A 72,089-nucleotide genomic window follows, 5' to 3' on the forward strand; every position below is an offset into this window, starting at 1 on the left:
GAACTATTGAAATGTTTAGGGAAATGTGGGAGGAAGAGGCTATATGGGCTGATTCGTAGTATTTATGAGGAAGGAATCTGGCCGGAAGACTTTGTGAGATCAGTTTTAGTTCCTATTCCGAAAAAGGTAAAGGCTACGTCATGTGAGGACTTCAGGACGATAAGTTTGATATTCCACGCAGCTAAATTTGTTCTCAGAATCATAAACAAAAGGATAAAGAGAAGGGAAAACGATTACTTAGGGGATTATCAGTTAGGGTTTAGGAAGTTGAGAGGTACGCGTGATGCCATTGCAGTAATGGGATTATTAATCGAGAGGAATACAGAAAACAACCTGGAGGTATTTGCCTCTTTTGTAAATTTCGAAAAAGCGTTTGATAAGGTGAAGTGCGAAAAACTAATGGATATATTGAAGAAAATAGAAATAGATAGTGGGAAAGGAGGCTAATCCGCAACCTGTACATGTCTCAGACTGCTCAGGTGAGGGTGGGGAACGAAGAGTCTGGTTGGGCAATGTTAGGAAGGGGTGTAAGGCAAGGTTGCCAATTATCACCGTTGCTGTTCAACCTGTATGCAGAGGAAATGATCAAAGAGACATGGGAAGAACTGGAGGTAGGAATGAAAGTGGGCGGGGAATTCGTAAAATCAGTTAGGTTTGCTAATGACCAAGTTTTAGTTTGTCAGTCAGCCAAGGGGTTACAAGCATTGCTGAGGGAATTGGAAATTCAGTGCGACAAGTCATGGAAATTCCAGGTTACTCAGAGAGGTATCAGCTACATTATATCCTGGTTAGAAACAGGTTTAGGAACAGTGTGATAAATTCCCAGCGTCCATTTCAAAAAGATAAGGCAGGGGCGGCGAGTTAGAAAATGGAATGTAGAAGCATTAAATGGTTCGAAAAGGAAGGAGGTCCAACAGGCGGCAGAGGAAATCATGGAGGATGGCAAATAGCTAAGTACTATCGAAGAAAAATGGGAAAATATCAAGAAAGGGTTGTCTAAAGCCGCAAAAGACGTTATTCGGACCGTTAACGCTAAAAGGACTAGGAAAGCATGGATCTCGGATGAGATTATTACAAAGATGGATGAGCGGCGAAAATGGAAGAATCTAAATACAGAATTAGGCAAAATGAAGTACAAAGAATTAAACAATAAATTGAGGCGGGCAAGAAATAAGGCAAAAGAAGCATGGTGGAAGACGCAGTGCGAGGATGTGGAAAATCTGCAGAGGAAGGTCAAATCTGTGCGCTGCACAGCAAAGTTAAATCTTTATCGGGAAATAAGAAAAGCAGATCAACGATAGCAGTTAGAGATAAGGTGGGTAAGGTAATAGTTGATGCAGGAAAGATCCAAGAGAGATGGAAGGAATATATAGAATAACTGTATAGTAAAGAGCTTAGACCAACAGGGTTAGACATAAAAAAGGGACATGACGTAGAAGAAGATAGCTTAGGTCAGGGCATACTAGACAATGAGATAGAAAGGTCATTAAGGGAGATGAAACTAAATAAGGCTGTGGGGTGGGATAACATTCCCGCGGAACTTTTAAAATGCTTAGGAAGAGGTGGGAGGAAGAGGCTAAATGGGCTGATCCGTAGTATTTATGAGGAAGGAATCTGGCTGGAAGACTTTGTGAGATCAGTTTTAGTTCCAATCCCGAAAACGGTAACGGCTACATCATGTTAGGACTATCGGAGAATAAGTTTGATATCCCACGCAGCTAAAGTTGTTCTTTGGATCATAAACAAAAGGATAGAGAGTAGGGCAAATGATTTCTTAGGGAATGAACAGATTGGGTTTGGAAGGGGAGAGGTACGCGTGATGCCTTTGGAGTAATGAGATTATTGATCGAGAGGAATACAGAAAACAACCAGGAGGTTTTTACCTGTTTCGTAGATTTCGAAAAAGCGTTCGATTGGATGAATTGGGAAAAACCAATGACTATATTGCAGAAAATAGGAATAGATTGGAGGGAAAGGAGGCTAATCCGCAACCTGTACATGTCTCAGACTGCTCAGGTGCGGGTGGGAAACGGGGTGTCCGGTTGGGCAGTGTTAGGAAGAGGTGTAAGGCAGGGTTGCCCATTATCACCATTGCTGTTCAACCTGTATGCAGTGAAATGATTAAAGAGGTATGGGAAGAACTCGAGGTAGGAATGAAAGTGGGCGGGGAAATCGTTAAATTAGTTAGGTTTGCTGTTGACCAAGCTTTAGTTTTTCAGTCAGCCAAGGGGCTGCAAGCAATTCTTAATGGATTGGAAATTCAGTGCAACAGGTATGGGATGAAAATCAATATTAATAAAACAAAGGGTATGCGACTTCTTAGAAAGAAAAAGGCTAAGCTTAACATTAGAATAGGAGGGCAAAAACTGGAGCAGGTAGAACAGTTTACGTATCTCGGTAGTGTTTCGGACCAACACGGTCTAAGTAGTAGGGACGTAAGTAGAAGAATTGCGCTAGACAAAGAGGCTTTCACCAGGAGGAGGGAGTTGATGTTGGGGACGTTGAGTGAGGATGTTGAGAAAAGATTCGTAAAACCTTTTATATGGAGTGTAGCTATGTGCGGCGCGGAAACGTGGTCATCGAAGCAGGAGGTTAGATGTAGACTGGAGGCTTTTGTAATGTGGGTGTGGAGAAGAATGGAGAAGGTGAAATGGACAGAGAAGAAAACAAATGAGGAAGTTCTTGGTATGGTTGGCGAAGTGAGGGGTTTGTTGGGAGCAATCCTATGGAGGCAGGAGAAGTGGCTGAAGGGGATATTTACCGGCAGCGGGATGTTGAAGACTGTAATTGAGGGGAAAATGTTAGGCAAGCGAGGAAAAGGAAGGAACAGGATAGGGATGTTGGACGGGGTGAATGGAGGAAGAAAGTACTTAGAGCAGAAGAGTGACCTGATGTAGAGTAGAATGTTGTGTTTTACTAGGGGTCACAAGTTATTTAATTTGTAATTATGTCCATCCAAAAACCTACCATTACCGATAGATTACCTAATAATTATATACGTATATATATATATATATATATATATATATATATATATATATATATATATATATACATATAATATATATATAAATATCGACCCAAATACCAAACTCAATCCAACAACTTACCCTTCATCAAGTCCCTCTTTGTCTCTGAGTACTTCCTTTCTCCCTTAATCCCGTGAAACATCCCTATGCTATCCTGCCCTTTCCTCGTTTGCCCAAAATTCTCCCCTCTATTACAGTCTTCAACAGCCCCCTCCGATCAATACGCCATTCATTTATTTTTTCTACCGATATAGGATTTCTCCCAACAAATGCTTCTCCTCGCCCATTATGCCTAGTACTTCCTCATTTGTGTTCTTCCCTGTCCATTTCACCTTCTCCATTCTTCTCCACACCCACATTTCAAAAGCCTCCAATCTTCAACTATCCTCCTGCTTCAATGACCTGTACATCACTACGCTCCATATCAAAGTTTTAATGGTCTTTTCTTAAAATCCATACTACACGTCTCTGTCATCAGCTCCCTCCTCCTTGTGAAGGACCTTTCCTAGCGCGATGCTTCTCTTTCGACCGTATTGTTCCAAAAGACTTCCTAGATGCGTATACTACACTATATGCTCTAGTGTTTGCCTACCTATTTCAATGTTTAGCTTCGCCTTTTCCTTTCTAGGAAATCGCATAACCTTTGTTTTATTAATATTGATTTTCATCCCATACTTTTTGCACTGAGTTTCCAATTCATTAAGATTTGCTTGCAGCCCCTTGGCTGACTGACAAGGATCCGAAAACATGCCTACACTCCCAAACCTTCCTCCGCTGCGGAACCCCACCCTCTTTCACTTTGCACCTCATACTTCCCGGATTTAGAATCTCTGCGATTAATCCTAAAAGATCTCTACCCTATCCTAAAAAAATTGTAATGCCACCGCTTACCTTTTTTCCTAAATGAACCTCTGTTACCTTCAAACGCCAACTCATCAGATTTTCTCAAATCAACCAATCCACTACTTAAATCCCCGCCCCGTCCCAAAACCACTCGCATACTTAGAAGGCGATTCAGGGAAAGGCGAATGCTGAGAGAGAGCGTGATGCTATATCTCCCGGTAACATATTCCGTATGTGAAATAGTCGCCCAAACGGATATCTGGATGTGGATTTCTGGAAGGGGAACATCAGTCAGAATGGAAGCATGTAGAATAGCGACTTTGGAGCATTAACCTAATTAAGAGATATTGGAAAGCTGAAAAATTTTAAAATGTCTAGAATGGAGTTGGTGATAATACTTTTTTAAATCACGGGGGTACAGGTATATAACGGACAAAAGCAAAGAAAAATAAAACAGACAAATTCAGGGTACATTCAGCATGGAGCTTGGTTTCATGTGCACCACAAATACGAATAATCACACGTGGAATAGACTGATGGAATGAAAATTTGAGGTCGACCTGCCGGAAAACGGAGTCAAGATAAGCAGGAGTACCGTGAAGTTTACACTTAGATCTATTGATTTGGATCATGAGGTTAATATGTGTCATCAGGCCAAGAGGAATGTGAGGGAGTTGGAAAAAAGAACTATCAAGGAATTAGAGATTTCGTATGATTTTGGGAAGAATGGAGTGCTGGAGTCAACAAATATTCTAATTAATGGTGATTATTTGTAAGCATTTCGTCCGAGGCGTAAGTATGTGCAATTTATGTGCTGAAAAATTATATTGCTATGTGAGAGGATGCCAAAACTTACATGAAAACGCTTCGTGCGAGTTGCTTATGTTAGATGCTATCACAGAAATTTCATTGCACAGCCCGTGTGATACTGATATGTGAACGAAATGTTTCAACGACCATGAAAACGGCAAACCAAGCACAGGGTACGACAAAATGGACTCCCTGATTTGACGGGTGAATTGTAACAAAAAAATCAAGATAATTAAAAATGGTTTTTATTTCTGAAAAATATATTCCATGCCACTTTATTTTCATCAGGTTTTGAAAATTATCTCGCCCAAGTGACGACCTCTGTGAGCCGATGCACATGTTGAGTCGTTCAAAAAAGTTTTCGAAAACTCTTTCTTCCCTGCATATCTTGCATTATTCCAGCGATGACATCTGTAGTAAGTGCCTCCTAAAGAGCTTCCAAGGTCCTCGGTCGAACTTTGTGCACGTAAACCTCACATTTGAGATATCCCTGCAGAAAGAAATCACCTGGGCTCAAATCAGGGGAGCGGGGGGCGAGGAGATCAGGCGGCCGGGAAGTTGCTCTTGCAGGGTTTGGGGTGAACGACGGGCGGTACGAGCCGTGGCACCATCCTGTTGAAACCAAAAGGCGTCTGGGTCATATTCTTCGCCATACTCTTCCATTTTGGGGAGTGAAAGGTTCTCCAGCATCTCACAATAGCGCACAGAGTTCACAATAGCAGTTGAACGTCGAGATTCAAAAAAGTAAGGCCCAATAATGCCCATGGAGGACACAGCGCACCAAACTGTCACTTGGGGGCTATGAAGAGGTCTTGGGTGAAGTTCGCGAGGGTTATCAGTCGCTAAATAACGAAAATTTTGTTTATTTACTGAGCCGAAGAGGTGAAAATGCGCTTCAATGCTAGACCACAGCGCCCTCTGCGTCGCCACCACACTATCATTGTTGTTATAGAACGTCTCTACGACAAAGCCTCGATGCTCACCAGACCACTGCATGGTAACTACTAAGTATGACGTAGTTTCTCCCATTTAACGCCTCTGATCCCACACCGCTAGTTTACCTGCGCGCTCTTCTGTGATTTTTAAAGACTAGGGAGTTTATTCAGCTCTACTCTGTATTTAGCCAACTGCTTTTTAATAAATCTATGGTAAAATTTTGTTCACATTTCCATTTATTCCTTTAATAGACGACGGCATTATAGAAGAATATTTGACGCAAATATTTCTTTTAACGCATTTTAGAAAATATTTAAACTCTTACCTAGAACTATGCATCAAAGTTGAAGGATATTGGATTGGAGGGATTGATGACACATTTTAAAATAAAATTTGACTCGGAACGTAAATGTATTAGATGGATAATCAGGATGTGGGATGTAAATGCATAAGTTGAAAAATATGCCAATAATATCTTGCTTAAGAGGGGTATTCGTTGTTTTAATATAGTTTTTGCGATTGACCATTGCACTCTATCTTATAGGAAAAATTTATAATGTTTTACTAAGAATGAATATTGGACTAGGAAAATCTCTAGCAGTAAGCTCTATAATTTGCCAAAACGGGTTCAAAACTGTGTAAGTTACAAAAAAATTATTTGTTTAATACGAGGACTACGTATGCCATAGAATAATTCCTTGGAAAATTCATAAAACGAAGCTTGTACTATCGAAAAAGGGTTGGCTTTAGTAAGCGCGTTCTCTCACTAGGCTATCAGTAGAGTTTCAGCTATATCAATCGCATAATGTCATGTTTTTAGTTGATTTATGCAACAAACTTTTGTACATATAGAGAAATGGGAAAAAATGAGTTTCGTGTGGTGATTAAAAAATCCTATTTAAAAGGCTTAAAACCGAAAGAAATCAAAGCCAAATCGGATAAATTTCTTGACGTATATGCTCCCGTATTTTCGACGGTTAAAATGAGGTGAGTGAGTTTAAATATGAATGTACATTCACGAATGATGAAACACATTCGGGACGTCCAGTGGAAGTGACTTCCTCCGAAATGATTGACAAAATCCACTCTTTAGTTCAATTGATATGGTCATTAACGATTCAAAGGTCGCGAAACAGTTGAGACCACAGGTATATGAAAAAGTACGTCCAGCGTTTTCAATTTGCACGACAAAATGGGTGTGAAAAAGATCTCGGCAAGATGGATGCCGCGTTTGCTCTCTGTGGGGAATGAACGCAATCGCGTGGTCGACTCGGAGGCTGTTTTGGTGCTATTCCGTCGCAATTGTGTCGGGTTTTTACGTCGACACATAACTATGGACGAAACATGGATGACATGGATATGGACGAAACATGGATGCACCATCACAAAGCATAAACGAAGGAAGAGTCGAAAGAGTGGGCTTCTAATGGCGATCCGGCTCCAAAGAAGACGGAGACGCTTAAATCGGCTGACAAAGCGATGGCCACGGTTTTTCGGGATGAACGCGGAATTACTTGCTTACATGACAAACGATAATTGAAGAGTATTATGCATTACACTGGTCGAGTGGAGATATCGAGAAATACGTCTTCATTTGGCAAAGAAAAAAATTCTCTTCCATCAAAATGATCCACGGGTGCACCTGCGGAGTCTTGCTGGCAAAAATTTTGGAATTAAAGTCTGAATAATACAGCAGCCACCGCGTTCACCAAATTAACCCTCCAGTGACTCTTCTTATTTCCAAACTTGAAAATATGATTCGTCGGTGTACGATTCATGTCGGGTGAGGTCGTCATTGCTAACGCAGGTGCCTGTGTTGAGGGCCTTCCGAAATCTTTCTTTTGAACAGCTTGAAAAATTAAAGACGGCGGGGAAAAAGTATCGAGCTTCAAGGTTATTGGCAAATAAAAAAATTCCCGAAATAATGTACTTTTTCTTTTTTTTACTTCGGATTTATGCAATAACCCAGGTGCATTCACAAAAGATTTCCTAATCCTAGCAGTCACAGAAAAAACCTTTTGAGTGACTCGATTAAAGGCAAAGACTTAGAATCCTGCTGTAATCATCACAAGGGAGTTTTGGTCAGGAAGATAGAGTAAGATATGGAATAGGAATTCTTGATATAAGAATCAGATGCAAATGGGTTTACTCCAAAGTATGTGATTTAAAAGAAATTAAATCGTACTTTGAAATTATAGGTCTCCTAGAAGACCTAGCCTACATCAAATGAGGTACGGGGTCTAAGCAAACACTATTTTTGATTTGTAGGCTAATAGTACTCGTTAATAATTTCTCTTTTCCTTTACTTTTGAAGCCCTTTATATTTTCGGCTTATCATCCATGAAAGGTCATTGAACGGCTCTTAGGAGTACAAGGAAAATAATCAAAGAATTACATCAGAAATAAAGACTTTTTAATGAAATAAAATTAATTAGCAATGCAAATCGCTATAGAACCAATTTGAGTGGTTTTCCATGATGTTTCTGAAAGCTTTCTACTATTCAAATGAGTTTGTAAGCACCTTATCTGTCGGTAGGAGTGGGAAATCGTGAAATTAATAATAAATCACGCTCGGCGCATCTCTGAGCAAAAAATAGTGAATTCAGAAGACTCTATTCTAACCACCACAATGACATAAAATGTCAATAGTAGGAACGACCCCAGGAATAAATGTTCGAGCGGTCGCTACGCATAAGATGCCCGCCGAACTCCTCACGAACGTTGTAATCCCTGCGTAAAGGGCAGAAAAAAGAGCAGTGGGGGTTCGTGGGGCGCAAAGCGAAGAAACCTAATGCCCCCGAGGTCTCACCCCCCGCACCCGGTCTCTCTCCCGCGGCCCCCTCTCCTTTGCGGGTGGGGGCGGCAGATGTAAGGAGCGCCCTGCGCATACGGACTCGTCGGTTCGGGGGCGGGTTCAGCATCCCCCTCCTAACCTGCCCACCCCCATCCTCCGGATCCTCCTGCCATAAAGGCGCCGGCGTCGGCTCCCAGCGCATGCACACTTCCCTCGGGCGTCGACGCGACAGGAACTCCCGTCGTCTCTTCTGCCCACTTCTCCCGTTTTCCCTGACGGCCGACATTCGTGGACTTCCGGCGGGCAGCGATCCAGTGAGAATGGTTCGGAGTACCGCCGGGCGGTGGTCTGGGAAGGCCGCCGCTCTGTTCGTCTTGGCCGCGGTGCAAGTAAGTGCTGCCGGACCGCATCCGGAGGGGTCGGAAGGTCTCTCCGGACGGTCGGAAGCTCCCTCCCTGTTCACTTTTAGCCACTCTAAACATTCTCTAATCCGCAGAATTTGGTTCAGGCGTCTCTCGCGTCCCGAGACATTTGGACGTGCTGCCCGTTCATGACGCCTCCGCGGGATTTTTTTCAAAATCTCAAAGATATCGGTTCGAGATATTATTTTCACCGTGAAATCAGTAAGAACATTAATGCTTAATGTACGCTACCATCACCTGCCAAACAGACCTTCGGGTTGATTACTGTGTTTTATGGTCTCATGGGTATTGTTTTGCGACACGGTGGTCTCGTTCATAGGCATATTTTTTCCCTCAAATGAGTTTTTTGGCGGAGATCAGCTAAGTGTTAGGTATCTTTTACCGGCGAGCATTTCAGTCTCTCCCCATTTTGCTCGGAGTCGCGAAAAATGTGCACGGAATGATTCACGCTAATCTATCAGTCAGCATTCAATTTAGTCTTTATGGCACTCGACTCACGGGAGCAGTTCTTCCATTACACATGGATTCAACGGGGAGAGGGATTCAGAAGGATAAGGGAGGACGCAGTCCTTTTTAGAATTGCTTGGTAGATAGGGAAAACTCAGCTGCTTTTGTGATGACGAGTGCAGCTCTCGGAAGGCGTAGGGGAAATATTCTTGGATGTAGGATGTGTGCCTCCGCTTACACACTACCACATCGTCGACCCTTGGCGTATCAAAGCCAGCGAAGGTTTTCAGTTGACTCTCGCACCCACCGGGAACTTCACTCCTTTGGGAGATGGAAGGGTACTGAGGCATTGAGTGAGTGCCCATCCGATCGTCTCGCCAGCGAGCGACGAGTGCGTTGACCAAGAGCCGCGAGTCCGGCCCCAACGAATCTAGGCAAGCGACAATCAAGCGTCCGATCGCCGGGAGCATCCTCTCCTTTCCAACTCGTTCCCTAAAAATGGTTGAATCCGCGAAATTCCGCGAGTCGCCGTGTGAATGTCAAGGGGATGAAGAGTAAATTTCGGTTGGCTTGTGAGTCTGCCATCATCAACTAGACTACGCGTTACAATCGTAATTGACTGACTTTATCTTTAACTTTCGTGAGTGATTTCGCGCCTACCCTAGAAAAACTATTTTAAGTTGCGATTTGTTTGCGTAAATGTTTTCAATTTATAATCTGTTAAAACGTTCCTTTGCTCGACGTCGTCCTCTGTTCCAATACTATGCAGAAACGGCATAATACGAAAATATAAGGAATAATATTTATATACGTTTTCACCGCAAACTATTCTTGACCATGAGGTCGCGGAAAGTTTGAATAAAATAGCTTGATAGTTTGATAAAACGGATCACTTCAAACTCTTTATTTCCATCTGGATGAAAATTTTCCGATAGATTCCCCCAAATATTTGAAGGGAAGTGCATACCTCCTGACATACTGTTGCCTATACAGCCACTCACGAAGTAATTTAAAAAGTTGCTCACATTAAGTTAACCTGACCATTGCAGCTACATAAGATTGCAGCTACACTGAGTGATCGTAAGCTACAAGAAGAACGTTGAGCTCAGTAAAAAGTGGAATGGGGGCCCTTGACTAAAATTCGTTCATATTAAGTTTTACTCTTGCGAAAAATTGATGTGATTAGACATGGGCTCAGCGTTATTCTGTCATATTCCTTGCTCGATGAAGAAAAAAGTGAAATATTTGGTATGGCTCCAGTCTCCAAGACCGAAGTTAAAATATTGACGGTTTTAGATTGGTGCCATTCCTTCCAAGAAAATCACCAAATATAAAATTAAATAATAAGGGTACTTTACCAGATGTATATCATATCCTTCTAAAGAAAGAAATATATTATAATATATGCCAGATTTAAAAAAATATGTGACCTTTCTTAATGAAGTAATCTCTAGCATTCGCATACGCGCAAACGAGCAAGGGTACGATTGAGTTTAGCGATGAAAGATAATATTTAATGTGTTAATTTAAAGATATTTGGCAGTTTAGTCTTCATATAGGCAATTAAAATATCAATGCACCTGTGAAGGTTTGCGTGAATTTGTTTAGAAACTTTGGATAAAATTTAAAAGCATTTCCAAACAGAAATGGTTTGTCCTAACTGAATTGTTATGTTGGCACAATAATTTGGGTTAAGATTGACTTTCGAGTGAAAACATAATTGATTATTTCTATTAATCATTGGTTATGTATGAAATAATGATTCTAAACCATACTCTTCCGTTAAAACTTTCGTTTTCAAAAACCTTGACGGCAATTCATGACTGTTAGCTGACTGAATCCAAAATTGTTCGTCTCTAGCCCCATAAATACTAGTCCCGCATTCGAAATAACAGTCATCAAAGAATTAACTCAGGATTGAGAAACGAAAACGGATTACTCCGAGAAACAGCAGAGATATTTCTGAATCTTATAAAAATTAATCAATTTCTGACCAATAGTGTTATTTTATACCAAAACATTATGAAGCGAAATGATGATGTCGAAATTTTAAATACGCAACTATTTTTTCAGAACAAATTTTACGGAGTAAGTAAACCAATGGCGCTCTGGTCGAAAGCAGGGAGCGACGCTGGGATTTAAGTCTATCAATCGAACTAGGACGAATGTGCCACGCACTCGGGCGTCAAGTAAAATGGGCTCTCCGCAATGCCATTATTCCAGGGAATGCAAAGAGGAGGAAGTAAGAACTGGAAATATATTTGACCATCCGGTGCTGCCGAATCCACTATCGGAGTTCAGATTCATTCTAGGGAGGCGGAGGGTGAGAGCTGTCAGAGGGCAGTGCAAAGAGTGCCAAGGGGATCAAATAAGGACGAGAGAATACATCCTCTAAGGAATACTATCCAAAATGAGAGAAACCTAGAAAGTGAGGCACTTCCAAAAGATCCGACCGCTTCCGTTCTTCTCCTTTCCAGTCACCCTTATATTAGAGGATGGACCAGAACGCCATATGGCCGAAGGAGTAGTTTCACTTAAGAATTTTAATTTTGCGAATATTAATTGTGATTCGCATAGAGAATCTGTGAAGAGAGAACGGTGGACAAATGATATATGCGAGCAAGGAATTGAATAGGGAGATCTCAGGTCAAATACCCCAAATGGCAAATGTCGTAGGCTGTACATTTCAAAATCCACATAGTATTATCACTGAATGTTTTCTTTTCTGAGATCTGCCTAAAGTACTGTATAGCATGAGGTTTTAGTAATGACGCGCTGACTGACGGTTAGGAGGTGTCATTGAGGACTTCTGAAGAGCTTTATCATAAAAATGTTTTGCATGCCATTTTCTTCTTCAGAAACATGCCGATGAGAATTCCTAATTCCTTCCTCCCTTTCGAAGCATTCTTACTTCTATCACAACCTTCCAAAATTAATTGCCCTCATTTCTTTCATTAGTTTTTTCTATCATTCTTTGAAATTTGTCAAATTTATCTTTTTCACATTCATTTCTTGCACGGGCAATGTTTTCATATCTCTCTTTATCCAGATTAGTTACGAGCTAGTTCTCAAGGCCCTACTCTCTGGGATCATATTCAATCATCAAAGAATGGACCAATGAGGCCATATTGAAACCATAGTAATGTTTTCCAAGTATCATTTTTTTCTGCCTTAATCAAAGCTCATTCCATTCATGTCGTGTCTTGACGTCTCGTCACTCCTTCAGCGAACGCACTTCTTCTCTCAACCTCTTTAAATATATTTCAGTTTTTTCAAATTACTACTGAAACGCGCATGTCTAATTATTTATAAACAATGCAGCTGCGTCAAATTTTTTCAATATGTTTTGGCAATCATTTTTGAGTTCTTAATTTTATGATGATGTCTCTTAAGCTTTCATCGGCTTGAATGTATGACACGTAACGGTGACCTTTAGGTGTAATTCTTTTCATTTTTCATTCATTCACTCGAGTTTTCATGCACATACACATACGTACGCGCACTTAAATGTCAAATTTCATGCTTCGTGCGCTTATACAATACCGTTGAGATCTGTCCTGCGGTCAGTCATCAACTTCCTTAAAGCCCAAATATTAGCATGAAAATGTGTATCTTGCTGTTTTTGTGTGTGTGTTCCTGTTAGGTGTCCAGTTTATAAAAATCATCCTTTATACCGTTCAACGGATGCTACCATAAATTGTACCATATACCTGAAACTTTTCTTCTTTACGGAAGGGCACGCTTCGTACAAAAATATCACTGATAATATGGTAGTGAGGGAGTTAATATGTTGCGGATCCTTTCTGAGGAGGAAGTTAAAAAAAGGTGCGGTCTTACGTATTTTAAGAAATTCCCAAGCCTCGCGGAGGGACATTGTGGGCGGCACAGGCCAGCGCAGCGTGCTTCCCTCTTTCGCTGGGACGCCGGCCGTCTCTCCGGAGGGGCGCTGGGCGGATCCGCAGGAGGCTGTGGAGCGGGTCGGAGCGTAGATCGCCGACGCTGACCGCAATGCCGAGAGAGTTACCCAACTTATAACTTGCGCCCGTTAACTATATTTTGTCTATCCTTGTCCACTCTCGGATCACCGCACTGTGATATCAAACCTAAGAACAGCTTACATTAAACATATAAAAACGGGTTCATGACATCCGATTAAAGCAGAGTTTTTACCTTTTCAATTGGGCGCATTTTCTTTTCGGAATCGTTGAGATAGCCTTGTACTAATATTGAAAGATGTAATGACTATGAAGCAGGAATAAAGTTTGCCAATGGGAGCTGGAAAAGTAAGAAGTTTACAGGGTGCAGAGATTCTGCGAAGCAATTACCCTCAGGAAATCAGCTCATATCTCTGTTGTCAAATGAAGATGCATTGATATAATTAATGAATTTGGATTAAAGCATGTATCATTAATGGTAATTATCATGAATAATTAGATAAGGCAGAAAAGTTTCAGATTTTAATGCTAAAATAAAACACTCACTCTACGGCAATTGAGTTTGGTTGGAAGCTATTCGAAAAATTCTACGTTACACTGCTTAACTCTTTTACAAAGTGGACGAGCTGGCGCAGGCTAATTAATTGACTCTGCGTCACACTTTACTTACAATTGCACGATTAGAAAAATAGAAGATTGAATTATAGAGGCAAGAGAAGTAGGTATTCCCCGCAACTAAAATGCAATGAGCAAAATGTAAGTGTCCCGCACTAAAACTAAGAATTTACCATGTGTCCATTCACCCTCGACGTGCACCGTAGCGTGTCTCTCAGGATCCGTCTACGCACAATACTTATAGAAATGAAAACGTCTTCCACTGAAGTTAACGAGCAGTGGGTGTTATTATTTATTTTATTTATTCAGTATAAGTCCAAAAACAGCGCATTCTGGCCTTTACATCGAACTATTAACAACGATAACAATGATCACATTTACAAACACAGCATTGTCGTAGGTGGAGGAAAACTCACCCAGGCGGGAATCGAACCCGCGACCCCTGGAATTGCAGACGAGGACGTTACCCCCGCCGCCACCGGGGTCGGCTTGGTAACTGACCCTGTAAAGGATGACACAAAATGAATCAATTAGAACATCAATAAGTCCATTTGACCATGGATATCCCAAAATTGTCGCGAAAACACTTCATTTTCGCTGATTTATCATTTGGATTGAATTGCGGCCAAAGTAAAAAGGGGCGTAGAAATCTTTTAGTGACCACCTGACGCATTGAAACTTATTTGCACCCTATTCGATACGAGCATTATTCGGGGTAAACTTTAATTCAATGTGTCACTTAACTAAACCATGCATCGGTTAATTATCCTTTTTCATTTGAATTTTATGCGTTCTCAACGTTTCTTGCCAAATTGGAATACTCACTATGAACAGTAATGTCAACTTTACGGTTGTTAGCAAGAATCATAAATTTTACTCAAATTTCGCGTACATCGCTATATTCGGTCGCAAAATATTGCGTTTTTGAAACTAATGCGGTAATAATGTCAGATTTTTGCGTCTTTCAGTGCTAACAACCATTTTTGAGGCTACCGTAAGGTTTAGGGATAGATTTCGATGGATAAGAAATTAGCGTCAACGATTTTATTTTTGCATTGAGAAATATCCTATTTGGTTGACGATTTGGTTTAATATGTCGTATTATTTTGATTGTATCGAATAAATAAAAAAAATCTTTTTTAACATCTCCTGGTAACGGAAGGTATACCCAAAATTTTATTTTTACAAATTATTATACAATTATTGTAAATTTCCTCACGATACCAAAAATATTTTATTGCGAAGATTTATGTTATTTAACTAACTGGATCTTCTTCATGTCCATGTTAACCGTTTACCGGAGTTTTTAGCACTAAAGCTAGAATATTAGGGAGTGACATATTTTTTACGATGGCTCGACATTAGAGGATAAGAACCCTGAACATGTTAACGAATCCATGCCAGCACAGTCGCCTGGATAATTATATCCCGTTGCAAATAGGCGTTAAAGGTACCCTATTAATCTTGAATTTGTTCATTATTCAAGTATAAACATATAAACAAATAGAGGACGAGGTAACTCAGTGGGTGGAGCGCTTAGCATTTGATCGGAGGCATGATTCCCAGGGACTTTCAGCCTCACACAAGCTCTGTGATTTTTCGGGTACCAGAACTTCCTGGGAAACCATAACCGGCACAGGGAAAGGAACTGGCCCCCCTATCCTGATGTGTGAATTTCACACGCCGCCGGGCTTAGTATTGGGCGAAATCTACCATCACCTACCAAACCCACCTTCGGGTTGATAACTGAGTCTTTTTATATTGGCATTGTCCTAAAAACTGCTGAAGAGTTGATGAACTGTTATTAATCCAATATAGCCACGACATTTTCTCCGGTCAGGAACTCCTACACCCCATGCAAAGAGTTTGTGGGGACGTGGGAGTCAAATTTGGAAAATCGCTCGGTGAAAATCATTTTTAATTTTTTAATTTTTTAATTTTTCATTTTATCAGCCAAAACATTTTCGGCAAATCGTAGACATGTTAACAGCAGTGGAATAAACGGCGAAGTATTTGAAATCACTTCTATTGACGATTCAATTCGCTCTACTCTGTTCTCCTGATGAAGTAACTGGCGGTGGGAGTTAGCTGGGAACTCTTAACAGATATGTTCGATCGTTTTATGGTCGACGAGATGAATTTGAATGCTCGCTACCGAAATCACATTCTGCGCCTAATACCCTAAATAAGGACAGGAAATAATGATGTCAATTCCTTGATTGTAAGTATTTCACATGATGAAATAATTAAAGTCCTAAATTTTATTTAAATTACTGGACCTATGGTTTTTAGATATCCCTTTGCTTGTGAGTGAGATGAGTTGGGATGGCCATTGATTATGCTTATGGTAATTGATACGTTTTACAAAATTGTAGTCTTCAAGATGAACTTGGGAGAGGAAATTATTTCCTAAATTAATGAGATCCTCACATCCAATAGAAGGGCGACTCTCATATGGCTTATGTTAAAACGGTAGTTAAACAGACACCTAAATTTTTTGAAGAGGTCAATTGGTAATTAAAAAACAGAAAAAAACTGCATTTTATTTGCTCAAATTACATACAAAACAAAGTTTTTTCGCAATACATGTGTCACAGTATCATCTTACGAGTACGGAAGACAGTCAGGGAATAATGTGTATGAGGATTTAGCATACAAATACTAATTATTTACACATAATTAGAGGTTTCTTCAAAGCCCTAATTTCCGCAGATGAACTGCGCATCGTAATTCACTTGCCGTTCGACACGTCCCACGGCGAGGTAACAACTCCTCGTCTGTTACTGACTGACGTGGAGCTCCGTTCCCTTTCCTCCCCGAAACCAATGAAGCGTTCGCCGGGTGGTGTGCCGTGGCGTGGGCCGCTGCTGTGGGGACTGGATGGCGAATGTGGTCATTGCCAATTCAGCTAAGCATCCTCTGCTCTATCGATCCGCAGTTAATAACGCCACATTCTGCAGAAAGGTACTTGTGCATGACTCTCAGAGTCGGATCTGGACGAGCGATTTGGGGGGAGTGATCACGGTTTTGTCAAGGTTTCTAGAAAATTGAATTAGATAATACTATAATTATTTTCGAAACATGTACATCATTTTTAACATTGGGTAAAATTATGTATTTAATGAAATATATGTTATTTGCCTATATTTTATTACATTTATAACTCTTTGCAAATCTATTGATGATTTTTATGGTATCAACCTATGGATATGGAGCGATGCATGACAAATTACACAGTTATAAAGAGAGGTCCAGGAAACTAACCACTTCATCTCTTGATATCGCGGCCCACTAGACGATCCTGTCACGGAACAACTTTATCAACAAATGTGCTCTCAATGTGGACCAGGGGAAATCATCATTTTTTCCAATCCTCTTCCTTCAGAAGATTTTCTTCAAAAAATTAAAAAACTTTTCAAATTTTGGGTTTCTTTTAGCGAAATTTGAGTGAAAAAACGTTAACCGTTAATCTCCGGGCTAACTCGATAAGAAAAAAAAAACATTTATCACATAAAACCTATGCAAAATTTACCGAGATATTTGTCAAATACCATTCGCATACCAGGCATGTAATATTGCAGCAAGCCACACTAAGGGATCCGATACGGGTTGTGAAATGTAAAACAGGGTCGGAGTGTTACATTTTTTGACTGGACGTCAATTACCTATGAGAACGTTCTCCTTCGTTTAGTACCAAAGGAAGCGAACATTGCGGGCTGTTTTTAGGACAATCGGTCTTGGTAGCATTAAGTAAACCTTCAGCGGCGACTAACGCGTCGGTTTATCTCGAGGGAGAAGACGGCTCATATGAATCATCGAGTAGGGAGGGACCACTCTCCGAAAGAAAGCCCATTTCCTTCCAAATTCTTTCCCTGACGGAGGTGTCAATAGCGGTGTCTTCGAGAACAATAAAGTACCTCCGGCCGCCAGCCTACCTTCTTGAGATGCGATGGGAGGACGCGCTGCCAGGGCCTTGGCTCGCACGTTGGCCGTCTCCGCGAGCGGCGCGGCACAAGAGGAAGTGTTGGCGGGGGGAGAGAGAAGACGCGCTGGGAGACTAAGGGCGTCTCGAGCACATGCCATCTGTGCTCAACAATTTACGCGTCACCCTTGGAAATGAATGATTAGCAAATTCCCACTCGTTTTGCGTTCTTTTGGAAGGGCGGTTAGCCACTGTAATATGGATTTAGAGCTCCACCATTGAGACGTGACCATCCGCCTGAAATATCTCTCGTCATGAACAGTAAATTTATTCGGGCGATAGCTTTTCAGTGTTCTTAGGTAAGAGTGGATCCCGGATCCTTGGGGATATTGGAATTCAAGTCCTTAACAGCCGGATATGCTAACGCTTTGGTATCATAATTCCTTACCCTACGATTCACGTAAGTTTAAGTTTTACTTGGAAACCCTTTTCATTAGCTGTGGAGTTGTATTGGTTTTATTCACATTTTTTTCAGGCAAACCTTTATTTTCGTTTCTAACTCATTAAAACTTTAACATCAGCCAAAATTGAATCAAGTGATCCTGGAAGTTTGTACACATAAAGTTATTTCAGAAAAGTGCGATCTTGTGCACTCATGCACATATATAAATCTGCTGGCAAATTCCCCTCTCTAAAATTCTGATCGACAATTGCAAATTATTACTATAAATTGGCGTTTACATATTCACAACGTATTTCTGAATTATCGATGAGCAGCCTGAATTAGCCATTGAAGGTAATTGTCCCATCAGAACTATCAATATAGTTTATTCCCAAGTTAAGCACTTGGCTATTGAATGAGCAACCTTTGAATTTTAATTAGATGTTATATCGACGGCGTGGTTGACATTTTAACGCAAACGCACATCACTGGCAATTTTAGCGAAGAGAAATAACTAAAAAATAATTCTCAGTAGCGTTCCCCTAATAGGCATGGAACTCTAAAGAAAACGAAAAATATTAATTCTCCTCGACCAATATAGAAATTTAGTTAATCACGCAGGGATCATCAATTTAAATTACTGACTCTCTTCCAAATTGAGAACATCGCCATGACTTATGATAGTAATTGTGGCGAAAATCATTTCTGCAAGCCACCGTAACGTACTGAATGTAAACTCGTGCATTTGGAAGGACGGGTAAATGAAGACGGGTACGGGAATCCGCATGCTCTCAACCTACGGGATTTTTCACTCCACTGGTAACACTCGCGCAATAAGTTCCAAGGTGATCAATACGGAAAAGTAACGCGGGCTGGGTAAGTATACTCTCGATCGTTATTTTTGGCTAAAATAAGGAAACAAGCCACGTAGATAACCATTCTGAAGGAGCGTACACGTGATATTAAAAAAGTATGAGATTGTATCTATAGGTTTTGGGGAAGTATTTGCCTTTGTATCCCGCCATTTACAATTATTACGCGTTTGATACCAGATTGGTTGTAGACCTGCTTGCTTGCTGAGAAGGGAAATAATTATGACATGTCTTTATGACATGAAATACATGAATGATAATTTTTCCCTTTGGATTCTCAATATGTAAATACCTGAGATATTCTTAATTCTCTTTGAATAGAGATTGAAGATGAATGCCAGTGAAGAGGGTTTTTGTAAAAACCTTATGGTTTATATTTGAGGGAATATGGCTCTTATTGTATGCGGGCACTCATTCCGAACGAATAAATTCCTTTAACAAGTCTAGTCTCTCGTATTGAGTATCGAATTGATTTGAAAAGCCAAGATATTATGCTAAAAGCTTCAGACATCCGAAGGGATAAACTCAGTCGCCAGCGGTAACCGTTTCAGCAGCGGGAGACCCTGCTCGAGGATTTCGAGTCCACAAAATTTCTCACCTCCACAGAGAATGCCTACCTCACGACTCCACATCTCACTGATCGCAGAGGTATTTGAAAACAAGTTGTTCCTTTGTTCTTTCTACTTGCCCTTGAAATGTGTCCACTAATGCGGGGTGCGAGGGCGGTACACCTCTGCAATGAATAGTGGTATAAACACTGATTCTCCGAGTTAAATTTCGGATGCCTAAAACACCGCCGCATTTTTTTCTCATCTTGGGACTAACTTTGGGAAAATACAGGATTTTGCACTGTCAGGCTCTTTCATAATGAAAAAAGGCACTACGAGATCTAGGCTGCTGCGAGGTTTAATTGAAAGTGATACATTTCATTAGCAGCTTGCCCAAGTTAAAATGTTCACTGTGGCGTTGTGGGTATGACAAGGAAATCTGAATGCCAAACTGGTTTGCATAGGCTGAACTGCATGGCACGGATGATGGCAATTTTTTTAATTTACGACATTTCCAACCCTCTGACTCATTTTCCTTTCCACACTCCTTGAGTAAGAATTTTCCCATACATGTGGAAATATTTTTTGTCAATATTCACAATAATTTGGGGACGGTTACCTTTCTGACCTTCTCATTCAATCGTATTTCTTTACGTTAGTCCAAGCGAGTATAGTCCTAGGCCCCAGGGAATAGGAAAAATCTTCGAAAACCTCGAGACGCTGGAGTATTGCTATAAAGACGCTGGAGGATTGATATAAATGATATGTTAATTGAAGATAATTCGGCGAAGGAGGGTTTCGGTAGATCCCCAATTGGCGAGGGTTCCGATACCTTAGGTGTACAGAGAAAGAGCCTTTACCTTTGGTGTTTAATGTGGAGCCGGTGGAATGTTTCCTCTCAACTTTAAATGAATACTTGTGTACTGCATATTCAACCCTCGAGGTGCGATCGAATTATTTCTCCAACTGCTTTACCCTAAAATGACCGAATTTCAATGAAACCTTCTAGGTAAAATTTGAAGCGGTTTGAGAAGGTATCTGGAGTGGAATATTGAATGTCTCAAAGGCTCTTACTTACTGAATTGTTTTCTTTAACTTCCATTTCGTCTTCCTATCATTCAGGTGGTCCTTGCTGACGGACACCAGCTAACGACCAACACTCAAACGCCACAAGTTACGTCGACGGAGACACCTAATTATGAGACAGCAACATCAAACATCAATCACGGCATCCAGAAAAGATCAGTGTCCATCCTCGCCAGAAATGGTGACCTTCCCTACTTTAGAAAGGAATGGAACAAGAAACTCCATCCAGGGTTCCGCGGAATGAATGTGGACGATAAGGACGAGGAATCGGTTCCAACCAAACGCTACGTGGGTTCCTTGGCAAGAGGTGGTGGGTACCCAATGGGGCAGGGGAAGAGAGCCATCGGTAGCCGATATGACGTCTTGGATGGTGCCATCCCGGAAGATGAACTGCTCGAGACGTACATTCCTGAGGACTGGTCCAGGGGAGACATGTCTGAATTTGCCGAGGACAAGAGAGGAGGGATCAGCTCGCTGGCGAAGGCCAAAGGCTTTGTGACATATCGAGGACAATACGCAAATGGAAAGAGGAGTGTGTCAGCGCTCGCGAGGAGTGGAGAGCTTTTGTCAATCGGCAGGGGGTCAAGTCAGGAAAGAGATGGGAGTGGCAGCAGTGCGAGCAAACGTGGTCTCGGCTCTATCCTCAGGAACGGAGGAATTTCCACCATGGGGAAAGCCCCAGTCTACTCTATGAGCTCATCGATGAACGGGAAGCGCGGAATTGAGTCCCTCGCTAGAAACTACGCCCTACCGTCCATGATAAACCAAGAGTACGGAGGCAAATTCGACCTTCCGGAAGGGGAATTGGAAGGGGATTCCGACCCGATGACAGAAGCACTTTACGAAGAGACCGAACCCATCGACGATAGTGATGAGCCGAGGGAAATGGAGACTTCGGAGCTCATTGCAAAACGCCACCTGGGATCATTTGTCCGGGCATATGGATTTAAACCTGGAAACAAGCGTAACATTGGGTCGATACTAAGAAATGGTGGAGGATTCAGTTATAATGGTAAGAAGAGCGAAGAGTTTTCTCCCTATGAAGATTATTCAATTTCCAACGACAAAAGGCATTTCTCTTCGCTTCTGAAGAACCATGTGGCATATGCACCGTACAAACGGGGAACAGAGGAAGGTGAGGAGTACGACGGAGTTGACAAACGCCACCTGGCTTCGATACTTCATGGGAGAAATGCATTCACTACTGGGAAAAGGTATTTGGGCTCAATCGCCCGTCAAGGCTTGTTGGGTAGCAGACAAGAGAAAAGGGAAGATATGGAATGGGGCCGTGATGAAGGGCCGTGGAGTCGAGGTGATTCCAGCTTGGGGAAGCGGAGCATCGCCGAAGGAGATAATGGTTCTTTGATTGGTGAGACTTCTTTTGATCGGCAGGATAACTCGAGAGTGACAAACGAAACGGCCGAGGACGAGCTGAAAAATGCTGCCGGGGCATTGTCCAGCGGTGGACTGCAGAAGAGGTCCACGGGGCAAGGCCGAGGGGAGGCGACAAAACTGAAAGAGGAATCATCAAAGCGCAGGCAACGTAGGTCTTTAGCCGTTCCGTACAGCTCCTCGGATGAATATCCAATGCCAGTATTGCAAAACACTGATTTCTACGACTTAGGGAATACCGAAGAAGAGGAATTGGAGGGTTCACCGGGGAAGCGATTCATGGGTAAGTAACTGATCCGTTTCAGGGTGCTTAAATATTTTTGTGGCAGCAATTGTTACCACTTCGATGTCAAATGGTGGCGTCTGGAGCCAGTAGATATGGCGTACAGCATTGAAATTAGTTTGTCGTTTAAGTAGTATTTTCTTATCCAGTAGAAATGCATTGCTATTTATGTGATTTGTTTAATTTTCCTCACTCTAGTTTGGTAATTTCGTCTGGTAGAGGTGTTGTTGCTTGTTTCTGACTTGCGTATTTGGAGTTGATTTCGTTCCGTAGAAATGTGCTAGAAATCCTAATGCCAGCTCGCTTAGTCCATTTTCTTCGGCGAGATAGTACTATGTCCGTCCATTGTCGTAGCTTGAAACAGAGTGTTGTAGTGCATGGGTGTAGTAGGTAGCTAAACCTGGTAAGCACGGATCTTCGACAGAAAGGCATTTCCTTACAACAACATCCATAGCTGTTCCTCCGTTCATTGAGCTTTCGTTCATGAACTAATGTTGCAATTCATTTACGGCGACAGCTAGACATCCCTTGCTTATGTAGTGCAATAGCAGGGGTTAACCCCGCCAAACCGTAGACAACCTGATAACTCATTGAAGGAAGCATGTGCCTTAAAATCGCAGAGAAAAGCCTGTATACGTTTGCACCGTTGGCATGCCCCTGTGCACCCACTCGCGGCACGTCAACTGTTTCCGTCATCGGAGGGGTCGGGAGGGTCGGCCCTCGAAAACCAACCGAGCCCATCCTCGAATCTCCCACAATGCCTCACCTTCCCCGGCACCGCACTTCCCCAACCCATCCAACGCCCACGAAACGCCCGTCCCCGCCTCCTCACCTGCCCCGCATCCTCTCGCCCCGCCTCGCTGGATAACTCTGCAGGGTCGCTGGACCGCTGGGGTTGGTTCCCTCGGCAGTTTCCCCGCACCGTGACCCCGGGCGATGGAGAAGAAGCGGAGGCGATGCAGCTCGAGGGCAGCGGCAGCCGAGGGTGGCCGGTGCCGGTGGGCGCCACGTTCCAGCTCCATAAGAGACACATCGGGGCCCTGGCGAGACTCGGGTGGCTGCCAGCTATCCGAAGCCAGAGGCGGTACTCGCGCGGGTTGGGAAAGAGAAGCGAAGAGGAGTATATTGGTGGAAGGTCAGGATGCGTACGCGGTTACTCCATTGCAACAAACTCCATCAGACTCGCAGTCGACAGCAATTCGAAAAGAATCGCTACCATCAAATACCTCCACGGGATGACAGAAAGTCGTATGATAATTCTTAGCGATGCACATTTTGAACCAAATTGCCGTTGGGTATTAGCGAGCCGAAAGCTGCCCGGATGCACTGATTATTTATTCTTCTACTTCACCTAATTGGAAATATGTATTAGCGTTCACAACAACTATCTCTAGAATAAAAGTATCCTCCACGGACTACATTATCGGCATTTTTTTCAAAGCATCTTCAAGCGCAAAGGATATATAATAATATATATATTATAGCATACCCACGCATGCAACAAGGGAACGAGCAATGCTAAAACACCTCTTGATCTTAGAGGAGGTATGTGATATGGATGGCAAGGCTTTTTTCTTCTATTTGGCTCATTATTGAGATGAAAGCCATTGGCAATATATACATGAAATGTTTACTCGCGACCTTTTCATGGTATAAAACCTTGATTGAAAATAATCAAGTTCTTTAAAATATATGTGCGGGTAAATAAAATGCTATCACGTCAGTACACCTGGTAACTATTATTCTCTATTTATTTTTAGACAAAATATTGGTGTTCTCTTTCAGCTTTTATCTTGTGAGGGAAACGGTGCATAACATGCTACTCTTGGCCAGATAGATAAAGGATTATCATCTATATTACAGCTCACTTTCATATTAAATTAAATGTTACGTATTTCCTTATCAGTAATTCATGTCTTTTCAATGATGGGATAGTAAGCAATATGCATCAAAAATGATTGTCGCATGCATAGCGTAAGTTCATCCATGACATAATCACATCAACAATGTAATATTTCGGGGTTTATATTTATTGTGTATTGTATTCGATCTTAGTCCTATTTATTGCGTTATGTGTACGTTCTATTCAATCATTTGTTCTCTGCCTTTCATATTTTTATTACTATAAATACATGAATAGGTTTTGTTCAAATTATATTATTCACTTTCAAGTAACTCCGGCAATGGTCGCCAGAGTCCATTTCTATTTCAGATCAGTCAATGTTTCCTACCGCGAGAAAAATGCACAAGCATGCTAACTACGTGACTCCAAATCCCAAGCAAAATGCGCCATTATGAGCTTTACCTGGATAGCAAAGCGAAGTAAATAGCGAATGTATTTGCAAAATAAAACTCTTCATTCGCACATTCTCTCTTTTAAATATTCAAAAATTAATCATGAGCACCTAGGAAATAGAAATCAACGAGTGCCTATTATTATTTCCATGTATTTAACTCTCCTTTCAATTTAAATTAACACTATGGGTGTTTGAGGCAATTCATTCTTGAAGAGTGAATGCTATGTGATTGTATTAGAGAAACAGTTAATAGCAGTCGCGTTTGGTGAAGGAATACGAGTACAATCTCAAATCAGAAGAATACTTGTAATGGGGATGGCTCGATGTTGGGTTGATTCGAGCCCAAATACTTTTTGCAATATTGCCACTAAATTTACCATACATCTATAAAAGTGACACGGGTACCTTAAAGTCTTCAACGGTATTTTTTTAGCTGCTACTAATAAGTACGCTAGCAAGCCGTTACTGGGATTGTGGAGTATTAATATATTAAAGAACACCTTTGTCCAGAAGTTTCAAATATTTATTTGACATCCAAAATATCGTTTCATATTTATAATTATCGTATCGATGTATTGTCTATACTCATTTTCGGAAATATCGGTAAGAAGATATCGACTTCCCACAGACTCACCAACGTGGGAAGAATGGTGGTAACTATATGTAGAACACGATGACGTCGTGATCCATGCAGCAATCACCCAGAGAACATTACCGGAGAGCCCACCAAAGTCTAATAATCAATTCATAGACGCTATTTCAGTGGCGGTATTCACAGCGTCGTTGGACATCAAATCGCTTTTTCCCAAAATACATTCATTTTGAATGAAAGGACTTCAATTGAGAAATTTATTCAGATTTAAATTCAACATATTTTCTCTTTCAAATTTTCGTTCGTAGACAAGTTTTAGTGAAATAGAAACCTCACTCATCTCTTGAGCGTAATAATACGAGCCCTCACGCACGCTTGATTTGAACTAATACGAAATGGAATGCGTAGTCATAAACAGTCTCGGGAACAATCTCCGCCGAAAACAAACTAAATCACAGTGGAACTAATATTAATCAATCCATAATAATAATACTCTCAAACTTATTCCATCCGAAAGTATATTCCCTCTTCCGGATTTTAATAACTCTTTACCGATCACCATAAAAGCCAGTTTATTGCGACACGAATATCTCTATAAAATCCATCTGAATTATCCATGCCAATTTTACCATCGCAAGTCTACTCTATTGTTTAAGTCACTCGTAGCATTGGTGTACAACGCAGATTAACTGTGATTGAATAATTCAAAACCTAGCTGTCATTATATGATTGGTTGTCTCAACTTGTCAAAATCAAAGTTGAGAATCAGCCATATTTTATGTGAACTACTTATACCAGAGGGCCTGGGTTCGATTCCCGGGCACGCCTTCATGAGCACTCAGCTTCAATCGAGCTGTGTGATATTACGGGCACCGGAGCTTCCTGGGGGACCACAGGAGGCTGGGGGGGAACAACTGGTCGCCCTGACCTGATGCGTGAAATTGGCACGGCGTGGGGCTTGGGTCTAAGCGAGTTCCCCCCCCCACCTGTCAAACCGACCCGCAAGTTGAACACTGTGGTTCGGACTGGCATTCGATTACTACGATTTCATAAACTTCGCTCTTTGCTAGCGTGTATCGGTAGCGACGTGCGTTAATGTTTGTGCTTACTCTCAAGGGAGGATACCACACATGGGACGCGGCCGCCCTCGCACTGGCTCTCCTTCCCAAAACCCATCTCGCCGGAGGCCCCGCTTGCAATGAGGGGGGGAGCTTTACAGGGGGGAGGCGACCCCCTGGACAGCAGAGAAGACATCGATGATCCCGAGGTGCAGTGGTCCGGTGGCTGGAGTTTGGGCCCGTTGGACGAGCAGATCCTCCGCGGAGTCCTCACGGAGAAGCGTTACCTCCTCCTACCAGCGATAGACCACTTGCTCCTAAGGAAACTCTATCCTAGGCAAATGCTCCCTTTGCTAGTCTAGTTAACCATAAAAGTTTCTTTTACTATCTTGATGGTTTGACGGTGATCGATGTAGGCCAGAGGTGATTCATTTCCTGTGTATATCTTCGGGCTGCATGTTTATAAACGAAGCTTTCGTCAATGAAAATGGTCATGTGACTAATTAATTTTCATATGATTCGGGTGAATCATGATGAATTAAATTGTGTATGGAAATATACATTCAAATTCATCCTGGAGACAATAATGTTGTGGAAAAGGGACATTTGAAAATAAATTTCGTTAGAGGTTTTTGTTCCTATAATGTACCTTTGGAAAATGAGGAATTTTCGTGATCTCTGACAATAATGATCTATTAAAATACGGAAAATGAAATATTTCCTTTAACATATGGAATATTGATGATAAGTAGTTGATTTGGTATTTTGATAAATGCAGCATTATTAATTTAAAACAAAGAAAACATTCTTTATTAATAGAATACTTAATAGTGTCACTATAATATGATATAGTTTGATATTTCATATGTCCTCTGATGGAGTTCAAGAATTACATATGCATAAATTTGAAGTAATTAAAATCCTTGTCTCTAGACTGCAAATGGAAAATGAAGATGAATACTTTTTCTGAATCACGCATTTGAATATAAGTGTTAGTTCCTGTGTATGGTGGAAATGTAAAAGGAATCACTGGCACGTATTGAATTTGTAACATTACCTTTGGTTAATTGTAACTATTTGTGTGTGCTAATAAATTGTATATGATGATAAAAATGAGTTTGATTTGGAGTAACATTATGTATAATCAGTCATAAAACTCCTAGTTACACTTTTTAAAGGTTTCTGAGTATAATTTTATTTTAGTTTGTTTGTTTATAGAAATCAAATGATTTGATAAATACTCAATACAATGTCCAATCAATCAAGACATTTTTACTAGCAACTGGTTTAAACGCCTTCTTCAGGGACCAGTCATTTACGAGAGACATACTTTTCTCGAACCATGGTGAACCATTTCGAGGAACCGCACCCTGATCTTACCACATTACCATGTCAAGACTCCTCCCGTTTCATACACTTTATTCCAACGTTCTTTTTGAATAATCATATTTTCTCTCTTCCTGTAAGAAAACTCGTAGAAAAAAGCCATAAAAAAGTGAATATCTTCTTCTTTTTATAAAGCCGTGCATTGCTCTTTTCATTTTCGCAGACTCAAGCAGCGTGACTCACGAAACAAAGTTCCACTACTTTCAGTTATTATAGATACTAGTATGCAAAAAACGTGCCAAAATAGATCTCATACTAACCTTAGGTCAAGTCGTCCACATGTACCCAAGAGCCACCCTAAGGTCACAAGAATATTATACCAGCCTTCCACGTATTCGCCTTCCTCTAATCCAGTTATGTCATATATCCCTCGTTCTTGGGTGAGCAGCTGCCTAATAAAGAGTATTCTATGGGCGCTCATGTAGAGTCCACTACTAGCTCAATGCTCACTGACTATCAATAGCGTTCCGCACTTGTACCCACAGCGCAAAACGATTAAGGAGAGCCGGCAAGTTTAGACATCTAAGATAAACGTAATTTTTATATCACGCATGAATCTCAGGAAAATATCATTAGTACACCACATTGTTTAATATAAATGAAATAACCACAGAAAAGGCAACAGACGTCGTTTGTTATGACTATACAGTTAAGAGTTACACCATTCAAATGCTTCACATGCCGACTAACCGCGATCCGCTTTCCAATCTCCGCCACCTTGCTAACTCCTCTCAACGACCGGCTTCCCATCACTCCTCAAGTGTTTTAAATATTTAAATCAGGCTCCATTATATATTCACAATGAAAAGTAACATTCACTTTAAAATTTCTCACTAAAATTTTTGTTTATATGTCTCATGTAGAATTCTCTTAGACATCTAGTACATACGACACTAAACGATTTATGTAGCCGCCAAATTCGTGCCTCGCCTGATGGCAGCGGACGAGAGACAACATCGTGTTCAAGTCTGTCGGGAACTGTTTGATCGAACTGAAGAGGATGAAACCTTCTTGTCCAGGATCATGACAGGTGATCAGGTATTTTCTTAAAGTTCTGTATGTCTGAATATCTACCAACCGGACCTCGTAGTTGTGGGCGCATTGCTGGTACCCTAACATCGTACATAATCATACCTGATTAAAACTACGACGCACATTTCTTCATAAGCTTTTTGTTTGATATGGTGTTGTATCGTAGTCTCCGGAGCGTAGACCATTGGAGGGAAGAGCTAAAGGCCGAACTAGGTGATGCAGTGGCGGACGATATGATGGGTTCTACTAGCAACTGCTTTGAGGCTAGCGAATTCTTCCGGGAGGGTACATTACAATTAGAGGATAGGTTTTAAGGTGTTATCGGGAAGACTGGGACTGGATGGGCACACGTTAGACCCTTGTTTAAAAGATCGAGTTTACTTAATGGAAAAATGTTTGTGGATAAATTCACAATTCTCTTGGAGGGGACAAAAGTGGATGTGACTTTAAGGTCTTACTTCTAAGAGGCTGGGTTATTTTCTGGATTCTTTCAAACTTTACGGCTACTATTTTTCTGACCTCCCCTTAACATTGTCATCGAATGTCAACAGCTCATATAGGGAAATTTTAAACATATTTCTTGGTGCAACAACAAAATATAATGTGTTAAGGAATCACGTTTAGTATACCACAGCTCTAATTCTCCAGTAAGTCAAAGGCGTTTGGCTGCAAAAACTGCATTGCCGGTTATTACAGATGAATGGAGGGCATTGATCTGAATGTGTGCGGGAAAAACTCCTTTGAGGCGATGAAAAGAATGTAGAAGGAAGCAACACCGAAAAATAACTCTCTATTTAATTTGAAATATGGACACAAAAAACTTCCACGAAGTGAAGCCTGACCCTGTTAAGTTTATTCATTTGAGCTATTTGGTCCATGCAAAAAAAGGCAATTAAAAAAGATTTATCATGACTGACGGCTTTTTACAACCGAAAAAATTTGCCGTCATATTGAAAATTTGCGAAGTCTATTTAATATGATTCATTTTACCAAGGAATGGAGATTACTGACCTACATGAGAAGATAGGTATGCGATTCTAAAATGTATAAGAACAGCACACGTCTACAATATAACTACACCGTTGCTTTAATGTAGTATTTTGGGCGAAAGTGAATTGGTTGAAAGTTCTTCACTGAGAGAAAATTTGAATCTGACAAAATATGAAGCAGAATCTTTAATCCGCAAAAGTGGCTAGCTTCAAATTTTCATTTCTGAAAATGACGACTGTACATTTACCTCTCATTAATAAAAGAAACGCAAAGGAAATAAAGGGAAATAAAGTGGACATAAAATGAGGCAATGTCGAAATCCTAAAGGCAATGATTGAAGATAGCAGACGGGAAGATACACAGAAGGACAAGGTTGAAGTACGAGGATAAGGTATCGGTGACAGGAGCTATGAGGAGGTAACTAAATTGGCAACTAATGGAGACGTTCGGAGAGCAGTTGGAAACAAATCTTCGCATCGTTAACCTATCATGATGATTTCAAACGGATCCTTTTAACCAAAGACACGGAAGAGAAACTGATATTTTTCGTAAGGTGAAAAAGGTACGGTTGCATATGACTGTGAGAAGCATAACTCGAGCTGAAGACAATATTCTAAGAGACACTGAAATTTACAGATAGAGGGAAATTTCACCCTGGGATAACAAGCAAAAAACAAACGATTACTCCTGTGGATTCTTATCTTCTATGCCATAAAGTAACGCCAACTACAATAAGGAAAGTTGCGTATAGGGAGAGGGTTTCCCAAAAGCGGATTGGCTCTTTGCTTAGAAATAAAGACCAAGGTCACGGAGAATGCCCCCATCTCCTTGGGCAAACACCGCTGGGACCTCCACTATATAAGAGGCTAGCACACTTGTGCCGTCCTATCTTCACCTCTGACTAGAGAGTCTGCATTTTATCACATTGACTAGCAAAATGTCCTCTTTAGTGGGAGTTATTTTCTTCGTCTTGGTAAGTTAGTTGGCAAGTCTTGAGTAATATCGCGAAATTATCCTATTTGGACTGTAAGTTAAACATCTGTTTACATCATCCACAGGCCCTTCATGCAGACCTGAGCACTGCAAAGTAAGTTTAAAACTTTTTACGAACATTTCTTTATTATATGTAGCTCTAAATATGCTTGTGTTTTCACAAATAAGACTTGGAACCATTGCGTAGCTACCTATTGAGGCCACGTAATTATTATAAATGTATTGTAGACATTATCTCTTCATTGACTTGGTACAGGTATGGATAACATTAATAATTAGAAATGTTCTATCGTCCTTATCATTTTACTCAAAGTAATAATGAAAAACAGAGTACAACTCTGTCTTATATATAATCAAAATTGAGGTCGTCTTGTCATTCATTGCATGCCCTTTGATTGCTGGTTAAACTGTCGCGTAGAATTTTCCCACATACTCATGAACCGTGTTGTGCTAGCAGAATTGAAGCCTGAGCATTGCTGGAGAATGTCCTCTCAACTGGCTGGGAAAGATCCCCGGGAACTAAGGAAACCCCACTCCTCCGGCTTGTGGCCAAGCTCCATTATTCACAAAGTCGCGGTCACACGAACTTGGCATAGGGCTCTTTCCCACTGTCCAGAAGTAATCCCCATTAATCCTGGTTACATCTGGGGCTTTCTATTAAATGCATTGACCTACAAGGTAATGTCAACCCCTTGCTTGAGAGAAAGGCAAAGGAAATTATAATAACGCCCTTGCGTGTTATTATAATTCGATAGATTGAAGTGTGTAAATAGAGAAGCAGCAGGTGGGATCATCTCAAGCTTGTAGAAAACATAAGCGTTACAATAAAAGGTAATCTTCAAGATCTCGCTATAGGAAATCATGATAGGGATTGGAGTGCTATTAATATTCTCTTAAACGCTTTAATTTCTGGTTCTTATTGCCTGACACAGAATGACGGCATTTTAAAAATTTTTCTTGTTTTAGGCAGTTTTTTTATGATTAAGCAAATGTATTGCTAACTTGCTGATTGCTGATCTAAGAAAAGCGTTATCAATAAGTATTTAATTTCTTCTCGCGGAACTCATAATCTTTAAGGAGCGATTTTATCCTTCGTATGTCACGACTCCCTAGGTGATGCCGTTAACAAGCTGAATCATTGTGGTGTACATTTTATATCCTAAATAAATCGAGTGCAGCTAAGATGAACCGCACTTTTCACGAAGGACTTAATTACATTACTAGATCATAACAGGAACTAGGTTCAGGAGTCAATCAAGCACGTTAGTTTATGATATTGACCCCTATTACGTAACGCAAGGTAGGCTCATATCGTGAGGACGATGAAATCGACATCCTAGGGAATATTTATAAGAGATTAGATCCCAATTAGGGAGCAAAACTCCTAAAATTACTAATCGAAAATTTTATTTTACGCAGTTGGAAAGGAAACAAGTTAGTCATTGAAGAGACCAAGGAAAGGAAATCATTGATTGTGGCATTGCTCGGTTTAAACTTTATTTTTTCCCCATTCTGCCAGCTGCTCGTCTTGAATTTGCGGAATAAATATTGGAAATTCAATACTCTATTGTATTTAAAGACTTATTTGAACTCAGTTTTTTTAATGAGCTAAATTATATGACCTTCCAATCAGTACCTACCTTTTACTCCTTAACAAATTCTTGACTTCTACATGGTGTTTGGTTACACTAGTAGAAAAAGATTCAAGCCACTGCTTTCGTCTGGAAATAATTTGAGCCAAATGCCACGCCTCAAATCATTTGATTCCATAAGCTTTTAACTTTATTCCAATAATCATTTGCATTCATATTTATTTGGTGGTATTACGCCATTTTCTCAAATAAAAGACATTCTGCCATCTGAGAGATCCCGAAACTTTATATTTCTCTAAATAAAATAGCGTTTATTTACTAAATGGAATGGGCAGTGCCAGGAAAATTGCTGCGTATACATCAAACATATAAATTTGCACTGTTACTGCACATGCGCAATAAATCCCAAATAATCATTATGAGTTATATCTTGGGAGCTCCAGGGAAAACTAACATGGCATGGCATCCAAGGATCTCTGGGTAATTAATTAATGCTTTTATTTCGACAGTCTAAGGTTAAGTCCCCTTGGCGGTCTGCAATGCAATGAAGCAGCGATGAATCCACACCCTGAAGATTGCCATAAATACATCATATGTGCCCAAAATAGCGATGGAAGCTACATGGGAGCCATATCTGAATGTGGGCATGGGGAAGCTTTCAGCAAAGAAGTTCGCGCATGTGTCCCTGCAAGCGAGGTGAGTACCGAGTTGACTCTAAGTAAGTAGAACTAGTTCCTACAAACACTCCGGGAAATCGATGTAAGTTATAGGTCGTGATTTCACTTGATGCGATGATATGGGACTTGTTTCGGCTAAATCAAACCTCTTTTAACAAGAATTTGCACTTTTATGGCATGCGGAAAAGGTCTCACTTTGTGGAAAATAAAAATGAAAAATTTCACACAGCTATAGGTACCGGAAAATTTCATGAGTAGTTACAACTGAAACTTATAAAATTTGCCGTTAAACTGAGTTCCACATTGTAAAATTGAAATTCAAATCTCACGTCGTCCCAAAAAATTTAAATATTTTCGATCATCTTTAATAATAATCTCAAGTCACGTATTTTAGAGAGTAATATCCGGCCGGAATCCTAACAATGTTTTTACGTTCACGCTTACGGTCTTACACTGGCTCGCGTGCTGTTTCACTGACATCGCGCATAGTCGTGGACTGATTGACGACACAGGAATCGTAATTTTTAAGAATAGGGAATCAATTTTAAGGTAATTGGAGTCGGAATCAGTTTTTTGGTGCCATGAATTCTCTTGCGAAGGTGTGGTTCCCCTGAAAAAATATTATTTTAACAGGAACGATCGAAGAGAATGAGCTCCATCTCCAGTAATGCTTGCTCTCTTACCTGCTACTGAGCAGAGACTAAATGCGAACCAATATATTTGCTCCCTATCGCATTCTTTCGCGTCTCATGGAACTCGAGGGAAAGGTGGAGGGCGTGCGAAATGGGAGGAGGCCAAAGGAGGGAGAGACTAATGATGGTGGCAAGGGAGAGAGAAGAGAGCTTTGGGATCCACCAGAGGCTGGAGTTATTGTGAATTCGCGCATCAAGGGACCTGCGCTCAATTTTCGGGTTTCCCTCCTCAAAAAGAACGTTCTTACGCTCACTCTTTCCACAAATATAGTTTCAGTAGAGAAAGTATGCGCAAAAGTAGCGAAGTAGAACCTTTATTTCAAATAAACTCGGTATTTTTTGTCAGAAAGTTGTGGGGGCGTGGAGAATGAGATGAGGAATATTTAATTTGAGGGTTTCCAAAATAGATTCACTGAAAGTCCACTGTAATGGAATAAAATGTGTCTTACGGAGGTGATTGAAGGGACTTGGCAGTGTGTAGGCACGAACGGAATTTTTACTAGCGGAGCCGACCATCCCGATATAATAATTGAAATCAATTTTTAGCATTGGCTGTTTTGGACGTCTATGCTTAACTCTGAAAATTCACTACCATGACAAAGATTTTGCCGTCGAGAGCCATTCTTTTACGAACATTTCTAAATTTCCCACCAGGGCGATCGACCTAAAAGTATGCTTGATGGTGAACCTCACTGCCTTACAAGCCCTGAACCATGTAAAATTCACATTTTTAAATTTGATGCGTCGGTTAATATTCTAAAGTCGAATGTCATCTACCATGAAAACTCTAGCATTTAAAAAAAACCACTCAGCTTGGATGAATCTGGAGGTATCCAGTCCCTGGGAGTCGAACTCCAATCCTCGAGAGTGTAGCCAGGTGATCTAATCAGTAGGCTACCACGTTCTACAACACTTTCAATATTAATTTAATATGTAAATTTGACTGTGAACGTAATTCGTATTGTGAATTGCCGTTTCGTAAAAATATTTTATTGATGAATACAGAATAAATACTTTCAAATAAGAAATCCATTATAGGAATACAATGCAAATGCTCTTACTAGTCCGGTTAACACATTCTACTGAAATAGCACTAAGATTTTTCACAGTCCAGTTTATAAAAGTCTGAGTTGAGTAATATATTCTGTATTTCTATGCCACTAGCTATGAGTTTGGATAGAGATAATGGGTGGATAAAAGGCTGCTTTGAGTGAGGTGGGTAGATGGTTAGAGATTTTATAGGAGAGAGGATCCATCACCTCTCCAAGTCTTTCGGTTTTGCGGACTGAGAGGAGGAAATTCTATTGATGGATTTTGCATTTTGCTTTTTCCAAAGTATTTTTCAACAAAGTAAGTCACAACGGGAAAAAAGGGTATGTAAGAGGCGGTGGGTCATCGAGTGGAGGGCTGCATGCTTGTGAAACTCTTCCTCATTCTTCTTCAAGGTCAAAAGTCCGTCAATTCATTTTCTTCGAGCCCTTCTTTCGCCAATTCTACCATTCTCTTTATTCCCCCACTACCATGCAAATTTTCTTCTTATAAACGTATACTTTATCAATTTCACCTCTTCTATTTTATTTGCTTCTGTGTAAAGGGTCAACTTTGAATTGATTTGTACAAATGAGTGATATTAATATATCCTTCAATTTGTTATTACATTCTGTAGGTTAACTGCAGGAGAAGATTTGCTCGTGAAACAGCACCAAACGATACAAATCCAACTCCAGTGAGCTGTGATGGAAAACCTATATTGTGTGCCGACTGCAACACATTGCGTATCTGCAGAGCCACGTCTTCAGGGTTCAGTCACCTGCAAGATTTGAAGTGTAATGATGGAAATAAGGAGACCTACTGTGATAGCACTATCCCATCCTGCACCGACAAAATTCCAGAAAATTGTGACTCTGGATATCAGTGCACGGGACTGGGGTAAGTACCTGGCGGATATTTGCTCATATATTATCCTCTATAGAAATATTTACTGGGCACTTTTCGAGTAAGTAGTCAAAAATCTTAATTATCATTGGCGAGCATTCAAAAAAGCGTCCTCCTGATATTTGAACTTAATTTCCCATAGATTTCCTCAAAACACTCATCGAAATAAATTTCAGGAATGCACTATCTAAAGAAAATAAAACCATTGCCTCGTAATGCAAACATCGCCTTTCTTAATGGAAAACACTTATGTCCATCCATGAACACCCATAAACTTTCATTGAATTTTCATTTTTGATTCTACATGTACATCTACATACTACCCCGCAAGACGCCGCAAGGATGTGTGGCGGGGGGTGTTAAGTCACCACCCGTAAAAAAAGAACACAACCACATGCAAAATCAACGCTTGCATAAAAATTGATTTCTTTCAATCTTCAAATAATATTGGAACAATTAACAATCTACAAATTACTATAGCACACTACGCAATGTTTAAAGAATTTTTCGGGTTAGTTTTTAATTCAAAGCAATAAAGTACCCATTTACAAATATAATAGCTTTATCCGCATCCATTACCATGAATGTCAATGAAGACCTTCATGGCTGACGATGAGTCATGCCATACGGCACTCCACCCCACTTCCCACGGGATCATCTATCCCTAGTCCAGAAATTGGAGCAAGGCTTTGCCGAATAATATTGGACTTCACTGATAGAAAAATAAAAATTTATTTTTTCTCCCTCCCACAGGTTTTTCCCTGACCCTTCTGACTGCACATTTTATCACTATTGCTACGAATCACCTAGTGGGAGTTCAGCGGCTACTTCAGATTACTGTGCATCGGGACAAGTTTATTCTACGTCACAAAAAATATGCGTGAATCGAGTGAGGCCCACCGATTGTCACGTCGCCACTTGTCCCGCCAACAAAACACTGATCACTGACTTTCCGGGGGAGCCGTCATATTACGTCGTTTGCGTTCTTGGCAAGCCACAGTTCGTATACCGCTGTGGGGAAAATGAAGAGTTCAACACGACGAAAAAATCATGCGAAGTAAGTATATAGATTTAACTAAACTAATTATTTTCTCAACAGTCGTACAGTACTCAATATTCCTCTGAAAAGCCATTACCTCATGGGCTTTTCATCAAATGTTAAACGAAGATTTCACCGACTCGAAGGGCCGCATAAACGATCGCAATTAATCGTAATGAGAAAACAAGTTTTGATGAAACATATCAGAGTAGAATTTAAAAAAATGCAAAACTATGCGTCACCTTGGTATAAGAATCACTAATTCCCAAGGCATTTGTGATTTTTAAGTATTTCAAATTAAACAATGTATTTTAAGGCTTTGCTATTGGTATTTCTATCTCGGGACATTGATTAATTGTATGCTTGTTCTTAGAATATTTTTATAAAGGATTTAGAAAAAGGTTTAGCAATGAGATAGTTCAGGTGTGATTGAAAACGGCGAATCCCTTGTGATATTTATCTAGATTGGGCTGATAGAAACTATTTCCTCATATTTCGATCAAAATTTGAATGTAAAAAGAAGGAAATATTTTTCCGTCAGATAATCTTGGTTTCTCATGATGTACGCCCGTTATCTTTATTGTTATTTTCATAGCGATTAATGAATGGGTTACAACTGTTTTTCGAGTGTCTCGATAAATAAACAGGCGTAACTCGAACGCTGGCAATGTTACTACCCCGCATGTTTGGGTCGCCAAATCAACTATGGACATCCAACAGAAGTGATTGGCGTTCTGCTCAGTAGTCACCGTACTTAACAATCATATAATATTTGCCTTTGTGGATGAAGCCCACCTCAATGTTCATTTTTCTCTCGCAAATCATTTGTAATATCAGGTATGGCAGTGTTCAAAATCTTAACTATTCTCTATTCATCGCTCTCATTCAGGTTAAATGCAAAGAAGCCATTCGGATTCCTAATAGCAGTAACTGCATGGCATATTACGAGTGCACGGCTAACCGGGTCGGCGGTGGATTCACGGCAACTGCTAAAATGTGCCCAACTAATACGGTGTTTGACCCAGTAAACCGTGTGTGCATTCCAGGAAAATGCTCCTAAAAATTAAGTATTTTAAGAAAATGTAAAATGATATTGTTCTGAATTCTGCATGATTTCCACTGTAAAAGACATCTCAGAATAGCAAACGAGAAAATCATTCAAACTTGAATACATAAAAATAAATATTGTGAGCTATTTTCCAACTTTTTACGAATCTGTAAGATCTATTACCTATTAATAAACTGTTATTAAAATAGCAACATGTATATATGTAAAAGTGACCAGTATACAAAGCATGCGAGTGTACACTCTAAGTCTGCCTGCATGTGATTTCCCTGTAATTAGCATAAAATTTTAAGCCAAATTTCTCGCCATGGCGTTTTTTGTCTCCTTGATGACAAAAACACCCCGTTCTGGTTTCTCCGTAGGTCACTAAAATATAAAGCAGATGCTTTAATCCTAAAAAGTGGCTAATTTGAATTTCTTTATTTCAACCGAAAAGCTTTGTCGTCGTGTATAAAATTTTGCGAAATCTATTTACTATGATTTCAATGTCATTTTACCAAGGAATGGAGATTACTGACCTACATGAGAAGATAGGTATGCGATTTTAAAATGTATAAGAACAGCACACGTATGCAATATAGCTACACCGTTGCTTTAATGTAGTATTTTGGGCGAAAGTGAATCGGTTGAAAGTTCTTCAATGAGAGAAAATTTGAATCTGACAAAATATGAAGCAGAATCTTTAATCCGCAAAAGTGGCTAGCTTCAAATTTTCATTTCTGAAAATGACGACTATACATTCACCTCTCGTTAATAAAAGAAACGCAAAGGAAATAAAGGGAAATTAAGTGGACATAAAATGAGGCAATGTCGAAATCCTAAAGGCAATGATTGAAGATAGCAGACGGGAAGATACACAGAAGGACAAGGTTGAAGTACGAGGATAAGGTATCGGTGACAGGAGCTATGAGAAGGTAACTAAATTGGCAACTAATGGAGACGTTCGGAGAGCAGTTAGAAACAAATCTTCGCATTATTAACCTTTCATGATGATTTCAAACGGATCCTTTTAACCAAAGACACGGAGGAGAAACTGATATTTTTCGTGAGGTGAAAAAGGTACGGTTGCATATGACTATGAGGACTATTATTATAACCGCATTATTTAACAGATGAGTTATTATGTAAACCAAAGGGAAATATTTGCAATATCCTCGAAATTTTTAAAAATTTTACAACTCCATACCATACACCAGGATGGGTCCTTCGAACTAGAGAGCTAGTATTTTAATAAAAATATAGTTTCCATATAAGCCGCTATATGCATACATATAGATATTATATATATATATATATATATATATATATGTATATATATTTATATATAAATAAAAAAATAAATAAATAAATAAATAAATAAATAAATAAATAAATATATATATATATATATATATATATATATATATATATATATATATATATATATATATATATATATAACGATTGTACGGAAAAACTCACACTAGTGGCACAATAATGGGCTGACACAATATAACACAAATAGAATAGAATAGCAACATTTAAAAGGACACTCACACGGTAAATTGTTCGAGCTTACGGCCCTCTCAGAGGCCTTCTTAAAGTGACTTGAAGAAGGCCTCTGAGAGGGCGGAAAGCTCGAACAATTTACCGTGTGAGTGTCCTTTTAAATGTTGCTATTCTCTTTTTGTTCTATTCTTCTGTCCAATTATATATATATATATATATATATATATATTATTATTAGGTAATCTGCCGGTTAAGGTAGGTTTCTGGATGGACAAAATTACTAATTCAAATATTTTTTTGGCCCCTAGAAAAGCACAACATCCCACTCTACATCAGGTCCCTCTTCATCTCTGAATACTTTTTTCCTCCCTTCATCCCGTCCAACATCCCTATCCTGTTCCTTCCTTTTCCTCTTTTGCCAAACATTCTCCCCTCATCTTCAATATCCCACTGCCGGTCAGTACACCCTTCATCCACTTTTCTACCTCCATAGGATTTCTCGCAACAATCTCTCTTCGCCCACCGTACCATGTACTTCCTCATTTGTTTTCTTCGCTGTCCATTTAACCTTCTCCATTCTTCTCCACATCCACATTTCAAAAACCTCCAGTCTACGTCTATTCTTCTGTTTCAAAGACCACGTTTCCGCGCCGCACATAGCTACGCTCCATATCAAAGGTTTTTACGAGTCTTTTCTTAATGTCCTTGCTCAACGCCCCTGTCATCTACTCCCTCCTCCTTGTGAAAGCCTCTTTGCCTAGCGCAATAATTCTCCTTACGTCCCTTCTACTTTGAACGTGTTAGTCCAAACACTACCGAGATACGTACACTGTTCTAACTGCTCTAGTTTTTGCCCTCCTATTTTAATGTTAGCTTAGCCTTTTTCTTTCCAGAAAATCGCATAACCTTTGTTTTATTAATATTGATTTTCATCCCATACCTGTCGCACTGAATTTCCAATTCAATCAACAATGCTTGCATCCCCTTGGCTGACTGACAAACTAAAGCTTGGTCATCAGCAAACCTAACTGATTTTACGAATTCCCCGCCCACTTTCATTCCTACCTCCAGTTCTTCGCATACCTCTTTAATCATTCCCTCTGCATACAAGTTGAACAGCAACGGTGATAAGGGGTAACCCTGCCCTACACCTCTTCCTAACACTGCCCATCCGAACTCCCCGTTTCCCACCCGCACCTGAGCAGTCTGAGACATGTACAGGTTGCGGATTAGCCTCTTTTCCCTCCAATCTATTCCTATTTTCTGCAATATACTCATTAGTTTTTCCCAATTCACTCTATCAAACGCTTTTTCGAAATCTACGAAACCGGCAAATACTTCCTGGTTGTGTTCTATATTCCTCTCGATTAATAATCTCATTACTGCAATGGCATCACGCGTACCTCTCCCCTCCCTAACCCCAAACTGATCATCCCCTAAGTAATCATTTGCCCTACTCTCTATCCTTTTGTTTAAGATCCTTAGAACAACTTTAGTTGCGCGGGATATCAAACTTATCGTCCTGTAATCCTCACATGATGTAGCCTTTACCTTTTTCGGAATAGGAACTAAAACTGTTCTCACACAGTCTTCCAGCCAGATTCCTTTCTCATAAATACTACGAAAGAGCCCATAATGCCTCTTCCTCCCACATTTTGGACTACAACCTTGACGTGCCGGAAGGGCATGTGTGCGTTCCGATGACCCCTAGAGCTGTGCTTGCGGGAGTAATAATAATTGCTCCTGGTAGGGTAACCCTTGCCAGATAGGTCGAAGGTTAGGAGCCGGACGAAAGGTAGTCCATGCAGCGTCTGTTCCTCAGTGTGGCGGCTGCAAAGGGGTCTGACCCCCATGGGGCGGCCATTTATTGATGGTGCGACGTTAAAAACACTATTGAGGAAGGCAACGGGAAACCACCTCAGTTATCATTCCCAAGATAAATATGATGGTTACTATAGAGAATATGAGTCCTGGCAACTACGGGGCTCGGCCCAATCGGCGGATAACGGATAGAATATTACTAGTAGAGATAAAAGCAGAACCGACGAGGTATACAGGTATTCAGGTATACATGCAAGGCAGGGGCGGCGGGTTAGAAAATGGAATGTAGAAGCATTAAATGGATTGACAAGGAAGAACTACATCAACGCACCCGAGAGCCCCCACCCCTCTCAGGCCCCTCCAACCCTCCCCGCCCCAACTCTGTCCCGAGGGTATATATTCTTGCTATGTCTGTTTAGCAAATTTGTACCTGATGATGCCGCAAGTCGGTGAAACGCGTTGTACGTATAATAAAATCTGTGGAAAAGTACGAGTTTTTCTTTTTATTATGGATATTAAATACTTCCACGAAGTGAATCCTGAAACGATAGAATATATTGGCATTAAGGGAGATGAAACTAAATAAGGCCGTGGGGGTGGATAATATTCCTGCGGAACTACTGAAATGTTTAGGAAAATGTGGGAGGAAGAGGCTATATTGGCTGATTTTTAGTATCTATGAGGAAGGAATCTGGCCGGAAGACTTTGTTAGATCAGTTTTAGTTCCTATTCCGAAAAACATAAAGGCTACATCATGTGAGGACTACAGGACAATAAGTTTGATATCCCACGCAGCTTAAGCTGTTCTCATGATCATCAACAAAAGGATAGAGAGAAGGGAAAATGTTTACTTAGGGGATGATAAGTTTGGGTTTAGGAACGGGAGAGGTACGCGTGATGCTATTGGTTCAACGAGTTTAAACGGGGGCGAACATCTGTTTTTGATTAGGAGCGACCAGGACGCCCGGCAGACGTGGTTACGGAGGAAATCATTGTAAAAGTCCACGGCATGATTCTCGCTGATCGACGAACGAAAGTGCGCGAAGTAGCAGAGGCCGTGGGTTTGTCGATCGGAACGGCAATTAATATTTTGCATGATAAGTTGGCGATGAAAAAATTGTCGCCCCGATGGGTGCCGCGATTGCTCACGGTGGACAAGCTGATCCGGCTGTCAACTTCATGAACTGCATGAACTACGTTATGAATTGCTGCCGCACACCCCGTATTCACCCGATCTGCGACTTTTTCTAATTCCTTAACATTAAGAAATGGCTTGCGGGAAAAAAATTTAGCTCAAACGAGGAAGTTATTGCAGAGACAGAGGCGTATTTGCAGTCCTACAAATCCTATTTTTTGGACACGTTGAAAAAATGGTCGGAACGTTGGGCGAAGTTTATCTTTCCAAAAGAGGACTGTGTTGAAAAATAAAAAAAAATGTTTTTGAAGAAATGGTTTCTTCATTTCTAACACGGGTACTTATTGAACCACACTCGTACAACCAGGAAGTATTTGCGTGTTTCGTAGATTTTTCGTGGTTGAGTAAGGATATTAAGAAAAGACTCAGAGCAGGTAGAACAGTTTACGTATCTCGGAAGTGTTTTGGACCAACACGGTCAAAGTAGTAGGGACGTAAGGAGAAGATTGCGCTACATCTGCATCTACATCTACATAATACCCCACAAGCCGCCGCAAGGGCGTGTGGCGGGGGATGTTAGGTCACCAACCGTAAAAAGGAACAATACCACATGCAAAACAACAACGTGGAAAATTACACCCACAGCAGCGCACACATTCATGCAAAATCCCTTCATCCAGCACTCTTGCAAATACATATACCGCAAAACAACAAAAAAGTGCACCCCAGGATGCAGCACGAAAGCCATCCTACAGCACGAAAGCCATCCTACAGCACGCAAGCCAGGACACAACAAGCAAGAATGTGAAACATCACTACCACATGAACATGCACCACAAAACACTCTAACCCGCAAAGAGACTGTAAAAGGGAGGGAATGCGACCCAACATTGCAGGTAGCAGGAATTTCCCCCGCGGAGAGGGACGAGGGATTGAAAGGGAAACTTAAAAACAGATGAACAGACCACGAATGACGTCATTCGGAAATAATGGGTTATTAAAACAAAACACATAAGGTTAGTGGAAGAGCATGCATTTAAGTAGAACTAATTATTTTTTGGACGCTGAGGGTGGCAAGTGGAATTTTTGCTATCTATAGTATAACCCTGCAGTTGCTATCCCGTATTGTACGTGGGAAGAAGGAGTCCTTGAGTCGGCTAGTTCTGGCATCTATTTCCCGAAGTTTATATGCATGATCCGAGCGACCAATGTATTTAGGAGTACGAATAATTTGCGAGACCTCGGTGCTGAAACATGCGGATTTGAATTTATTTAATAATTTCAAACTTGCATTGAATCGTCTCTTCCAATGATTCCCACCCCAAATCCATGAGCATTTCGGTGATGCTTTGCATTTTATCGTAAGAATTTTGTACAAAACGGGCTGCCCGGCGTTGAACCTTCTCAATTTCCCGAATGAGACCTTTTTCACTCGGACCCCACACGCTACATGCGTATTCTAAATGAGGCCTTACAAGAGCGTGGTAACAGCGTTCCTTGACCTTCGAGTCACTTTTGCCGACAATGCGTCTAATGAATCCCAATTTTTTATTTGCTTGACCGCAGACTTTACTTATGTGAGTCCCCCAAGTTAAGTCTTTTGTGAATGTAACACCTAGGTATTTTACCGTATCAACTACTGCTAGGTCACCTCCAGCTAATTTGTAAGCAAATCCCGTTTTGATCTTTCAAAGAAATTTACCACCGAACATTTATAATAATTTAGTGTCAATCCCCAGTTAGAACACCATTTAGTAATGCAATCTAAATCCTGCGCTAGAATAAAACGATCCTCATCCCCAGATATCCCCCGATAGATCACCGTGTCATCCGCGAACATCCTAATTTTACTTTTAACTTCGCGGTTCAAATCGTTAACAAAAATCAAGAAAAGCAACGGCCCGATTACATTTCCCTGAGGTACCCCCGACGTGACTCAAACGCTGTCGGAACTAGCGCCATCAAGGACTACCCTCTGTTCCCGCTCTGAAAGAAAATCTTTAACCCAATTTATGGCGCCCTTGTTTATACTAGGCAAAGAGGCTCTCACAAGGAGTGTTCAGAAGTGTTTTGGACCAACACGGTCAAAGTAGTAGGGACGTAAGGAGAAGAATTCCTTAATTAAGAAATGCATAATTGACGTTGTAAATAAAAACAATAAATTGTAACATCTGTAATATCCGGTGTATATTTATTTATATTTATCAATATTAATAAAACAAAGTTTACGTGATTTTCTAGAAAAAAACGCTAAGCTAAGCATTAAAATAGGAGGGCAATAACTAGAGCAGTTAGAACAGTTTACGTATCTTGGTAGTGCTTTGGGCCAACACGGTCAAAGTAGTAGGGACGTAGGGAGAAGAATTGCGCTAAGCAAAGAGGCTTTCACAATGAGGAGGGAGTTGATGACGGGGACGTTGAGTAAGGATGTTAAGAAAAGACTCGTAAAAACTTTGATATGCAGCGTAGCTATGTACGGCCTGGAAACGTGTTCATTGAAGCAGGAGGATAGACGTAGATTTGAGGCTTTTGAAATGTGGGTGTGGAGAAGAATGGAGAAAGTGAAATGGAATAAAAAGAAAACAAATGAGGAAGTACTTGGCTTGGTGGGCGAGGAGAGGGGTTTGTTTGGATAAATTGAGTTAACACGTGCACACTTACGTGCGATGATTTTTTATGACTTTTGACGTGGATTATCATGACAGGAGTTCATCGATCAACTTACTTCCACTTTGTCCAATGAAGCCCCATCCTTTTCCACCGTAAAACGCTGGTATAACGTATTCCATCATGACCGCCATTTTCTCAGCGACGAAAGTCGAGAAGTTCGTCCAAAATCAGTTGCTGTGCCAAGAAAACATTTATGGCGGTGGCTAACGCCCACTTTAAGCAACATCGGAGAAGAATATACACATGAAAGATGCCGGTGAGCATTTCCAGATACTAAATTGAATAGATATTAGTTGGAGCGGGTTATAAGGCAATACGAGATTTAAAAGATAACCAGAAACCGTTTTAAATAGTGACCACAACCTGGTGGTCCTGGACAGCCAGCTGCATTACAGAAAGGTGCTAAAAGTGGCGCAACAATCCAGATGGAACCAAAAGATACTGAGTGAAATAAAATAAGAGGTATGATCACCACAGCCATCAACAGTGAAATAGAATGAAAATATGAGACTGGCATATAAGGATGATGGAATGAGATAAAGAACATAATAACTGAAGCAACAGACAAACAACTCGTGGGTAAGTGAAGAGTGAAGAAAAAGCTGTTCGGAGGATCTCAATGACAAAATAAAGAATAGATAAAGGGAAGCGGGTCATAATTTGTTGAAGAGGCAACACAGAGCAAGGTAAAGAAAATCCCACAGAGTCGGTGATGATAATGAACAGATGCAAACAGAAGGCGAAGACATTCCAAAAAGATGAAGGGATTCATTAAAGCACTCTATCAAGGTCTCAAATAACTTGGATTTGAATTCACTTAAGATAAAATTAATCAGAATGAAAGAGTCGAAGCGGGCGACACCCTATTTGGAATAATCCAATACAGTCAGTTACAACAGTGAAAAACTACCAGAGGACTTTGAAAAGTGTCCGGTGATTGCATTGCCAAAGAAACCAAAAACGGAGAAATTCGGAAATAACAGCGCATTGAGGCTGGTTTTTAACTCATTGAAAATATTTACCCGGATAATAAGCCGAAGGATAGAAGAAAATATGAAAGATGCCTGGTGGAAAACGAATTAGGATTCAGGAAAAACCGAGGAACAAGAAAGTTAATTCTCAGCTTGAGAGTACTGGCGAATAGAATTGTTCACGTAAACGAGCCATTACATGCAATATTCGTGGAATAAGGGAAAGCTTTTGCCAACGTCCAATGGATTATTATATTTAAGATATTCGAAGCGATCGGAATGGACCGCAACAATGGGAGAAAAAAACCATCAGCTCTACAAGGATAAGATTAGATTCATCCAAATTAAAATCGGAAGAAAAATAGATTACATATGAACAAAAGAGTTGGATAAAGATTCAATCTCTCACCATCACCATTCAATGTCCCTCTAAAGAGATAATCAAGAAAGCACAAAAAACGGGCATCAATGTTGAATAGCGATGAAATTAACATGCTCAGATTCGTAGATGACATTGTATCAGTAGCGGAAATGCAGAAATACCTGCAAGAAAGTCTAGCACTTGTGGATTAAGGACACAAGGATATAATATGGGGGTCAACAGGAAGAAAACTATGGCCCTTGTGTGTGAAAGAGAAATATCACTATGTCGACTGAAGCTGGAATACTTGTGAGTTGAATCCTTGTAAAAAACGAAACTTGTGATCGAAGGCGATTGACAAACATCAATCGAAGAATAGCTCATGAAAAAAGCTTATGAAAAAGTGACATTGACATGTTTAAGGAATAAAATATTGTAAACAAGGAAACAGTTCATCAAAACTAAGCGTGACGGATCACAAGAATGGAAAATTGGAATAGCGGGCCGGATGAAAATAGAAGCATTTTCAATATAGATGCTGGAGGAGAATGCTAAAGATTAAATAGACACATTCCACAGATTCAGACGGGATGTAGTGAAGATTCGTCATTATGAGAAAACAAAGTTGTACTATTCCACAAGTTTATTAGTAGCGCACTACGCGTTTCGGCTCATAGACCCATCATATGGTGCAAGGTCTTCTAGGCGTACTGATGCTCGTAATACGCTACTAACTTGTGGAAAAGAGCAAATTTCATCTACATCTACATCAATACCCTGCATGCCACCAAAAAGGTGTGTGGCAGGGGGTGCAGCACCAGGAGGAAAGGGTAAGGGATGAGGGGGTTAGGGTTTTCCAAATAGATGGGGAAAGGTAAGGGGAACCTGCAAAAAAAATATATATATGCATAAATATATATATATATATATATAATCGTATAACCCTGCGCAGTCCCTACCTTGTAGCTTAATACTTATTATGTCGAGCCGGCTCCCGGGGGATTTCGATTACAAGAGTTCTGGTCTCTTATTGTTCTCGGAAAAAATGACCATATAAATCTGTCTGTCCAGCAGTCAATCTCTCTAATCTTATATTCGTGATCCCTCCGCCCGTAATACGTTGGGGTTCGTATTATGTTCTTGATGTCATCGGAAAAGGACCCATCTTTAAATGTTTTTAATAAGTTTGATCTATATTGTAAACGCCGCTGTGTAAGGGAATCCCAGCCTAAATTTTCTAGCAAAGTAGTTACGCTACTAAGTTGGTCATAGCAATTTTTGACAAATCTAGCCCCCCTCCGCTGAACTCGTTCCAATTCCGAAATTAAATTTATCTCTTGCGGATCCCATATACTGGCAGCATACTCTAGGTGGGGCCTGACTAGGGCAAGAAAACATCGTTCCTTCACTTTTTCGTCACATTTACCCAGCAGTTTACATCTACAATTTGTTTTCTCATATTAAATGAACAGTTAAAGTAAGGAACGAAGAAGTATATATATATATATATATATACTATATATATATATATATATATATATATATATATATATATATATATATATATATATATATATATACAGGGTTCGGCCGGAAAATAAGTGTACTGAGCTCAGGAAAAAAAAATTATTACACTTTTACATATCTTAAGCTAATATTCCTCAAAATAGGACCCTTGTGAGTCGATACACTTGTTCCAGCGGCGTTCCCATTCCTGGAACGCTCCCGCGAAGGCATCATCGGGAACCTCTCGAAGACACGTCGTCACGGCCTCTTTGACGGCGTCCAAAGTCCCGTATCGCGTTCCTTTCAAACTCCTCTTTATCTTTGGGAACAGAAAGAAGTCCGGTGGGGCCAAGTCCGGGCTGTAGGGCGGGTGCGGCAGCGTTGCCACGCCGTGCTTGGCCAAGAAGTCCGACACGACAAGCGCGGTGTGAGACGGCGCATTGTCGTGATGCAGCTGCCAGATGTTTTTGATCTCTGGCCGGACGAGGGCGACTCGTTTTCGAAGCCTGTCGAGCACTTGGACGTAAAATGCAGCATTTACAGTTTGTCGTTCAGGTAGAAATTCGTAGTGGACGACTCCCCTTTTGTCAAAAAAGACAATGAGCATCGCCTTGATCCGAGATTTGCTCATGCGAGCTTCCTTTTGACGGGGTGATGATGGGTTGTGCCACTCCGCACTTTGTCTCTTCGACTCCGGGTCGTACTCAAAGATCCACGTCTCGTCACCCGAAACAACGTTCTCTAAAAAATGTGGATCATTCTTGCAGTGATCCGCAAGTTGTGTCGCGATTTCCAAACGATTGAGTCTTTGATCATCACTGAGCACTTTGGGCACCAACTTTGCACAAATTTTTCGCATCTGTAATTGCTCACTAAAAATCTCGTGCACTATTGTTTTTGGCACATTACACTGCTCTGCTATCATCCAAACACTAAGACGACGATCAGAGTTCAGTACATCGCGAATTTTTCGCACATTTTCGTCGGTGAGTGTCGTTGATGGGCGTCCAGGCCTTGGTTCGTCGTCGACCTCTTCTCTGCCCTCCACGAACATCTTGTGCCACCGAAAGATCATGTTTCTGGACATGGCTGACTCCCCGTAAGCCTGGTTAATCATACCGACAGTTTCGGTAGACGATTTCCCAAGCTTTACCGCAAATTTGATGGAATAACGCTGCTCCAAAAACTTCGGCATCGCGTTCCGTGACGCTGAGCTCCTCACTACACCACAGCTCAGAGCCGACTGCCTTTTTCAGCGTCGCTTGCCAACATACCCCCCTCCAATCGCAGCCCGTCAGAGCGGTGCTGGGCGCGCCTGGAGCGGCGGGAAAAAATCAGTACACTTATTTTCCGGACGAACCCTGTGTGTATATATATATATATATATATATATATATATATATATATATATATATATATATATATATATATATATACAGCATCATACAGGAGAAGTGGGGAAGGCGGTATCAAGCAGATCACGAGAGTAAATATATTTCCTAGATCGGGATTTTAACTCCGGATCTTTCCACTTGCCGGGCGGAGGCTCTTAACCACTTGAGCTATCCAGGAAATGTAATTTACCCTGAGATCTGCGATGCTTTATACAAGCAAGTGCCCCGATTCTTTGGCCAAGAGATGGCGTTTAGGGAGCTGTTACACCCACCAAAGGAGAAATAGACAAGACACACAGAGGAAGGGATAGTGGTAAAGGAATCATACAGCATCATACAGGAGAGGAACAGAGCGTTTCGTGGCACGCATAGCCAGTAGAAGAGACGAGCCACATTGGCCTAATACACATTCAAACACGAAACCCCGCCAAACGGCGAACAAATACTCATTTACATTGTAACAGATATAAGGAAAAGGGATAGGAACACACTTGAAGGACGAACACAGGAGAGGTGGGGAAGGTGGAATACTTTTACACCATTTTAGCGTCGCTAATGATCACACATTTTTCCAAACTTGCGTTCAAACGTATTACTGCTTATTATTTCGCTCAAAGTTTAATAATATTTTGTGCTTAGTTTTCAAAACGACCCCGATGCAAAATCCGTAAGAAGAAATCCATTAAAGAATAAAAATAAAGAATAACAGTTTATCTACGATTTGCCATTCCTTCAAGAACACGGGCAAGTCTAATGAGGAAGATGCTTCAAATAGAGTGGCAAAGACTATCAACGCAACGGTTACGTATTCTCTCCGATGTTGAAATTTTGCATCATATATGCATAAATGAAAAGCAATTGCAACGCGACAAAATTAACGACAATATGATTTATGAGAAGGGGAAAGTGATTTTCGTCGAGCATGTTAATGAGATGTCCGGATCGTCAACAGCACAAGTATTTAAGGGGAGCCTTGCGTGGTCCGAGAAGTTTACGAGAAGAACCGTCATCCACGGCGTTGTGAGGCATGGTGAAGCAGCAAGCACCGAGTCAAAGTCAAAGGCAGGAGAGAACTTCATCGGTGATTTCAAACTGCTCGTAGATTCTGAGGAGTGCCTGCCACAGTATTTTTTTAATTTTAACCTATATACGTATGTGCACATAACAGTAGAAGAGAATGCACTGCCCGAACACAAGGCAATGAAAGACCGTCTCACGCTACTATTTTGCACAAATGCGAGCGACGATTTGAAAATCAAACCCCTGCTTGTTTACCATTCAGAAACTCCAAGAGCCTTCAAGAAGTGTGAAGTCCAAAGCAGAATGCTTAATGAAATGCGGAGATCACGGGAAACTTTGTCATCGTACTATGGGTCCGAGGTATCGCCCAAATTATGCAGTGGCGATGCGCGCCATGAAGTAATTTCAAGATCATTCCGAGTCGCACTTTTACCATATAGTATATTGAATCGTCAGCGAAAACAAGTGCCCTTAGACATTTTTAAAGTAAAAATGGATCAGGCAGGTTTAATAAATGATTAAAAATTAATTTCGATTCTTTCCTTCTGTTAGCAATCGATTCGCATTCCCGGTTGCTTCATTCCCCGATAGAAGAAAAGGCGAACGTGATCCTTGACCCTAAACAATGCATGCATAATTTTCTTTAAATAAACCTTGAGCACAATTTATTTTTTTGCATGGAACACATTATTGTATTTTACAACAATTCATAATCAAAAGGTTGTTTCATTATACGAGTGCTTCGTTTTACGAGAAAGATCACGGAACGGATTATGTTCGTGCTATGAGGTTCCACTCTAGTTTTAAATTGTCCAAGGTAGCATAATAAATATTACTTAATGTTATATTATCTTCAAACTTACGCGAATAATGCTAATGACTGAAACATCACGCGTGAATAAAATCTAAATCTCTCCATACAACATTCGAGCATCTCTCAAACGCCTTAAAAACGGAGAAAATTAGTCATATCGTTAGGAAGTTCTACCAAGACTTCAACGGCGTTAAAACGCCCGTGGGCATCACACCACAGTGGTCAAGGCGAGAGTTGTTTGGAAGGGTGTGGGTTGAACTTTCCTTTATTAGCCATTAGACTTGGAAAGATCACACAGCAGGCCTTCCATTGCCACACCTACCTCTTCCAAGCAGATCGGCTGCCTGAAATTTGGAACAGTTAGGGCTATTGGGGTATGTTCAGAGTCACTGAATTCCTCCAACATTTAAGATGTCTACTTGAGCAATGCTCAAGAAAAATGTGACAGGATTTTACAAATATTCCATTAGGTGTCAGCTGAGCGACTCCCTCAGTTTTGATCAAACATTTATAGTTTAGACCTACTCGTATGTCATGTTTACCGGATTGCAAAGCAAGATTTCAGCAAATCTAAATGGTTTCAGAGATTTGCTAAAAAAAAATTCCTATACTTCATTTTATTAATTTCACCAAGCACATTTCCACTCTGATGTAATTTTTCGCTAATGAAGGTTCCTTCATTTAAATAATAAGTGTGATGCTTATGGAGAAAAGAGGATCTGACATTATCAATTACATTGCTGTTTTTATGGAACTCTCGGGAAAGATTACTTAGTGATCCTCCGTAACGCAATCAGAAGCATCAACTTTTACACGGCAAACTACGCGTAAACGTATATCAACAGAGAGCTATGCTTTCGCGATATATCATCATGCGGGGAAGACGAAGCAATTTGTAAATATCAAATTCATATGCATATATATGTTTCTCGGAGCCTGTTACTACTCTCTTTCAATTCCTTGTCATCATTGAAATCTCTGAAACTAACCTAAAGAAGATCAGCGACTGGAGAGATATGACATTAGTGAAATAGTGAAAGGAAACGTTTCAAAAATGGCCATCAGCTTATCGGATAACATCATTCTTTCAAATAAAATTCCCACGAAATTTCGCTGTTAATAGATAAAAACTCCAACTCAATTTTTGCAATTTTCACGTCATTTAAAAGAATTCAGTGACGAGGTTGTACATTTTTTTCCGTTCAGTTCCCTAAAAGTGTCGCTCTTCGTCGTTTCAAAAGATATGGGAGTGCACTGCTATCTGTGATTGGTGGAAGCTGACAAGATATTTCCAGCCTTGACGAGCGTTCGGTGGGTATATATATAATTTTGGCCACTGTTAGCATTTTATCAGAACTTATTGGAAACTGAAGTTCTAACAGATTGTGCTCACCTGGTTCCGAACATAAGAATCATGCTTCAGTTGAAACTTCTTTTCTCACTTTTGGTAAAGAGAGTTTAAATTTAACATTTTGCTTCTGAGTTGTTCTTCGCAATATTATCTAACATTAAACTAATTTCTTTTAAAAGGTGATTTATGGATGTACCGCTACAAATAGGTGAGAACAAAACAAACTTTCTCAGCTGTTCCGCTTATGACCCATGCTCTTTTTAACCTCTTATTCTGTCGTCTTATCCCAATCACTGCAGCTTAGAGAGGTGGGGTCTGGAAGAAAGCTGCTCCTATCCCGGCCTCAATCCTGACCCAAATGATCCGCAAGGTTTCTTAGTTTGCATAGAAGATGGATATGGAGGCTTAAGTGCGGAGTATTTCTCCTGCCCCGATGGACAAATATACCTGCCAAAGGAGAATACATGCTCACCGTCAGATGAGGTAAAAGTTTATCATAATGTTTTTAGGTTCCCTCCGACCAAAATTTGACATTTTTTTAAACATAGGCTCAGGCATAGGTCACTATTATGGACTAACATTTTTGGCCGTGTAAAAATTCTCTGCTGTGAGCTTGGATGAGTTTGAATTGAGGATTGTACTTAACTTTTGGCACAATCCATAACATTCAACATCCGTTGGCGTAGAGCGCATCAACTGTTCAACTAGGGAAAACTTGGTTAAATCTAATCAGGCATGAATTAAAATTCTCGGGAAATTTATGGATGAAGCAAAAGATACGTAATGCACAAATTCACGAGAGTAAATCGCAGGGTTGGCTATGATTTTGAAATGTGAAATTAGATGTCTCACCGAAATAAGTGTTAGCTTTTATGAAATTCAGAGATTCAGAGGAGGAGAGGTTGTAGTATTTCATTCCCTGCGCTACCATTTAGTTTCTTATGTGAATCTCTTCCCGTGCCTCTTGGATTTCGACCATCGATTCATGAAGATATCAAGAAAAAGTTTTAAAATAGTAGTCTTTGGGCAGCAAACAAACACTCTCTACTGAAGCATATTTTTGTATGAAAAAATATAAGATCCTTTCCATTTGAAGTGTCGTCGACTTTAAGACCGATGAAATAATTTCACATTAATTGAGCTAATGTCTCTTAAAGAATAGAAGAGAAGATACGTGTTTCGGCGGAATGAATCCTTGAGTGCCTTTCTTGTCTACGATTTCAAGTTATTTAGGTATAATATATCAAGAGCCAAAGAGGCAAAGAGGCAAAGACATACACACACACACACACATATAAACATACATTTTATTATTATTATTAGGTAATCTGCCGGTTAAGGTAGGTTTTTGGATGGACATAATCACTAATTAAATAATTTGTGACCTCTAGCAAAACACAACATCCTACTCTAATTCAGGTCCCTCTTCAGCTCTGAGTACTTTCTTCCTCCCTTCATCCCGTCCAACATCCCTATCCTGTTCCTTCCCTGTTCTCGTTAGCCTAATATTCTCCCCTCAATTACAGTCTTCAGAATCCCACTGCCGGTCAATACCCCCTTCATCCACTTTTCCTGCCTCCAAAGGATTTCCCCCAACAAACCCCTCTCTTCGCCCACCATACCAAGTACTTCTTCATTTGTTTTCTTCTCGGTCCATTTCACCTTCTCCATTCTTCTCCGCACCCACATTTCAAAAGCCTCAAGTCTACCTCTATCCTCCTGCTTCAGTGACTACGTTTCCGTGCCATACATAGCTACATTCCAAATTAAAGTTTTTACGTCTTTTCTTAATATCCCTGCTCAACGTCCCTGTGATCAACTCGCTCCTCCTTGTGAAAGCCTCATTCCCTAGCGAATTTCTTCTCCTTACGTCCCTACTACTTTAACCGTGCTGGTCCAAAACACTTCCGAGATACGTAAACTGTTCTACCTGCTCTATTTTTTGCCCTCCTCTTTTAATGTTTACCTTAGCCTTTTTCTTTCTTGAAAATTGCATTACCTTTGTTTTATTAATGTTGATTCTATTCCCATACCTGTCGCACTGAATATCCAATTCACTCAGCAACGCTTGCAACCCCTTGGCTGACTGAAAAACTACAGCTTGGTCATCAGCGAACCTAACTGATTTTACGAATTCCCCGCCCACTTTCATTCCTACTTCATGTTCTTCGCATGCCTCTTTAATCGTTTCCTCTACATACAGGTTGAACAGCAACGGTGATAATGGGCAACCCTGCCTTACACCTCTTCCTAACACTGCCCATTCGGTCTCCCCGTCCCTCACACTGTTCCTAAACCCGAGTCTAACCAGAATATAATCTAGCTGATACTTTTCGGAGTCACCTGGCATTTTCTATGTATACCTGCGTCTTTTGTGGTGTCCAAACCAAGTGTTGGTGATGACTAACCCCTGTCTCCTGCAGAATTCAACTGCTTTCTCCCCGCGGTCATTCCTCGTGCCTAAACCGTAGTCCCCCATCTCATCACCATCTCTTCCTTCGCCTACCGTCGCACTCCAATCCCTCATCACTTTCAAATGTTTCCCTGCAGGAACACACGCGCTTATGTCTTCTAACTGATCGTACTATATCCTATCGACCTCTTCCTCTGCATGGTTGCTCGGTGGCAGGTATACCTGAAAAATAACCAAGTTCGTCGATTCTGCTTTTATCTCTACTAGTAATATTCTATCCGTTACCTGTTCTATATTGACTACGCTTCGTCCTATTTTTTTATTTAAAAATATGGCAACCCTACGTTGGCTCTAGTCCCCGGCGCTGTATATTAGTCTATAATTATCATTCCAGTTATTCCCGCTATTCTTCCATCTCACCTCGCAGAGACCTAAAATATCTATATTTCCCCTTTCCATCTCCCGCTTAACATTCTCCAATTTCCCTGTCCTCATCATGGTCCCAACATTCCACGTTCACATGCTAACTAATTTGGTCTTCTTTTGTTGCGTGTTCTGTCCTGCTGCTCCTGGTTTTCCCTTGCAAGGGTTTCGTGGGATGATGATCCCGGAAGCCTTGCCTCCCCCGCTGCCGGGCACGACTTACGGCCGATTGGGCCGAGCCCCGTATTTGGCAGGATTCAAAATTTCTGTAGTGACCATCATTACGACCATCATTGCTACCAGGGTTGCTACTATTATTACTCCCGCTAACGCAGCTCTAGGAGTCATTGGAACGCACACATGCCCTTCCGCCACGTCAAGGTTGTAGTCCAGGGGAGGGATATATATATATATATATATATATATATATATATATATATATATATATATATATATATATATATATATATATGTACATATATATATATGTACATATATACATATCCCCTCCCTGGACTACAACCTTGACATGATGGAAGGGCCTGTGCGTTCCGATACACCCCTAGAGCTGTGCTGGCGGGAGTAAGAATAACTGGTCCTGGTAGGGTCACCAATGCCAGATAGGTCGAAGTTAGGGGCAAGACGAAAGGCAGTCCACGCAGCGTCTGTTCCTTAGTGAGGCGGCTGCAATGGTGTCTGACCCCGGTGTGGCGGCCAGTAAGTGATGGTGCGACGTTTAAAACACTAATGGGAAAGGCAACGGGAAACCACCTGAACAATCATTCCCAAGATAAATGTGATGTTCACTACAGGGAGTATCAGTCCTGGTAACTACGGGGCTCGGCCCAATCGGCCGTGCGCCATGCTCAGCAGCGAGGGAGGCAAGGATTCCCCGGTCGTCATCCCAAGAAACCCTTGCAAGGGAAAACTGGCAGCAACAGGACAGAAGACCCAGCAGAAGAAGACCACATTAGTTAGAATAGGAACGTGGAGTATTAGGACAGTGATGAGGACAGGGAAATTGGAGAATGTTAAGCGAGAGATGGAAAGGGGAAATCTACATATTTTAGGCCTATGCGAGGCGAGATGGAAGAATAGCGGGGATTACCGGAGTGATAATTATAGAATAATATACAGCGGCGGGGATGAGAGCCAACGATGGGATGTCCATAGTATTAAATGAAGAGATAGGAAGAAGTGTAGTCAACATAGAGCAGTTAACGAATAGATTATTACTAGTAGAGATAAAAGCAGAACCGACGAACTTGTTCATTATTCAGGTATATATACCTCCGAACAACCATAAGGAAGAAGAGGTCGATAGAATATACGATCAATTAGAGGATATAATCGCGTGTGTTCCTGCAGGGAAACATTTGATAGTGATGGGGGATTGGAATGCGACGGTAGGCGAAGGGATAGATTGTGATGAGGTGGGACACTGCGGTTCAGGCACAAGGAATGACGAAGATACTAAATATTTCACTGCAGACAATTTTATTAATTTTCCGATTTTTTAAATATATATTTCCAAAATAAGAAATTTTTTTAAGGTAATCTACCGGTTAAGGTAGGTTTTTGGATGGACACAGCTACAAAATATAACATTTTGTGACTCCTAAGAAACAGAAAATCCCGCAACCTACTTTATATCACTTCCCTCTTCATCTGTGAGCTCTCTCTTCCTCCATTCATCCCGTCCAACATCCCTATCCTGTTCCTTCCCTTTCCTCGTTTGCCTAACATTCTCCTCTCTATCACAGTCTTCAACATCCCACTTCCGGTCAATACCCCCTTCATCCACTTATATACGTTATACACGAGAGGTTTTAAATTTCATATATTTTTCATGTACTGACAGTAGCATATTTACAGAGTAACCGTCCATTATGAAACATACAATCGTGCGTTACGATTTAAGGATATACAAAGTTTGATAACTAATGTGTTGGGACAAAATGTTTCAGCATGATTCGTGAAAATCTAAGATGAGAATGAGAAATTAAAAACGTAGAGCGAATGGGTTTTGCTCCAAAACGTTTTTGAGCATAATTTTTACTTGTAGATCTGTACACGAAAATGAGTTTACAAGGGTTATTCAGTAAAGGGGATCCTTTTTTATGCCCTGGAAAAATAGGTCACAGCCCCATCCCTACGATCTCCGTTCTTTATTCAATAACTGAAAATCAGAATGTGCATCCTAGCGTTGGGCGGCTTAAGTTAAATGCATTCTAACAATCATTACGTAACAGATTGTCTAAATACAACCCATTTTTCCATTTATTTTTCCAGAATTTTCAATTTGACCCATCGGCAAGTAATGGAAACGATGATTGCAAAGGAGTAAGCCTACATTGTGAATCCTACGACCAATTCGTTATATGCAATAAGATCGGTGACAATTGGAACAAGGTTGTCAGCGGAAGCTGCAGGGATCAGGGAATGACATGCTGTAGCAATACTACAGGAACCTGTTCCAAAAACCCAGAAGAATGCCGTAATGTTACCTGCACGAGTGATGGGTAAGAGGGTTTACCATCTCGAAAATCATGATTTCAAAGATGAAACCTTTGATTGAACAATGGTTTAGAAATTAACATCGGGGAAAGTATAAACTGTATACTTAAGGATATTGAGCAAAATGTGTAAATTTGTGTGTGTGTGTATATAATTATATATATATATATATATATATATATATATATATATATATATACATATAACACTTTTTTAAAGTCTCACGGACGGGAATAATAATGTATAACACTTAGCACCAGTGGACACAGACAAAAACACACAGAAACACACAAAAAAGAGACTCACTATTTTTCGAATTTTCGGTGGTCGTGACCACCTTTATCAAGGAAGAGAGGGGTAGTTCTGTCCCTCTCTTCCTTGATAAAGGTGGTCACGACCACCGAAAATTCGAAAAATAGTGAGTATCTTTTTTGTGTTTCTGTGTGTTTTTTTCTGTGTCCACTAGTGCTAAGTGTTATACATTATATATATATATATATATATATATATATATATATATATATATATATATATATATATATATATATATATATATATATATAAACACGGATGTAGATTTGTAGAATATAGAGACACAAAGAAAGGACACTCACAGTATGTTATTTGTCGTTTCGACAGCTCGGCTGTCGTCTTCAGAATGGCGTTCTCGGGGAAGAGCGCAGAGGACATGTGCAGGGAAGAGGTGGGGGAAGGAGAGGTAAGGGACCAATAGGAATTGAACAAGGGGGTGGGAGGGAATATGTAGCCAGCTATATGATGTATTCAGTGGGCTTGGTTCAGCTCGGGGGGTTTAAATGATTGGGCCACCCAGATATGCGCCATCTCGCGGGTTCTCACCTCTATTATACTAGCAGATTTGGGAAGGATTTCAATCACCGAAACGGAGAAGCAATTGTCAAAAGATTGATTGTGGGAAGCAGTGTGGGTAGGAATGGGATAATTAAGAAAGGTGGGAGATATGGTGGAATATCGGTGGTTATTCATGCGGAGGGAGAGTGAGGTCGTGCATTCGCCCACGTAGAAGGCAGGGCAGAAGTTACAGGAGAGGCGATATATAATATTTTTTGTGGTACAGGTGGCGAGTGGTTGGAAGTTGATACTGAGGGAGGGGGAGGGTATTAAAAGATGACAGCATTTGCAGCGTGGGCGGTTGCATGGTGCAGATAGGGGAGGGGGAGAGACGGGGGTGCTCGCAGTTGGTTTTGTGGACTTGAAGATGTCTCGCAAGTTCGACGGGCGTTTAAACGAAACAGAGGGGCATGTGGGAATAAAAGTGATGTGGACTGAGTCTTGTTAATAATTGGGAAGAGGTCACGTATTAAATGTTTAATTTTGTGTGTTCCGGGGAAGAAAGTGGTGATAAGATTAGGGCATTTTGGGCGGTTTGGCTTGGGGAGGGGAGTGTATTGGGTTGACGGTTTGAGGATTTTACTATTTAGTAGTCTTTCAGGGTACCCACATTTTCTGAGAGAGTCATGTAGCTGGTCCAAGTATTTCTGTTGGGAGGGGGTGTTGTTGCAGAGACGGAAGCCACGGATTGAGAGTGAGAATGGGATGGAGCGCTTTGTATGAGGTGGGTGGCAGCTGTCGAAATGAAGATTAGTTGCTTAGCTTATTAGTTGGTTTAATGTGGACTGAGGTGTGAAAGGTATTGTTTTGGAGGTGAATTTCGATATCTAGGAAAGTGATATTCGAGTCGGATATAGAAGAAGTGAACGATACTGAGGAGGAGGAGTTGACAGAGGAAATGAAAGAGGATAAATTTTCGCGTCCCTGGGACCAAAGGAGGAAAATGTCATCGATATAGCTGGCCCAGAAGAGTGGTTTGAGGGTTTGTTGTTGCAGAAAGTCGTGTTCAAGTTTACCCATAAAAATATTGGCGAATGTAGGAGCCATACGCGTGCCCATTGCAGTACCTTTTATTTGTAAATATATTTTGTCATTGAATTGAAAGGCATTTTTGGTGAGAACGATTTGGCTCAGTTTGATGAGGAAATCTGTGGATGGGTTGTGCGGTGTGGATCGTAGGGAGAGGTAATGTTTCAGGGCTTCTAAGCCTTCTTTGTGGGGAATGGAGGTGTACAGAGATGTGACGTCTATCGTGGCCATGATAATGGTCGTGTTGTCCGGAATTGGGATAGAGTGTAGACGTTCCAGAAAGTGGTGCGAGTCTTTGATGTAAGAAGGGAGTGAAGTGGCTATTGGTTGAAGGTGGTGGTCTATCAATGCGGAGATTCGTTGTGGGTGAGTTGATGCTGGAGACAATAGGGCGTCCGGGGTTATTCGTTTTGTGGATTTTGGGTAGCAAATAGAAATGGGGGGTCTTAGGATTAGGTGGTGAAAGAATGGATTTGTCTTTGGGGGAGAGACCTTCTTTGGGACCGGAATTGGAAAGGAAAGAGAGAATATAACAAGAAAGAAGCATAACAAGAAAATAATATCGCAGAATGAGACACAATTAGGATAAATGATATGGACCATTGGAAAAACAGACTAGAGGCGTTTAGAATTTGGCTATGGAGGCGGATGATGAAGATTAATGAATGAAGATGCTCGTTGGGTCGCATTCCCTAACTTTCACAGTCTCCTCGGGGGTAGAGTGTTTTGTGTTGCATGTTCATGTCGTGGTGGAGGTTCGCATTCTTGCTTGTTTTGTTTTGGCTGGCGTGTTGTTGGATGGCATTCGTGCTGCATCCTGGGGTGTAGTTGTTTGTTAGTTAATGGTACATGCGGTATATGTATTTGCAAGAGTGCTGGATGAAGGGAATTTTGCATGAGTGTGTGCGCTGCTATGGGTATAATTTTCCATGTTGTTGTTTTCCATGTGGTATTGTTCCTTTTAACGGTTGGTGATATAACACCCCCCGCCACACGCCCTTGCGGCGGCTTGCGGGGTATTTTGTAGATGTAGATGTAGATGAATATCCTTTTGGTATGAAGGGTTTGGGTCTTGGGGCAGGGGGGCATAAGCAGGAAAGGTCATTTAATTGGCGAAATGCCTCAGAGTTATAGTCTTCTTTGTTTAACACGACGACGGATGACCCTTTGTCCGCCGTCGTGATTATAATGTCTTTGTTTGACGCTAAACGTCTGAGAGCTTGTCTCTCAGAGGGGGAAAGGTTATCTTGTGGCTCAAGGGAATCTATGAATTTTTTATCGGAAATCTTTGTCAGTAGGAGATTGATAAAGATTTCAATTGGGAATTTTGATGGGAGTGGTTTGGGTTCGTTTTCTGAGGCTGGACGGAATCGGGTAAGTGCTGGGTTAATGTTCGAAGGGAAATGCTGGGAAGTGCTGGCCAATGGGCGTGCCAGCGTAAATTCCGGCAGAAGTTTAGCGTGTCGGTGACGATGTCAACGTGGTTGGTTCTCGGGGTGGGGGAGAAGGAGAGGCCTTTACTTAGTAGCGAAAGCTCGCTATTGTCGAGGGGCACGGACGAAAGGTTCACTACTTTGTTTCCGTTTTCGGGTGTGGGGTGCTGGGTCGGGGACTCTCTGGGTTGATGCCTTGGGTAAACAGGTGTTTTGCGCTGAGGATATGGCAGGTTATAGAGGGTTGCTAGATCCGGTTTTCAAAGAAAAAGGGGTGGAGGTTCGGGTGGGGGCGGTGATTGTTTAAGCGGCAGGGAAAGTCCCACGCGGAAGAAAGACTGGGGGAGGGTAGAGAGCTTTTTCAGGAGGCACTCACGTCTTCGAGTGAGATTGCGAAGTGCCGAGGAAAGTATATGACTAAGTGACGGAATTAAATGAGGGGCTGAATTGGATATAATTTTGGCTAGAGACAAGAAGTTGGAACGATGGTTACTGAAAAGAGAGAGGTAGTGCGACAGAACATCACGCGTGAGATTACGTGAATATTGAATTATAACGGTGTGTAAGTGTGGGTGAAGGCTTGGTGGGATGCCAGAAAGAGGTATTTTGATGACGAGACCATTGGGTATGATGCCTAGGGATAAACATGAGGTGAGGAACTCAGAATGGCTAGCATATTGGGTGACTTTATATGCATTTATGCGGAATTGGCGCAGCCAAAGTTGAAAGTGGTTAGGGTAATTCATTGGAAAGGCAGGAAATGATAAAGAGTTAAGGAAAAAGGAAGGAAACAATGGTGAAGGAAAGAGAACAGAACACTCACGGCGGCGATGCGACGGCAGACAAACAGGAACAGATGACACGATGAGGGCGAAGAAAAAGTTGATCAGCTATATTGGCCAAATATAAAAATATCTTCGAAATGGAACGCTCTTCGGCGACGCACAAATATATAAAAACACGGATGTAGATTTGTAGAATAAAGAGACACAAAAAAGGACACTCACAGTATGTTATTTGACGTCGAGCTGTCGAAACGTATATATATATATATATATATATATATATATATATATATATATATATATATATATATATATATATATATATATATATATAGTGGGTCGCGGTAGTCCAGTGGGTAGAGGGTTGGACTGCTGACCGGAGGGTCCTGGATTCGATTCCCGGGCAAGGCACTCTGGGAACCCAAATTATGTGATTTTTCGGGTACCAGATCTTTCTAGGAAACCATAACCGGCACAGGGAAAGGAACTGGCCTCCCTACCCTGATGTGTGAATTTTCACACGCCGTATAGGGTTTAGTACTGGGTGATCTCTACCATCACCTACTAAACCGACCTTCGGGTTGATTACTGTGTTTATGGTTATATATATATATATATATATATATATATATATAATATATATATTAAATTGGACAGCAACAAACAATAAACAAACACATAAAAAGATCACTCTCACGTTATTTCTTGATCATTTCGACGGAATTCAACTCCGTCTTCATCGGAAGAAATAGAAGTAATGACTGCTGGAATAGTAGATGTGAGGGGTGCGAGAGAAAGGGAAGGGGGCCAGGGGAAGGGGAGAACGGGAGGTGGAGGAGGGGTAAGAGGAATGGTTGGGGGAGAGAAAAGGCTACAGGGGGCGGATATAGGGAAGGAGGGAGAGGAAGGAGGTGGAGTTGGCACAAAATCGGAAAAGAAAACAATCTGCTCACCGCAACTATTGCAACATCCGAGAACCAGGTTTCAACTTACAAAGTTGTGACCAAGACCCTGCAAGTCGAAACAAAGGCCACGCACACCAAAACTCATGCGGAAAAACAGAATATTCACCTCTTAGACATGCATTGCTTCCTCTAAGTGACAATTCAGGCCATTCCCTTTAGTGAACGATATTGAGGCCCGGATGCTGATAGGCCATACAGAGCCAAATGAATGCCATTTTAAGAGTTCTTAATTCTATAGGGTTATCGGATGTGAGAAGGGACGCTAGGACTGAAACATTGTAGCACTGGTTGAAGGGTGTTTTATGATGGGAAGCATGTTTAGGTATAGGGAGATCCGCGGGCATGGAGGAGGGATTGCACGAGGCGCGGTGTTTATTAATCCTAAGGTTCAGGGGTGTGGAACATTGGCCTATTTAAAGGCCGGGCAGAGTTTACAGGTTAGAAGATTAACAATATTCTTGGAAGTACGAGGAGTGGGGGAGGGGTGGGAGAGAGCTAAATGGTGGGATGGAGTGGGGTGAAGTGGTGAAAATAGGGCAGGTTTTACATCTTCTTCGATGCTTGATATCCCATGAAACTAAAGTTGTTCTCAGGATCATCAACAAAAGGATAGATAGTCGGGCAAATGATTACTTAGGGGATGATCAGTTTGGGTTTAGGAAGGGGAGAGGTACGCGTGATGCCATTGCAGTAATGAGATCACTAAGCGAGAAGAATATAGAGTACAACCAGGACGTATTTGCCTGTTTCGTCGATTTCGAAAAAGAGTTTGATAGAGTAAATTGGGATAAACTAATTAGTATATTGCAAAAATAGGAATAGATTGGAGGACAGGAGGCTAATCAACAACCTGTACATGTCTCAGACTGCTCAGGTGCGGGTGGGGAACGGGGAGTCCAGATGGGCAGTGTTAGGAATAGGTGTAAGGCAGGGTTGCTCATTATCACCGTTGCTGTTGAACGTATATGTGGGGTCATAATAACTCCACTGAAGGAATTATTATGACCCCACACTACTTATGTAGATCAGACCACAAAGATACGAAAAGGGAGATAGAGTCCAGTACAGATGGATACAAACACTCATTCCTTCCACGGACAATCAGAAATTATAATAATGAGAAACCAGAGTCATCACAGATATGTTAGGGATATTCAGTATGCAATTGGGGACAAGATTCAGCGTCGCGTGGCCATGGAGTGTATTTTTGGGTGCATGAATGTGTTAATTGATGGTGTGTGTTTTCGCATGTGTGAAATATAAAAGCTTTTGCATGAATGTTTACGATTGTGTGTGTAAATTGGTATGATTTTGTGGGTTTGGAATGCGGTTTTGTTCTCAATTACGGGTGATAACCGAGCACCACCCGCCACACGTCTTTGTGGTGGCTTACGGGGTTCTATGTAGATGTACGTGTAGAAAAATTGTTTATCCACATATGTGGAATCTTCTGCAATACGATGTGTCATAATCCTCTCATAATCTCTATAAATGTAGTGCTGCCTATGCGCAAAAGAGTGCTATGTTCTGATGAGTAATCCCTTCTCAATGGAAAAAACGCATCACCTGCACGTTCGATCGCGGCATCCGAGCTTTTTTGGGTCGAAGGGAAAACGGCCCCTTCTGCTGTGAGGGCTAAGTTTTGGTTTCTATATCATAGTGATAAACCCAGCTTCCGTCGCCTTAAATCATTGTTTTTTAGATGTTTCGGTCGCTTCTTGAATGATTGAGCAGTTTCTGTCTAGTGTCAAAGCGTTTTGCCTCTGGTCATCCGTTAACACTCCCGGAAAAAATTTGGACGGGACGCACTGAATCCCCAAAGTTATATCGAAATGATGAAAGACGATCCAACACTAATGTCGACTGCATTAGATAACTCCCTGATGGTTAACCTACGGTTTGCACGCACCAAAACTGTAATACTGTATACATGGGCGTCGTTTTTTGACGTCAATTGTCGTCCACTTTTCGTTTCTTCATCAATCGTGGTTTGTCCAGACTGCAAGTGGTTGTAACAACGAAGATAAGGCGCCTGTATCATAGATTCATTGCTGAATGCCTGTTGAATCATTGCATTAGTTTTAGTTGCTCTTTCATCGAGGTGAAAACAAAACTCAATGCACACGCGGTGCTTCTCTAATACATTCATTCTCACCGACACAAGAATATTTGCGGCAAGCGTGTGCAAGGTCGGACGAGAATCGCTGTTGAGCAAAGAAAAGTCGAGGTAGAGCCACGAGCAAGGCGGTGTTTTACTTTTAATGGACGCCGCTAGAAGGCGACACCTCACTGATTTTGATCCGTCAAGCAGTTCGCGCGTAGAAAGACCAGGCTCATATTTTTTATACGGATTTTGTATGCATTTAGAACACAGATATGCCTTTTTTAATTTTCGTAATTAAGTTCAAAAGCTAGTATTAAAAATAAAATTTAACTTTAACTTTAGACTCATAAGAAGCTAATAGGAAAAGAACTTATAAGAGAGTTTGCTCTTATAATTTCCCCAAGCAGATACAATAGGCTGGGATTACTATTTGCGGTATTATATGATGAATTCAATGTTTAAACGTTAATTTTGCTAAAAAAGATGAAAAACATCCTGATTGCACAGAATATAAAATCTCTTCGGGTCAATCCAATGTACATTTCACCTCTCATTTCCTTTTCCATCTAACTTTATAGCATTGAAATAAGGCAAAGGCTATGGGAATAAATTATTTCTTTTCTTAACACCTCCTTTTATCATTACTTTCGCTAACCAAGCCACCAAAATATGTAGCAGCGGAAGAGTTGAAAGATTTCAAAGAACATATTTAAATACGATTGAACGGAATGAAAGAAAAGAAAGATGACTGAAAAGGCGGATATATATTCATTATAATGAAAATTAATCTGAAACTAATTATTTCAGACACCCCTTCGCTATATGAGCGCTAGTTTGTGGTCTTGAGCCCTGCATCAGCGCAGTGAAATTCTAGATAACTCAAACATGTGGTGCCTTGGGCATATAGGTTGGTTTATGAAGTTCCTTGTTGCACGGGATTCACAAGAGGCATTTTTTTTAATTGAGAGATAATTTATCTAAGAAAAAATAGACTTTTCAAATTTTTTGAAGGACGTGTGTCAATAATACAACAAAATATAATTTTATCCTGGGCATCTCATTTCTAATCTCTCCTACCATAAGTACAGTAATCAGCACGAAAGTCGGTTTGGCAGGTGATCTAAGAGTTCAGCAAATGTCGTGTGAAATTCACTCATCAGGGTAAGGGGGCAGCTTGGGTGGAGCTGCAGGTGCCCAGAGAGGTTTGCCCGGAATCGAACCAGCAGTGCAACGCTCTACCCCTGGACTACCGCGACCCACACAAACACACACACACACACATATATTTTTTTTATAAAATACATTCTATAATACATATTATTTTCTACATTTTTATAACATATAAATTTTAATCTAGATTTAGATACACACATGTACATATGATACGGAAGGCAACGGGAAACCACCGCCTTAGTGTCCTGAGGAGATGATGACGGTCTCTTTCCCGGTAAAATATTCCGGAGGTAAAATAGTCCCTTAATCGGATCTCCGGGTGGGGATTCCTGGGAAGGGTACATCGGGCAAGAAAGACAGATGCAGAATATGGTCATGGAATGCAAGATCCTTGGGGGTGAGCGGAAAGCTGGAGAACGCCAAGATGGAATGGAGGGGCTGGTTATAGACATCCTGGAAGTTAGCGAGATGAGGTGGACGGGAGCAGACGACTGCTATAACGAGCAATATCGAGTTATATACTCGGGAGACGACTGGAGGGTCGCAGGAGTTGGCATCATACTGAAAAAAGCATGGGACAGAAGAGTAAAGGCAATATTCCCATACAACGAGAGCATTCTGACGGTGAAGTAGGGGAGGCCACGGACACCGCGATCGTATAAGTACACATGCCGGCGTCTAGCTATGTAGAAGAAGAAATGGAAGAAGTGTCCGAGCAAATGGAAGAAGTCCTCGGAGAGGTGAAGGCGTAAGAAAATGCCATCGTAATGGGAGACTGCAATGCAGTCGTAGGAGAAGGAAAAGATGGACGAAGCGTTTGAAATTTCGGGCTGGGAAAACGGAACGCCGAAGGAAAAAGACTAGTCGAGTTATGCAATGAGAAGAATATGGTATTTGGTAACACCCTCTTCGATCAATAACGACGAAGGAGGTACGCATGTAAGATGGCAAGGGATATCGCAGGATACCAAATGGACTACATGCTAGTAAGAAGGAGATACAAGAACCAGGTGAAGCAGTGCAAAAGCTACCCCGGTGCAGGCATAAATAGCGATCACAACTTAGTAATCATGGAGAGCCAACTTCGCTACGAGAAAATTAAGAAGACCCAACAAGAGCCAAGGTGGGACTCAAAATTGCTTGCGGAAATCGACATATATCGCCATTTATCATTAAATCTTTATCAATTAAAAATTGCAGAAAATTATTTCTTAAGGGTTTTTACTATCACTTTGATGCAGCAATTATATTTTGAAGAATTTTTATTTTGTTAACTAATTTTTTCGACCAGAATTAATTTACACATGCAAATGAACTGGGATTTGATTAACACAAATAAAAAAAATAATTTCTTAACACAGTTGCTTATTGGAACAGCTTACCTGTAGAACTATTTGAGCCCTTTCCTTACAGGGCTAATAGTTAGAAAAGATATAAAGAATTTGTATAATAATTTGATTGATGTGTTGTGTAAAATTGTGCGCAACAGCTTAGTTTTGATTTTTACCTTGTTTATTGAGAAACTGATGAAAATGAGATGGGGATTTTCTTTTTTTTTGTGTTAGGATTGGTGTTCCGAAGTTTCATTTAAGTGTATTATTTTTTTTCGGACTGATTTTATTTTTTATCATTTTTGATATTTATTGGATTTGAGATACCATATTATTTTTCCAAGGCAGGTTTGGCTGTAATACAGTGCCTGTACTTGGGACTTGTGTGCCGCCTGACATTGTCTATCGGCACTTGTACGTTTTAATAATATTAATCAATTTTTCAGGTGGTTTCCTGATCCCGAGCAATGCACCTACTACGTGGGTTGCTTTAATCAAACACATGAAGTACATGCATGCCCCGAAAACCAGATTTATATACCATGCAATAATACGTGTGAACATGTAGACTCTCCGACTGAATGCGTTGATAAATTATGCCGGAATCTGGATTCTTATCCTAAGTACATAGCATACCCGAATTGCAAGAGGTATTACAGTCTATGCATTAGTAATAGTCTGAATTATGTATTTAAATGTGAACAAGGAGAACATTTTAATGTTGGCAGTCAAAAATGTGAAAAAGACTGATAAACAGCGAAGAAATTCATCAAATATTGAAAATGTATATTGTGTATGAAATAAATAATATATATTTGAAATTTATATGCACACGTTGCAATGTTTAACTTGTTAAAGGATTCCCTATTAAATTGCACGATATTGCGATCAATTCACTGATGCCTGTGATAGGGATGCTTTTGTGGAATCCCTTCTTGTGTATTCAATTATTACTTTACCAGATTTTGGTGAAAATATTCGCCTGAAAATCTGTAAACCTCCCTCAAAGAGTTCATGAAGTCTTTTCACTGGAATTTGGTTGGGAGCTGACATATTTGATACTACTGGCCTGATCAGAATCCCATTTTTGTGGCGGTGATGGTTTTTCGGGCTACCAAAAAGACTATTTCTCAAAAAGTAATTAAAATTTTCCCTAAAGAAAAAATTAAATATGCCTTTTACAGTGGTTCATGCCTTAAGAACCTGATCTCTCGTACTAAAGACAAAGTCCACAAAAACGAGAGGAGTGGAGTGTATGAGTTACAGTGCTCAGGGTGTAACACAAAGTATATTGGGCAAACAGAATGGAAATTTAAAGAAAGGATTAAAGGACACCAAACATGTGTAAAAAAATAAGAACATAACATCCCTCCTCAAAGCACCTCATCGAAAGTGACCACAAAAGTGACTTTGTGACTAAAATTATTTATTTTGAAAATAAAGGTCAAAGGCATGACCTTACGGAGCAGTTGGAAAGTTTGAAATGTGTCCGTTGCAAAGATGAACTTGCCAATGAATTTTTATATCCCGCCAACTCCCCACTCCTAGGCCTACCACTCTTCCAAGTCAACGATTGACACCTAAAGATGTAATTCTCTTTTTTCCCACCAACATTCTAACCTTTTACCCCTCCACCCTCCCTCTCTGACCAACCCACCTCCCTTGATCAGAAGGTTCATATTCCAAGTTTGCTTGCATGAAGCCCACCTGATGATGACGTTCAACGTCGAAACCTGAATCGTGTTTTTTTAAATAAAGAGTGTGGAATTGCAAAGTCAATTATTTCATTTCAATATCTTATCTATGTAATTTTTTACTAAAGCTTCACGAAGTTGAGTTCAAACCAATACCACTTAGCAAATAGAGTAGCAAGTTACAGTGCTCAGTTACAGTATAGCGATCATACAAAGTTAGGTTAAGCTTCGGGCTAGTCAGTTAGGGAATATTAGCAGTAAAATGTAATCTGAGTAAACTGATGGTCATCGTTATAGATTCAACAGTGTAAAAAAATCTTATAATTGTCAAATGTAATTTCGACAGTAATGAAATATCATTAGTAAAATACATGTAAATACAGTTTATTAAGCAATATGCACTACTAATTGTTCAGATGACTTCGGACAAGTTGGGAAAAGGGCGACGCAGCCTACCATCTCATCCTTTCCGACTTTTCTGGGGTTGAACATTTTTCGTACCGATCGAAGCCGAGCTGATTGGGAACGGATGGAGACTCGCAGGATGTGGCTTACAATCATCATCCGTCCATTTGGAGGGAGGACACTGTACTATACTTACTCTCTTTATAATACTTCATATTTTTCCCCGCTCTTTTTGAAACTCATATTTATCTTCATTTTGACTTCAGCATAATAAAATATTACATGAGTTAAACGTGATAAGTACACGCCAGCATCGTGTAAGTAGTTAATCATCAGAATATTACACCTTCCAGAATTATAACAAGGAAAAAAAGATTAAAATTTTATGAAATACGATCCCATAAGGATCGTATGAATAGGCGTCTTCTTGTGAGTTTTTCAGGAGGTTCCGCTACATCGGTTCTGATAAATTATTCACAGGTGTTTCCAATCCATTCCCTAAAGCAAAAAATTAGGTCACAAAGCGATGGAAAATAAGAGAATTGCTATTCCCTGTTCATTTATTTCCGCTTTCTCCCGCGTATTTTATTAATGTTCGGAATGCCAGGGAGGTGGCTACAACGGTGGAGAAAAAAGTTATACAGGTATGTAACGTGGTAGAGGAGCATAAAAACGTTACAGAAAACCAAACAACGGACGCAACTTCATGCAAGGCGGAGAAAAAGGCATGGTCAGCAATTGTGGGAATATACAACAGCAATAGATTGGAATGATTAAAAATTAAATGAAGAGGGAGGACTGAAAAGGAGCAGGAATAAAGGTAAGCTATTAATGATGAAAGAACTGTGAGGAGTGACCTCATATGCTGCTTAACTACTTGGAAATCACTACTACTTAAATATCAATAGTTTATCATAAAAGATTTTATAACCTAAAAAATGACTGCTTTTTATGGCAATTCAAATTTTGTGAGCGACAGCAAAAGCCCCAATGAGCAAAGCATTCACGAGCGAAGAACTCAACTTGTCAAAGGAAAGCAGTGACAGATATGAACTGAAATTAAGGGCCACTGAGCATAATATTTCGGTGCAGGTCAGATGTAAAAAATATTAAAAATAAGACAAGGAGCTAAGATCTTTGTTATGATTTGGTTTGGCTTTTTCATTATAATCTTATGCATGCATTTTTAACTGGTAATTTGGTTAATAATATATGCTTGAATCAACGGGTGAAAGACATGCATGCATTTTTAAGTCTGGTATGGTTAAGGGAACATTTGGAACATCAATTTAATGTTAAAAAAGTTTGCATGAGCAGTAAACTTAATATTTCCATAGATGAATGAGATATATGTATGGTTGTACTGGAAGGGAACTCACTCCTAGGGAATTAGTAAAAAAAGATGATGGTGATGTATTTTGGAATGAAAAGTTAAGAATACATGAGGTAGGTCAGAGCTGTAGGTAATTTCAAAGGTGGGAATGACTAAAAGCATTTCTTATTTTTCGGGTAGCTCATTATCCAACACCCGCCTCAAGTGTCAAGTGCCAAATGGATGTTCATGTCTTTTCATGACTCATTTTTATGTTCGGGCTTCCTCTGCCTGTTCATTCCTCGCTCGTTATATTTTATTCAAGACACCTGACTTTCATTCTTATAGTAACCTCATTGATTCATTAATCAACTATGGATTAAAATTGGGGGAAAAGTTAAATTTTACACTCTTTAAAATCTCTATTTCCATTTATTTTATCAAAAATATTGCATATTTTGCTCAAACAATCAATTCTTTTTACTGCTTTGGGTACAGGCTATTAATTTAAGAAAATCAATCAAGGATTCATTTTAGTGCATTGGGTGAAAGCATACAAAACTATTTTGGCAGAAATCTTGCATGGCTTCATTCTCTCATGCTAATGTGATCTTTATTGGTAAGGATTTTTATTTCTCTTGTGTAATGGTTTACTTTTATGTTATTTATTTCCTCATGCTAGTAATTAGGTTTTGGCAGGAATATTTCAATAGAAGCTTGGGAAAAATGAAAGGGGCATTAAGAAGCAGAGAAAGTCAGGAGATGCACCCAAGGATGATAACGGAGGAGTACAGCTGAAACTTGCAAAGGACTCAATCACTGCCCAATAAGAAATGATACTCCCTCACTTGTACACTTGGATAGAGAAAACGTTTGAGAGTGACCATAACCAAGGCCTCTACACCCGATCCCATTCCTTCCTTTCCCATCCAAAGTTTATCTCCATATCATTCCTCTACCAGTCTCTCCCCTATGATCTGTTTTTCCTTTCTGTTCCCTTGACCTAGTCTACAGCCTACCCAAATCGTCTACCTTCTTTCCTTTGTGCCCTCAGCCACTGCTATCACTTCCTCTGAGATGGCAAGTCATCTAACCTCCAGTAGAAAATGTCATCCTCAAAACAAGGTAAGTTTTTTAGCAAAAAATAAGTAAAATTATATCAATCTTGTTAAAAACTCTGTTGACAATAGTAATTGATGGAAGTCATGTTTTGGTTAGCATTGTTTGTCTTTGTGGCCATGAATATTGATGCAAATTCCTCTTTTCCAACATGTTTCAAATTCACTGTCACGACCTTTTATTTAGTTATCTGATAATGAATTTCAACCATTTTATTGTGCAATCAGATTATTTACACTTTCAAAATTTGATAGATATTC

At 40.6% G+C, this 72,089-nt stretch overlaps 1 protein-coding gene across 2 annotated transcripts; it reads left to right on the forward strand.

Annotated features, from left to right (window-relative positions):
- Nucleotides 1–8,632: 8,632 nt before the first annotated feature.
- Nucleotides 8,633–27,420, forward strand: Nplp1 (Neuropeptide-like precursor 1). Of its 2 annotated transcripts, XM_071584040.1 has the most exons (4): nt 8,633–8,801; nt 20,738–22,376; nt 23,253–23,511; nt 26,382–27,420. In XM_071584040.1, the coding sequence occupies exons 1-4, from the start codon at nt 8,733–8,735 to the stop codon at nt 26,683–26,685; spliced, it is 2,271 nt and encodes a 756-aa protein (XP_071440141.1). In that variant the 5' UTR covers nt 8,633–8,732; the 3' UTR covers nt 26,686–27,420. The 2 variants fall into 2 exon arrangements, with proteins under 2 accessions (XP_071440141.1, XP_071440142.1); XM_071584041.1 differs by lacking the exon at nt 26,382–27,420 and having other exon boundaries at nt 23,288–23,506.
- The last annotated feature ends 44,669 nt before the right edge of the window (nt 27,421–72,089 follow it).

Source organism: Hetaerina americana, unplaced genomic scaffold, assembly GCF_022747635.1.
Source record: "Hetaerina americana unplaced genomic scaffold, ioHetAmer1.1.p SCAF_16, whole genome shotgun sequence".
Taxonomy (NCBI): domain Eukaryota; kingdom Metazoa; phylum Arthropoda; class Insecta; order Odonata; family Calopterygidae; genus Hetaerina; species Hetaerina americana.

Coding starts and splice junctions, on each gene's coding strand:
- Nplp1 (XM_071584040.1), top strand. CDS start 8,733: ATGGTTCGGAGTACCGCCGGGCGGTGGTCTGGGAAGGCCGCCGCTCTG. Junction 22,377..23,252: donor ACCGGGGAAGCGATTCATGG/GTAAGTAACTGA, acceptor ATAACTCTGCAG/GGTCGCTGGACCGCTGGGGT. Junction 23,512..26,381: donor GAGGAGTATATTGGTGGAAG/GTCAGGATGCGT, acceptor CTTACTCTCAAG/GGAGGATACCACACATGGGA.